This window comes from Musca autumnalis, unplaced genomic scaffold (genome assembly GCF_047663935.1).
Source record: "Musca autumnalis isolate F117 unplaced genomic scaffold, ASM4766393v1 scaffold_2, whole genome shotgun sequence".
NCBI lineage: Eukaryota > Metazoa > Arthropoda > Insecta > Diptera > Muscidae > Musca > Musca autumnalis.
The window spans coordinates 159,603,723-159,669,138 of NW_027411755.1; the positions used below are offsets into that span (position 1 = coordinate 159,603,723).

The 65,416-nt window shown below is 37.9% G+C and overlaps 1 protein-coding gene and 1 pseudogene across 2 annotated transcripts; both read right to left on the bottom strand.

Moving 5' to 3' along the window:
* Window positions 1-13,052: 13,052 nt before the first annotated feature.
* LOC141392440 (pancreatic lipase-related protein 2-like) lies at window positions 13,053-31,024 on the bottom strand (annotated as a pseudogene).
* Window positions 31,025-38,900: 7,876 nt separating this feature from the next.
* On the bottom strand, window positions 38,901-60,514 carry LOC141394792 (pancreatic lipase-related protein 2-like). 2 transcript variants are annotated; one of them, XM_073969683.1, is made up of 6 exons: window positions 60,359-60,514; window positions 48,281-48,373; window positions 41,944-42,297; window positions 39,848-40,090; window positions 39,600-39,791; window positions 38,901-39,533 (listed from the first exon to the last, which is right to left on the bottom strand). In XM_073969683.1, exons 2-6 carry the CDS (start codon window positions 48,324-48,326, stop codon window positions 38,968-38,970), a joined length of 1,401 nt encoding a protein of 466 aa, XP_073825784.1. In that variant the 5' UTR covers window positions 48,327-48,373; window positions 60,359-60,514; the 3' UTR covers window positions 38,901-38,967. The 2 variants fall into 2 exon arrangements, with proteins under 2 accessions (XP_073825784.1, XP_073825783.1); XM_073969682.1 differs by lacking the exon at window positions 60,359-60,514 and adding an exon at window positions 49,059-49,250.
* Between the last annotated feature and the right edge of the window lie 4,902 nt (window positions 60,515-65,416).

Sequence of the window (65,416 nt, forward strand, 5' to 3'; positions counted from 1 at the left end):
TTAGCAACCGCCGAAAATGTTGATGTTCTGGTAAAAGATTAATCATCAGACATTAAGAGTGCGAGGCTGCACCATGGTTGCTCCCAAGAGTCTTTGTTACGGCGATAACAAAGAAATCGGCATGTACAATTCACCTTTGCTGGCATTTTTGCCTGGCTTCAGTAGCGGGACTTCTCTGCCCATTTTTCCAGACATCGACCACGATGTTGGTCGCTAGCGGCAGTTTGAGAACATTCGTAAGATACTACCGTCTTATTCATGTCTACTATGGCCTAACCCTAAGGATGATTTAGCGTTCATGATGACATTTGTATCATCCATTGTAAATTGTGGTGTTTCCACAGTACTCTTCTCTTTGCTCTTTTAATCCAAGGGTGCTCGATAAATTGTCGATTAAAATAACTTGCGCACCTCTACGGATCCATCAGTGTAACGTGGGGATCAGTTGTTGTTGTAGCAACGCAAATATGTTCGTTCGGATATCTTTTCAGTTATCTGGATCTGGCCCAGATTAAAAAATTTCTGCAACCTAGGCTGGCCGCATCCATAAAGAATCAAGAGACTGGTGAGTAGGGTTAGCTGGGCAGCTAAACAAATACAGCGTGTCGTGTGGTCCCAATCAACGTGCCGGGCATGTGTTGGGTATCGTGGCATCAATTCGGTTCCAATACGAATTGGCAGCTAGAGTACTTCTGTTGCGTTGGATGAGGGTGGTCCCCAAGTATGGCATTTACACTGTATTGCTGTACTGGCTGTGCAACTGCCTCAGTGTGAGTGCTATCCATGAGGGTGTGGAATTTCAGAAAAGTAGAGGTTAAGCAGTTCCGGATATATCAAATCACTATGGAACTCTCTGTTTTACTCTAGGAGTCTTGTGGTAGGTCTTCTCTATGTCCCTGAACAGTTTGATAGTTCAAGACCCACCATGTCAGATCAGTCGCAGGACTTGTTTTTGTTCAGTCCTCGACTGATATGTGTGGATATAGCCTGTAATACCACACCAAGTATTCTGCATTTTTCGGAATACATAGTGTTGTTGAGCAACTGGGAAACAGCTCTTCATCATGAGGAGGAGTAGTGCTTCTAGAATCATCGCTATTGACAGAAGGGAAATCGGTCTGTGCGATTCTCCCCTTCATTAGCTTCAATAGCCGAATGTCGAGACTTCTGGTACAATATGGCTGCATAATGATAAATTGAAAGCTGTGGATTCATCTAGTTGCTCCGGCATTACCGTTGAGATTCCGTGGAGTATCAATGCTTTGAATGATTTCGTTTTCGAATGACATCTGCAACATCGCTTATCGTAATTGTGTGTGGTCTCGAATGGGAGGCTCTGCCGGATTCAAAAGTGATTTAAAAGAAGCGCACAATTTATTCAATCCTTTACCAATATTGGTTCGGGTGATCTATCCACTTGTTCCGCTTATGCGCACCTACCAACCTGTTAACTTCAAGATTGAGTTTCCTACCCAGGAGTCTTTAGGGTTCGTGCGAAGAAGCTCATCATGCTAAACCCGTCACCTTCGTTGGGAAATTTGGTCCAATTTCGGGTGTTCGACCACCAGATATGTAGCGAGCGGCTGCTGATGTGATGATATCCCCAAAAAGTCTTTCAGCTACGTGATGATCTGAGGGACTCCGAAGCAGTGACTGGTCTGAATTCTTGCCAATAAGCTTTTCTATGTTTCAGAAAAGTAACGCGGCCAGGCGTTGTGAAGGCGGATGGTCTGTTAATGGAGACGAGCATGGGAATGTGTTTGGTGCCATGTGAAATGACAGGTTACCAGGACACGTCATTGGCTAACTATGGCAATCTCTTCCTATTGTCGTTCGAGCGTCTTCCTTTACCGTGCAAAATGTGGAATAATCAATTTGCTCGGTCAACAATGCACCCATCTAGTTAGTGCATAGGAGGGGATGCCAAAACTCATGGTGAACATTGAAGTTCCCCTAACACCATCGGTTATTGTCCTCCAAACTAATATCAGGCATATAACACAGGGCGCAACTATTCATCGGAGGTATGCACATAATGTGAAGGCCCGAAGGGCAAATAAGGTCACTCAACATTACACATTATTCGACCTATTAAATTTGTTTACAGGAAATCCCCTTCAAATCTGTGAATTATCATAAGTACATACTTAAATAACTTCGATATTCGCACAGTATGGGAGATCAGGAATTATCGTACAAATGAGCATGATGATCTGTGCAACATTAAAAAATCTCCAAGGTTTATGAAATCAAGCGCAGCTGGATTTTACAACCTATTTATTATTTTGCAAAATTTTCATTCTATTTTCTTTTCATTCAAACTCAATAAACATTTGCAAAATAGTTTTCCTCCGCACAATCATTTGAGAAATAGAAAATATCCCGCCGAGTAAGTAGCGGTAGTTTGCCGCCGTAAATAAACAAAAATATTTTTTGAAGACCTATTTTCTTTTCACTTTATTTTTAAATAACACACTTAAAATGCCTATCGTGTTGAACACAATAATGATGATGATGATGACGATGGCGAGAATGATATTTTGATACTCTTTTTGCAAATACATACATTTCAAATTATTTTGTTGTTGCTGTTATTTTTGCTACAAATATTTCGGAAGTAAAATGCCAATGTAAACAAACTTTCAAAATACTTGCGAATATACATACGAATATGTTGGTCTGTCGATCTCCTCTTTGTCCCCACCATCACCCCAAAACTTTTCACGAAAATAGAAAATTATTTTATGTGGGCAATGGCTCTTTTGTAATTTTTTTGTCTCTTTGCCATCACCAGTAGAATCATCATCTTAGTCGTCTTCATCAGATACAACGATGTCTGATTTGTTGTCGTTCTGTGATCTCTATGGAATGCTCAGGTAAATACCAACCCATAATAGTGTCGAACAAATTAGATAAGTTTTTGCTAAATGCGATGATCTATTTAAAAAATTTTCAAGTATGCCAACAAACTATGTAGAAGAATTTTCCAAGGGGAAGCGAGGGAGGCAATGCTATATGTCAATGAGTAAAAAAATCATATTTAACGCTTGGCGAAATGCTAATTGAATTTTAGAAATAATATCTAAAATATATAAATAAATAAAATGTACTTAACATCTGTTAATGTGATTTGTTAAAATAATTTCGATTCAAAGTTTGTAAATAATTAATCATTTTACCTATCCATAGGTATTCCTGCAGAAGACTCTAAATCTGTAAATCTCGAAACTCTAAATTTATTTTAGAACAGCAGTGTGTTCTAGCTCACAAACAGATTGATGAAAGTTCGATAAACCTACTAGGGTCGTCCAATTTATAGAAGCCTCCTATGGATGTCTTATATACTATAGAAGCCTCCCACGGTGGTCTTCTATTCTATAGAAGCCTCCTACGGAGGTCTTCTATTCTATAGAAGCCTCCTACGGAGGTATTCTCTTCTATAGGAGCCTCCTACGGAGGTCTTCTATTCTATAGAAACCTCCTGGGGAGGTCTTCTATTCTATGGAAGCCTCCTACGGAGGTCTTCTATTCTAAAGAAGCCTCCTACGGAGGTATTCTCTTCTATAGGAACCTCCTACGGAGGTATTCTCTTCTATAGGAACCTCCTACGGAGGTCTTCAATTCTATAGAAACCTCCTGGGGAGGTCTTCTATTAAATAGAAGCCTCCTACGGAGGTCCTCTATTCTATAGAAGCCTCCTACGGAGGTCTTCTATTCTATAGAAGCCTCCTACGGAGGTCTTCTATTCTATAGAAGCCTCCTACGGAGGTCTTCTATTCTATAGAAGCCTCCTACGGAGGTCTTCTATTCTATAGAAGCCTCATACGGAGGTCTTCTATTCTATAGAAGCCTCATACGGAGGTCTTCTATTCTATAGAAGCCTCATACGGAGGTCTTCTATTCTGTAGAAGCCTCCTACGGAGGTCTTCTATTCTATAGAAGCCTCCTACGGAGGTATTCTCTTCTATAGGAACCTTCTACGGAGGTATTCTCTTCTATAGGAACCTCCTACGGAGGTCTTCTATTCTATAGAAGCCTCCTACGGAGGTCTTCTATTCTATAGAAGCCTCCTACAAAGGTCTTCTATTCTATAGAAGCCTTCTACGGAGGTCTTTTATTCCATAGAAGCTTCCTACGGAGGTTTTCTAATCTATAGAAGCCTCCTACAGAGGTCTCCTACGGAGGTCTTCTATTCTATGTAAGCCTCCTACAGAGGTCTTCTATTCTATTGAAGCCTCCTACAGAGGAGGTCTTCTATTCTATAGAAGCCTCATACGGAGGTCTTCTATTCTGTAGAAGCCTCCTACGGAGGTCTTCTATTCTATAGAAGCCTCCTACGGAGGTATTCTCTTCTATAGGAACCTTCTACGGAGGTATTCTCTTCTATAGGAACCTCCTACGGAGGTCTTCTATTCTATAGAAGCCTCCTACGGAGGTCTTCTATTCTATAGAAGCCTCCTACGGAGGTCTTCTATTCTATAGAAGCCTCCTACGGAGGTCTTCTATTCTATAGAAGCCTCCTACGGAGGTCTTCTATTCTATAGAAGCCTCCTACGGAGGTCTTCTATTCTATAGAAGCCTTCTACGGAGGTCTTCTATAATATAGAAGCCTCCTACGGAGGTCTTATGTTATAGAGGAGGAGGATTTCTAATTCGATTATAAGAGTGGGTATCTAAGCGAAGCAACTCAGCATTATCTGCCGATATTTTTCATGTTGGCTTATCGAATTCCATAGCGCCATTTCAATATCCGCCATCACTTATGCTGCTAAATCTTGCCAATTTTGTGATAATAAACAGAAAATTTGACAACTTTCGAAAATTAATGCCTTCTAATCAAATTGAACTTCAAGTGGTTGTTGGTTGGTGCTGGTGGTCGTAGTGGTGTTTGTGGTCAGCAGTGGCATATCTTAAAACAAATTCCTTTCATTTTTCAACAAAACCAAAATAATAAAAAATTAGTCCAATCTCTAAAAATAAGAAGAAAAAAGACGAAAATTTCAAAATAAAAGGTGATGGTGGTGTGTGGGAGGTGGTGGAGCCGAACACGGCGGGGAAAACTCACATGAGTATGATTAGCACAAAATTCTATTGTGAAAATAATAAAAAAATAAAAACAAAAACAGCGGAAAATAAAAACACGACACGTTGTTGTCGATGATGAGTGGAACCGACACAAACACACAGCAACAGCAGCGGAGTGTAGCTGCAACATTAAAGAAGATGTTAATGAGATTTGATGATGAGGATGCTGCTGGTTTGTTTGTTGCTTGATGATATATACATATAAATAAATGATTGACTGATACACTTTTTGTTGTCTTCGTCGTCTCGGTGAATATAAATTTGTAGAGATATAAAATATTCATAACATTTTTCTTGTGGATGGATGTGTAGATGGAGAAATGAATTTATTTTGATTACGAAAAGAAAGAATGTGATGCCGCCGCCGCCACCGCATATGTTACCAATGGCAAATAATTCTTTGTATATTATATGATTATGTTATGTTTTTTTCCATAGTATGCAGCAGAGGGAAAACACAAAAAAAAAAAACAAACAAATTATAAAAAGTGAATCATTCAGTAGGGGAGGCTCTTTGAACAGAACAGTGTTTTTTTTATTATTTTGTTTTATATTTTTGTATAAAAAAGTTCTTGAATTGTTGTTTGTTGCCGCTGATCCACTTTTCTTTAACGAATTCAAGGGTAAGTTTTTTTTGAGAGACATTAAAATGTTTATCAACAGTTTGTATAGTGGAAATGTTCTCGGCTTATTTAAAATATGTTAAGATGAGTGAAAGATTTATTATTGCAAGTATCAGCAAAAAGACAGGTACTGATTACACTTGTTCTGCTGAATGGATCCAAAGCATGGATGGTTACTTACGCAAGCAGATGGAGTTACGTTCCACGGTAATTCCAAATACATTTTTCCTTGCCAAAACTATTATAGCGTTCTCTAAATCCTCAGCCCTTTGGCTAATGATGGTATATGGACTTTGATACGATCAAAAATTTGCCTCACAGGCACTTACCACACACAATCAGCCCAATCATGAACATCAACTCCCCGTGAGTTTTCTCACTTTCTCCCTTAAGTTAAGCTGGCAGATAGACAAAACTTACGAGGAATTTACATTCATGATCACCCTGAATATTACATTTTTTCGCAAATTTTTCGCTGAAAACACCTCTCTGGATTTTATGTTAGACTAGCAGACCCGGTCCGCGTTGCTGGCCCGTCGTAGTGAGTTTTAATGCCAACTTTTTATGGACTTTATGCTTGACAATTCAAAACTAGGTATTTTCTGCCTAACTTCTTCGACGGACTTTGTCAGATTTTTTGCCCATTGATGCAGTTTAGGATTTATTATCTTCCCCTGTCGTTTTCCTAAACCGATCTAATCATTAAAGTTAAAAATGGTTAAGTCGAATTCTCCCGCTTATTGAGACTTATATGTTTTAGTTTTTCATGGCTGCTGGACCTCCGAACCTCACCATTTAAGGAAATGTGTAAATATATCAGTTTTCTCGATCGGGGGCTCAACCACAGTTGTCTCGAAAATTAATTTGCAAGTCGATGCACTGTTAAGTTTAGGAAATATAGCGATTATAAAACAATAGGCTACCGAAATTCGTCTACAAATATATAGCATTTTGGACCACGGGACATTCCTGAAAATGTTCTAAAAATTGCATGAAATTAGGTACCGTAGGTCTGGAAAAATAATGTATTGAAAAGAGTGGCCGCCGTCATCAGTTCTCAAGATGTAACATATTTAAAAAGTGGGTGTGGTCCGGTATTTTTTCTCCAAATATGTACCTAGGGTAAACACAACCTCATTGCCTCCCAAAATGTATGCTGAAAACGATATAATCATAAGTTTGGCTTATACATATAGCGTTTTAAAAAAGTGTGGGGAAGGTACCCCATCTCCTCCGAAATTCATAAAATATGTATACATAACAACGGCAAACCTTGAGATTTTGCTGCAAATTTCATGGAAATCGGTTCAGTAGTATTAAAGATATAAGATATTTAAAAAAAATCATGCGTGGTCGGGTCTTTAGGTCCCAAAGTAGTACCTAGATTGTAGATTTATTCGTAAATTTTTAAAGCGATACATTGGTAATTTTTGCAAATATAAAATTTTTTAAAATTTGGAAAAAATTTGGAATTCAATAAAACATGTAGTCTGTTCTCGGGGGTCATCCCTGTACATTCCCTGACAATTTCAGGAAAATCGGTTCAGTAGTTTTTGTAGAAAAAATTTAAATTGAAAAAGTGGGCGTGGTAAAATGTTCTTTCATAAACCCCTAAGTTGGGTTATGATGGCATTTAATTTTTATTCATAAAGATATGGTGTTTTTTAAATATGACAAAGGGAAGTACTCCACCTCCTTCGGGGGCCATCCCTGTACATTCCCTGAAAATCTTAGAAAAATCGGTTCAGTAGTTTTGTAGATGTAACATATTTCAAAAAGTGGGCGTGGTCAAGCCTATGGATCCCAAATAAGTAGGTAAGGTCTGAGGCACAACCACAATTGTCTCGCAAATTAATTTCCAAACCGATACATTCGTAATTATTGTAAATATAGCATTTTTAAAGAATTAGGGTATAGAGGAAGTACCCCGCCTTTCCAAAATTCAACAAAATATGTAGCCTATTTTCACCGGGGGGCCATCCCTGTACATTCCATGACAATTTCAGGAAAATCACTTCAGTAGTTTTTATAGAAAAGATTAAAATATAAAATTTAAAAAAGTGGGCGTGGTCAAATTGTCTTTGCATAAAAACCTAAGTTGGGTTATGCCGAACATTTCGAAAAAAGAATTATCCAAATCGGTCCAGCCGTTCTCAACTGATGTCATTACCAACGATCGATATTTGATTTTTATTTATATATATGTGAAGACTGCAGGGAGATTATCACCCCTTCCCAAATTTCTCCAAGTCCCTTAACTGCCTCAGCAAGAAAATGTCGAGATTTCTTGTTATGGCACTTAATGACCGTGAAGTCTTATTAAAGGTAGGCGCTGCAAAACTGACGGTCGCCCAGATTTATCATCATTTAAAAAAAATTATTATCCAAAGACCGGGTTCGACTAGTAACCAGCGGATTTGACCGATTCTCCCATAGAAGTCAGTTCGGTCGATGATTGCCACTCGACGATTGGGGCCGCTCTGGTGTAGGGTTTGTTGTGCCCTTGCCATGTGCCTTGAAGGTCGCTTTTCCCTAGCAGGTGGTTGCCTTCTCGGTACTGGGTCTATTCTCCTCGGCCTTGTGGGCATTGGCAGCTGCAGAGGAGGTCGCTGGGTTGACCACCTGAGAAGTCATCGTCTTTTTGGGCGAAGGCTGTGGGTCATCTGAAGATCGGACCCGTTTCACAGTTTTAATACGAGGGGCACTAAAAAACCTTTTGGACTAGGCAACACGCAGTGTCGCCAGGCGTCATTTGACATTTTTTTTGGAAAGTTTGACAGTTTTTAGCTTAAGCTTACTCAGGACAGATTGACATACGACCATGTCTTGGGTTGTTTACCGTGACTTGAAAAAATCACTTTGCGAAAAAAATGGAATTTACTTCTGAACATTTTCGTCCGATAATTATTCACAACTTTCGACGTGGATAATCACGTCAAGAGCGCATCGATCGAATTAAATCTTTGTATGCCGATAAAGGACCATCCTATAGGACTACGAAAAACTGGTTCAATGAATTCAATCGTGGCCGAAGCTCGCCAAAAAACGAAGGTGGTGAAGGTCGGCCGTTGTGACAGAAAATTGGTCAATCGCTCAAAAAAACGCCCTTAAGGATTTGTGCAAAGAAATTGTGAACAAAAACAATCGCGATGCTTCAAACGACATTTATAAGATTGTCACAGACGACGAATCTTGTGTATATGCTTAGGAGCCCGAAACAAAGCAGGAATCGGCCGTTTGGGTCTTCAAAAGAGAGCCAAATTTAGCGAAAGTTGTTCATGTAAGAAGCACTTCGAAGCAAATGATCGCCTGTTTCTTCGGCAAAACTCACCATGTGGCGACTAATACGGCTTGAGAAATGTAGGGTGGTTAATTCTGATGGTCAATTTGTTTACCTGAAGTCTTCTGAGGAAAAACGAAAAACGAACAAGAGAAGACGAATTGTTCTGCATCATGACAATGCGAGCTCTCACACAGCGATTCGAACCAGCGCCTGTTTGACGGGACAAAACGTGGAATTGATGGGTCATCCGCCGTATAGCGCTGACTGGGGATCGAATGTCTTCATTTGATTCCAGCACATCAAGAAACAAGTGGGAAAAGCGTTAAGTTCGGTCGGGCCGAACTTCTTATACCCTCCATCACAAATTTCAGCCATTTCGGTGACTTAATGTGGCCACAACCTTCAAAATACCGAACATCGGAAGTACCGTTCTATGGGGGCTATATGATGGCGTGGACCTATACCTAAAAATTTCTGGGGGAAAGCTTTATACCCCCAACGAAGACTAAATACCAAATTTCAGCCATCTCGGTGTGATAATGAGGCCAAAACCTTCAAAATACCGAAAATCGGGAGATATCGTCCTATGGGGGCTATATCAAAACGTGGACCTATACAAGCACTTTACGGTGGAAATGTTTCTTAGCCTTTGGAAACACAAAATACAAAGTTACAACCGATTCTGTTGTCAAATGGGACTAATACATTCAAAATATATTAAAATGACCCGTACTTTATATGGGGCGTTATATGGGGGCTATACCAAAACGTGGACCTATATAAACCAATTTTGGTAGGAATGTTTTTTGGCCTCTGGAGACACAAAATACCAATTTACAACCAAATCGGTGGTAAAATGGGACAAATATCTTAAAAATTCCTTAAAACGACGACGCGTCACGCGTCATTTTGTATGGGGGCTACACGAAAGCGCGGACCTACATATTGATTGTTTCGAGTAGTTACAAACGTAGTGACAAAGTTAATATACCCCCATCCTATGGTGGAGGGTATAAAAAGGCTTGGTCAACTTTTTGGTCGCCAGAAGTTGCTATAAAAGCGGTTAAAAACCATGTTTTGGAGGAGTCTTAATCAAGCCACTGAAGACCCCCCAACACATGGTCGCATGTCAAACTGTCCTGAGTACGCTTGGGCTGAAAACTGTCAAACTTTCCTAAAAAATGTCAAATGACGCCTGGCGACACAGCGTGTTGCCTAGGCCAGAAGGTTTTTAGTGCCCCTCTTACTATGAAACTTTGTCATCTTCTCAAAAGGATGGTGGTTTCTCTGTTGGTCCAGCCACTTTGACTTCCTTGCACCCTGTGCAGGTTCCTGGGCCCGTTTTTCCTCCGTTTTCCTTTGCCTTTCGGGTTTGAGTCAGTCTTAGAGGCAAACCCCTCCGTCAAATGTTCTCCGTTGCGGAAGTCATTTTGCAGTAGGTTTCGTCACTTCTACTTTTTTGCTTTGAGCAATTGCAGAGGCTAGAAGGAATATCTTGTCCACCTGATGTTCAAGTTGCTTCTGATGAAGAGGACCTCAATCTTAGTATGAATATTTGGGTCTCGAATCTGTCTGGGCAGTTGAACAGGAACATCTTATCATGCGTCCCGGTATTGCATGATGGGCAGATTTTCTGAGTTACGTCATGAATCCGCGTTGCCTTATGTATATTCGCGGACCATACTAGCGCCGCATAGCACACCATAGACCAGAGACGCAGTTCTTTGCAAAGACAGTATAGTGAGGGCGCCCACTGAGTTGTTTTTCCATTTGCTTCTCTCTCTCACTTACAGTGTAAGTGAATGAAAGCAAACAATAAACATCATGTGGTTGTTGTTTTCTTCACTCATACATACACACATACTAAAACATTGATGAAAATTCTTGGGCGACGTATTGCGTTATATGCGGTCAACAAGACTTCCTTATCTGCACCTCAAGTGCTAACCGCTAGGGATTTGAAGACCTTGTTCCTACATCTCAGCTTGTCGCAAATAGCTGGGGTAGTTGCTGGTCGGAATTCTGCTGCCAATCATCTGCATACGTTACTCGGAACTTGGATGTTCCTGAATTCCACGTACGACTGGTGTCCACTCATAAAATTGATAATCCTACGTTTCAAACTTGGCCAGAGGGAGTCTATTCGATGTCCTTAAACATCGAAGGCTTTTGATACGTCAACCGCCACCATCACTGTTCTATCACACCGATTTCTCTGGTTGAGTCTTCGACTAATATGTGTGATGATGTCTTGCAGCGCTGTTGTCGTGCTGTGCTGCTTACGGAACCCATGCGACACAAGCCAAATCGGTCTGTATGGTTCACCTTTGGTGGATCCAGTAGCGGGACCACCCTGTAAATTTTCCACACTTCGGGAACGATGTGGCTGTCTGGCGACAGGTTAAGATAGTGAGATACTCGACTCCCAGCACATCCAGCTGTTTCAGCATTACCATGGAGATTCCATCAGGGCCAAACGCTTTGGATGATTTATGGCTCCTGATGACATTCGTAACATCATCCATTGTAAATTGTGGTGGTTCATCCTCTGCAGTAAGGGATCTAATGCGAGGTAGTACTCTTATCTTCGCCATGTCACACACCTCTTCAGAGCAGTCAACGTAACGTCGCCAAACATGACTGAGGTTCTATCTTCCTTCTTTCCAGGGTTCGAGAGTGACTTAACCATTGCCTACAATTCATTTATTCCGGCTGTAATGGTGCAACTCTTCAGATGATTTAACCCCTAGTTCCGCTTATAGTCACCGACCCACCTGTTAACTTCCAATGTCAGCTCGCTAGTTCCGTCGCTTCTGGTGGGAAGTGTGGTCTCACGTCGGGTATTCGAGCAGCAGGGTATGCGAGCGACTGCAGCAGTGATGATGTCTCGGAACGTCCTTTCTGGTACCCGAACATCAGAAGGGTTGGGTATATCTCTGAAGCGGTGATTAGTGAACTCTCTGAAACTAATCCAATTGGGATTCCCATGATTGATGAAAGTGCGACTTCAGAGGTGAAAAATTGGGCAGACCTCTGAAGCGGTGATCTGTGAACTCTCTGAAAGCTTTCCCATGATTGACGAAAGTGCGGCGTTCAGAGGTGATGCAATCGGGTGGGTTGTTGATGGTGATAATTATGGGGGATTGTCTGATCCAAGAGAAATGACGAGACAATTATGGAGAGATTGTCTGATCCAAGAGAAATGACGGGTTGTCAGGAGACGACATTTGTCAGACCAGGTGACTCGATTGTTATGTGTGCGAATTGTGACACTTTCCGCTAATTCTGGTAGGGGCGTCCTCATTGACCATGCAAAACGTAGAGCTTTCTTAGAGCGGTTTCCAGGATCGAATTCCATCAATTATGGTGAGCATTAAAGTCTTGCAAGACCAGACGGTTATGACCTTCCAAAACGTGCTGATGTTGGGCGTATAGCCTGGAGTACAGCTATTTATCGGTGGGAGTACAGCTATTTATACGTTAAGCAACTCTACCTGGGCAGTTTCACACATGACTTCTAACCCCATATATTCCAAAACACAGCTATACTCAACATGGGTAAGAAAAATTGAGAAAAAGCCGTGGCAACCGAAAATAAACTGCGACCTCTCTACAGTCTACAGATTTGTCTTGAAGTCAAGTAATAAACCTGCCTTTGAATAAAGCATCCTAAAATTATGCAATGCACCTTTTATCAAACCAAATACTTTTCTGTAGTTCGCAAATCATCCTTGTTGATTTTTTCAATAATTTATTTAAATAATTTTAATCATTTTAAGTCAATTTCCCAATATGGGACAACCAAAAATGCTGCCATCAATAAATCCCCTCCTGGCATTCTTTTTATATTCCTCCTATGCTATGTTTTCGTCTTCGTCACAGCCATGGACATCCGCTGCGACCTCTATAGTAATTTTAAACTTAGTCTAGTGTTAAACCCTCCTTTTTATGAATCATCCTAAAAGTAGGCAATGAAATCATCATTCCCCATAGTTATCAATACTATTTGAACAGTTTTGATTTTTTCAATAATTTATTTTAAATTTATTTAGAGATTTAAATTAATTTCCCAATATGGGAACACCAAATATGCTGCTATCAATAAATCCCCTCGTTGCATTCTTTTTATATTCCTCCCATGCACTGTCTTCTTCTTCGCCATCAGTAGTTAATAATTCATTCTTAAAATTCCCCTGAAATGTATAATCTCCTAAATCTTGTTCTTCCACCGAATTTGCATTGACATCATTGGCAATTTCCACTGGATCATCACTAAAATATGTCCAATTTTCATCATATGGATCGTGGACATTACCGGCAGCATCATATTGATTGAAATTATTGAAATTATAATCCAATTTTTCCCCATTGATCGATGTGACGCATTAGAGGATCTCCTCTCTGTTGGGGTTGCATAATTGTTATGGATGGTACTGAGGGTTGCATTGGCATCATCATCGTTGTCATTGTTTTATTGGGGTTCTTATAACCCAATGTTGGTAGATCTGTCCATTTTCCTTGGGCAAATGGTGATTTCTCATTGGTTACTACGAAAAACATGCCCTTTGTAGTTTTCTTAGCATTTTCCCCGGCTTCCAGTAGGTAGTTGGTTTGTGGACACATACCCAACATGTAAGCCAAGTAGGAGCTACATGACCAACCCCAAAATCCTTTGGTTGTACGTATTGATTCGAGGTAATAATCAATGGCTCGATGGTGACTGCAGGAAAAGGGATCTGCGATAGGAAAGAAGAAAAAATAGTCATGAATCCAGGCACAGTAAAAAACGCATTACAAATGTCCTGACTAAGTCATTATTTTAACAAGGCCGTGTCGAGTAATTGTAATTAGCTCTTAAAAGATCATTAAAATTCCACACAATTTGTCCTTATTAGGTCCTCGTAAAAATCTTCAAAAAAAAGCTAATTATCCTCTTTAGGTCCTCCCAAAAATCTGTAAAAAAACCATGCTATTGTCATTTTAGGTCCTCCTAAAAATCTTAAAAAATCCGCGATTATTGTCCTTTTTGGAATCAACCTAAAATATTTAAAAAAATCAACTCTTATAGTCCTTTTTAGGTCCTCCTAAAAATTTTTAAAAGATCCACGATAATCGTCATGTTTAGGTCCTTTTAAAAATCTTAAAAAGATCCACGCTTATTGTCCTTTTTAGGTCCTCCTAAAAATCTTTAAAAATCCAAGTTTATAGTCCTTTTAGGTCCTCTTAAAAAACTTTTAAAAAATCCACGTTTATTGTCGTTTTTAGGTCCTCCTAAAAAATCTGTAAAAATCCAGACTTATAGTCCTTTTTAGGACCTCCTAAAAATCTTTAAAAGAAATCCACGCTTCTAGTCCCTTTTTCGGTCCTCCTAAAAATCTTTAAAAAAAATTGTCCTTTAGCCCTCCTAAAAAAAATCTTTAAAAATTACAAGCCTTCAGTCATTTTTAGTCCTCCTAAAAATCTTTAAAAATTCCACGCCTTTAGTCCTTTTTAGGTCCTCCTAAAAATCTTTAAAAAATCCACGATCATTGTCCTTTTTAGGTCCTCCAAAAAATTTAAAAAATACACGCTTATAGTCCTTTTTATGTCCTCCTAAAAATCTTTATAAAATAGACACTAATAGTCCTTTTTATGTTCCTCCTTCTAAAAATCTTTAAAAGATCTACAATTATTGTCCTTTTTAGGTCCTCCTAAAAATCTTAAAAAAATCCATGCTTATAGTCCTTTTTAGGTCCTCCTAAAAATCTTTAAAACATCCATGCTCATTGTCCTTTATAGATCCTCCAAAAAATTTAAAAATTCACGCTTATAGTCCTTTTTAGGTCCTCCTAAAATCATTAAAAAAATCCACACTTATAGTCCTTTTTAGGTCCTCCTAAAAATCTTTAAAAAATCCAAGCTTTAAAAAATCTTAAAAAATCCAAGCTTGTATTCCTTTTTAGGTCCTTCTTAAAATCTTTAAAAATTCCACGCTTATAGTCCTTTTTAGGTCCTTCTAAAAATCTTCAAAAAATCCACGCTTATAGTCCTTTTAGGTCCTTCTAAAAATCTTCAAAAAATCGAAGCTCATAGTCCTTTTTACTGCCTTCTAAAAATCTTTGAAAAATCCACGCTTATAGACCTTTCTAGGTCCTCCTAAAAATCTTTAAAAAATCCACGCTTATAGTCCTTTTTAGGTCCTCCTAAAAATCTTTAAAAAAATCCAAGCTTATAGTCCGTTAAGGTCCTTCAAAAAATCTTAAAAAAATCCATGCTTATAGTCCTTTTTAGGTCCTTCTAAAAATCTTTAAAAATTCCACGCTTATAGACCTTTTTGAGGTCCTTCTAAAAATCTTTGAAAAATCCACGCTTATAGACCTTTCTAGGTCCTCCTAAAAATCTTTAAAAAATCCACGCTTATAGTCCTTTTTAGGTCCTCCTAAAAATCTTTAAAAAAATCCACGCTTATAGTCCGTTTAGGTCCTTCAAAAAATCTTAAAAAAATCCAAGCTTATAGTCCTTTTTAGGTCCTCCTAAAAATCTTTAAAAAAAATTGTCCTTTAGGCCCTCCTAAAAAAAATCTTTAAAAATTACAAGCCTTCAGTCATTTTTAGGTCCTCCTAAAAATCTTTAAAAATTCCACGCCTTTAGTCCTTTTTAGGTCCTCCTAAAAATCTTTAAAAAATCCACGATCATTGTCCTTTTTAGGTCCTCCAAAAAATTTAAAAAAATACACGCTTATAGTCCTTTTTATGTCCTCCTAAAAATCTTTATAAAATAGACACTAATAGTCCTTTTTATGTCCTCCTTCTAAAAATCTTTAAAAGATCTACAATTATTGTCCTTTTTAGGTCCTCCTAAAAATCTTAAAAAAATCCATGCTTATAGTCCTTTTTAGGTCCTCCTAAAAATCTTTAAAACATCCATGCTCATTGTCCTTTATAGATCCTCCAAAAAATTTAAAAAATTCACGCTTATAGTCCTTTTTAGGTCCTCCTAAAATCATTAAAAAAATCCACACTTATAGTCCTTTTTAGGTCCTCCTAAAAATCTTTAAAAAATCCAAGCTTTAAAAAATCTTAAAAAATCCAAGCTTGTATTCCTTTTTAGGTCCTTCTTAAAATCTTTAAAAATTCCACGCTTATAGTCCTTTTTAGGTCCTTCTAAAAATCTTCAAAAAATCCACGCTTATAGTCCTTTTAGGTCCTTCTAAAAATCTTCAAAAAATCGAAGCTCATAGTCCTTTTTACTGCCTTCTAAAAATCTTTGAAAAATCCACGCTTATAGACCTTTCTAGGTCCTCCTAAAAATCTTTAAAAAATCCACGCTTATAGTCCTTTTTAGGTCCTCCTAAAAATCTTTAAAAAAATCCAAGCTTATAGTCCGTTAAGGTCCTTCAAAAAATCTTAAAAAAATCCATGCTTATAGTCCTTTTTAGGTCCTTCTAAAAATCTTTAAAAATTCCACGCTTATAGACCTTTTTGAGGTCCTTCTAAAAATCTTTGAAAAATCCACGCTTATAGACCTTTCTAGGTCCTCCTAAAAATCTTTAAAAAATCCACGCTTATAGTCCTTTTTAGGTCCTCCTAAAAATCTTTAAAAAAATCCACGCTTATAGTCCGTTTAGGTCCTTCAAAAAATCTTAAAAAAATCCAAGCTTATAGTCCTTTTTAGGTCCTTCTAAAAATCTTTAAAAATTCCACGCTTATAGACCTTTTTGAGGTCCTCCTAAAAATCTTAAAAAAATCCACGCTTATAGTCCTTTTTAGGTCCTCCTAAAAATCTTAAAAAATCCACGCTTATAGACCTTTTTGAGGTCCTCCTAAAAATCTTAAAAAAATCCACGCTTATAGTCCTTTTTAGGTCCTCCTAAAAATCTTAAAAAATCCACGCTTATAGTCCTTTTTAGGTCTTTCTAAAAATCTTTAAAAAATCCACGCTTAAAGCCCTTTTTAGGTCCCCCTAAAAATCTTTAAAAATCCACGCTGATTGATTGTCCACTTTGTAATGAGTTATTTTTTTGCTGGGAAGAGTCTCATTTCCGACATTAGCCTCAGACTGCATTGAGGTCCAATGTTTTCCTTAAAATCTCTTAAAAAGAATACCTACTCAATGGGTTATCTACGGCACAACCAGGCTGAACTATGCCTCCATTAATGTAAAAGTCGGCATGGCCGCAACGCTCCAATTTCCCCTGGACCATGGCATTTGTGTGTATCACATCCACATATTCAGCATCAGAGGGATCTAATTTACTATCTTTAGATGAACTTACAAACAAAGGCATTGCAGGATCCAAAGCTTAAAGAAAAAATCAATTTTAAACTGCCTTTTTCAATTATCTTTTATACTGACTCACCTGTTATCCTTGGCAACAGGAACGAATCCAAATTATTGGCAATATAATTTGTCAAATGACCACCTAAAGAAAATCCAATTACATGAATATCTTTGCTACCCATATCCATAATACGTTTAACCAACTGGGCCACACATGTTCCGGAATGGCGTATATTATGTACGGCACTAACATAACAGGGTCCTATCGCCAATTTACTCCAATCCACAAAGAAAATGTTATATTCTCCCTTGGCAAGATATTCTGAAATTTTTCATTTCAAATTATAATGCAGTGAAAGATAATTTTTTATTTGGACCTACCATTCTTCATCATATACAGTGGATGCAGAAACATATCGGCATTATAGCCATGTATTAGTATCTTACTTGGATAACGGCTATCATAAAAGGATTGTGAAATATTCGAACTTTCCAAAGTCGCATCAACGTGTATATATTGACGATCGGCCGGATTACGTCTTGTATACAAATAAAATGTTATATCCTTATCGGGACATGTACGATCTATGGCCCAGACGCATGGTCCTACTTTTATATCACGATTTTTCGGCATCATTGGTGCCACAGGTGGCTCTGTGGTGCTGGGAACCTCGGTGGCCTGTTGTAGGGCTGCATTTGGCATTGGTTTGATGGTAGTTGTTGGTTTTGAAGAGGAACTAAAAATTGATTTGACACGGGCTGCGTGGATGAGTGATGGCGTGGCTGTAAGACAATTTAAAGAAATTAGTTCAATGGCTTTAAGGAACAAAAGGTATTATGACACTTAGATTTTCTTATGTTTGTTTCTTCCGATTCTTCCTTTCTTCCTTTTCCTTAAAAAAATCCTCAGTCACAGAAAACATAGAGAAACGTTTTCTCCTGCTCGCAGACAAAGAAAGATAAACTTTCCTGTAGGAAAGTTGGCCCAACTACCAGGTAAACCCTGGTTCAACATTATAAAAAAATCCACGCCTAAGGACCTATAGGTGGACGACCAAAAATATAAAAAATCCACGCCTAAAAATATAAAAATTCTACGCCCGAGGACCTATAGACAGACAGACGACCAAATATATGAAAAATCCATTCCTAAGGGCCTATAGATGGTCGACCAAAAATATAAAAAAAAATCCACGTCAAAGATGGATGACCAAAGATTTACAAAAATTATATCTAAGGGCTTTGGGATGGACGACCAAAAATATCAAAAAAGTTTACGCCTAAGGGCCTATAGATGGACTACCAAAAATATAAAAAATCCACGCCTACGGGCCTATAGATGGACTACCAAAAATATGACAAAAATCCACGCCTAAGGGCCTACAGATGGACTACCAAAAATATGACAAAAATCCACGCCTAAGGGCATACAGATGGACTACCAAAAATATGACAAAAATCCACGCCTAAGGGCCTACAGATAGACTACCAAAAATATGACAAAAATCCACGCCTAAGGGCCTACAGATGGACTACCAAAAATATGACAAAAATCCACGCCTAAGGGCTTATAGATGTACTACCAAAAATATAAAAAATCCACGCCTAGGACTTATAGACAGTCGACCAAAAATATGAAAAAATCGACGGCGATGGGCCTATAGATGGACGGCTAAAAATATAAAAAAATCCACGCCTAAGGGCCTATGTACGACCAAAAATATAAAAAATCCACGCCGAAGGGCCGGTAGATGGACGACCAAAAACATACAAAATCCACGCCTAAGGGCCTATAGATGGACTACAAAAATATAAAAAATCCATGCCTAATGGCCTATAGATGGACCACCAAAAATATAACAAAATCCACGCCTAAGGACCTATAGATGGACTACCAAAAATAGAAAAAATCCACGCCTAAGGGCCTATAGTTGGACGACCAAAAATATAAAAAAATCCACGCCTAACGGCCTATAGATGGACGACCAAAAATATAAAAAATCCATGCCTAATGGCCTATAGGTAGACGACCAAAAATATATTAAAAATCCACGCCTAACGGCCTATAGATGGACGACCAAAAATATAAAAAATCCATGCCTAATGGCCTATAGATGGAGCACCAAAAGTATAACAAAATCCACGCCTAAGGACCTATAGATGGACGACCAAAAATAGAAAACAATCCACGCCTAAGGGCCTATAGTTGGACGACCAAAAATATAAAAAATCCATGCCTAATGGCCTATAGGTAGACGACCAAAAATATATTAAAAATCCACGCCTAACGGCCTATAGATGGACGACCAAAAATATAAAAAAATCCATGCCTAAGGGCATATGGACGACCAAGAGTATAAAAAAATCCACGCCTAAGGGCCTATAATTGGACGACCAAAAATATAAAAAAAAATCCACGCATAAGGGCCTATGGACGACCAAGAGTATAAAAAAAATCCACGCCTAAGGGCCTATGGACGACCAAGAGTATAAAAAATCCACGCCTAACGGCCTATATATGGACGACCAAAAATATAAAAAATCCATGCCTAAGGGCCTATGGACGACCAAGAGTATAAAAAATCCACGCCTAACGGCCTATAGATAGACGACCAAAAATATAAAAAATCCACGCCTAATGGCCTATAGATAGACGACCAAAAATATATTAAAAATCCACGACTAACGGCCTATAGATGGACGACCAAAAATATAAAAAAATCTATGCCTAATGGCCTATAGTTAGACCACCAAAAATATAAAAAATCCACGCCTAAGGGCTTATAGATGGACGACCAAAAATATAAAAAAAATCCATGCCTAAGGGCCTATAGACGGACGACCATAAATATAAAAAAAATCCACGCCGAAGGGCCTATAGATGGACAACCAAAAATATAAAAAATCCATGCCTAAGGGCCTTTAGATGGACGACAAAAAATATAAAAAAACCACGCCTAAGGGCCTATATATGGATGGCTACAGTGGACCCCGCAAACCGTTTTTTGCTGACAGAAATATACCCTCAGCCTGTGTATATTGAAAAACAAATTTTTCCCAAAAAAACGTTTGTATTTAGGGGGTTTCAAAAATTTTGGATGTATGAACCGACAAAAATATTGATTAGGATTAAAGATTAACAGTTTTACGGAGGATATACTTAAAGGAATGGATCGACATTGACCATTATGGAAGTGGATGTCCAGGCACTACATATGGTGCCATAGGAGGTTTCTACGCCCTTTGGGCTGTTTATTCAAGAAGTACGGACTTGCCCCTGAAAAAAATGTTACCATCGTAATTGAGGCAGCGAATGCAAGTTGCTTCAACAAAAATCAAAGTGATTCGATTGCAGGTCTTAAAGTGAACTTTTTCGAAATTTTGTGTGGGAGGTACCGGATAGAGTGGACAAATATAGTCCATATTTGAACCTGATCTATATCTGGTAGATATATTAAGATGTGTAAAGTATGGACCAATTCGGCTACTCCCTTCAAGAGTTACCGTACGAACAATTTTTCCGAACATTTTTGAACTTTTGTGTGGGAGGTACCTGAAGGAGTGGACCGATATAGCTTATCTTCGAACTTAAACTATGTTTGGACAAAATATTACGAAGGTCAAATTTTGGATCAGCAGATCCATTCGAGAGTTATCTTGCGCTCCAACCACCTCACACGGTGTCATAGGGTTTGTTTTTGCAACTTTGGGGCTATTTTCTCAGGAAGTCTGGACTTGCCCCTGATGAAACTTGTACCGTCGTATAGGGGACAGTAAATACAAGTTGCTAAAACAAAAACCAAAGCGATTCGAGAGCAGGTCCTAAACTGAACTTATCCCAAACTTTGTGTGGGAGGTACCCGAAGGAGTGGACCGATTGAGTCCATATTGGAAACTCATCTAAGTCTGGTAGACATTTCACATTTCATTTGCAAAGTATGGACCAAATCGGTTACTCCCTTCAAGAGTTATCGTACGTACAAATTTTCCGAACATTTTCGAACTTTTATGGGCGAGGTACCGGAAGGAGTGGACCGATATAACCCATCTTCGAACTTAAACTAAGTTTGGACAAAATATTACGAAAGTAAAATTTTGGAACGAATCGATTGATCCGTTCGAGAGTTATCGTGCGCTCCAGCCAGCCAGACAGACAGACGGACGGACATTGCTCAATCGACTCCAAATTGTCTGAAACACATTTCGTCCAAACATACTTGGGGTCTGAAACCATTATTTCGATGAGGCACATTTTGCCCGTATGAAAGTGTATATACCCTCGTTAGCTGAGGGTATAAAAAGGTTTTTTCGCGCTCAATCGATGGTCATAACCCATTACACGACTTTTTCTTAAGTGGTCACAACCCCTTAACCCACCATATACTATAGGATTGTGCTTCGCCGCGTTACAAAGATTTAAATGCATCGATGCACTCTTGCAGTGATAATCCACGTCGAAAGTTGTGTAAAATTATCGCACGAAAGTAAATGCTCATGAGTTAATTCCATTTTTTTGAAAATTGATTTTTTTCAAATCACTGTAAACAACTCAACACGTGGTCGTACGTCAAAAGGTACTGAGAACGTTTATGCTAAAAAATGTCAAACTTTAAAAAAATGGTTTGGTCCGACAAAATTTTTTTAGCTACTTTAACAAATTATTACGATTTTTCTCTAAAATAATTTTTGTTTTTGAAATTTCAAATGAAAACTGATATTGTTCTGAAGGTTCTGTACTGAAAATGTACTTTTCAACAAGTTGTCTAAGAAATATTTAATTATTTTGTGTGAATACTCTTTTTAGAGAAACTTCCAGTAAAACTGAATTCCTTCTTTATGTCATGCCAGTGTTCTGAAATTCTGTAATGAATATAAAGGTCTTGAGGCTTTAAACTCATTTTGTATTGAAAACGATTACAAATTCAGTATTGTGCGGATTAGAAGTACATAGAATGAAATGTCTATTGGACAATATGTACGACATACCAAGGGTTTTTCGTGGAGTATATCTCGAAAACCATTTAGAAAATTGTTTTACTGCCTTAATCAAAATGTTGTATTCCTAGTTTATATCAATTTGTTGCTAAACAGTGGAATAAAATAATGGAGAAAAATGTATTGTTGTGCATTATAAAGTGATAATATCTGCTATAAATAGCATGCCAATCTGAATTTTTTCCTATCAGTAACAAATTTGTAGCTGAAAACAACCGTAAACGAAATTAATGCTTAAACTTTGGTTATATGGTTTTGTATTAAAATATGATGTTATTTGTATTGTATATCACGGTGCTCTTGAACCAACTTTAAATGAAAGAAGCTTAGATTAGAAAATAAAAAAATCGAAATTTTAGCGTTTTTTAGGTTTGGACGGTTTTGCTGGGAAACCAAAAGCCATATCAAAATGTAACTAAAGAAAATGTTATAGCAGTGAAAATTCTCTACAATATTGTTTTTATATGATATTTTCGTGGTTTTTACCATTTTTGAAATATAGAAGTTCAAATTGGGACAATTCTCTGAGTGTATCTTCTCCTTATAAAACAATGTCATGACTACAATTTTCTAACTTAAACTTATATATCTCAAAAATGGTACAACCGAGTAAAAAAATACGAATCCCAATTTTGTAGAGAATTTTCACAGCTATACGACTTTCTGTAGTCCCATTTCGAAAAGACTTACTGTTTTGAAGCAAATCGTGAAAACCTAACAAAAAAACCAAAAATGTGACCTGAACTTCTTTATCTCAAAAATGGTAAAACTTAGGAAAAAATCAAACAAATTTTCAAAGTTACAACATTTTTTTAGCCCCATTTCGATAGGACTAGCGGTTTCCAAGCAAAATCGCGAAAACCTAAAATATACCTAAAAGTGTGAACTTATTTAAAATTCCCTCCAGCGATTTTTTCTTGTTTTTGGATTTTTCTCATCTATGAACATTGCTGTTTCAGAATTCTCAAAAACTTCCCAGTTGTAAACTCCTTTCAAGAGCACCGTGATATTGAACCATCACGATAAAAATTTACCTAATCGAAATAATGTTCTTAGAATAATCATATGTTTTGACGAAACCCGCGTCATACAATTTGGAGTCGATTTATTCCAGTTCCAGACTCGTGCTCATTATAACTCTCGAACAGATCAGCAGATTTGGTCCAAATGTTGGATCGCGCAATATTTTGTCCAAACTTCCTTAGGGCACCAGACTTCAAAATGTTTCTCTAAAATATTAAGCAAAGTCCAATTCGATTTTTGCGAGACCTATAGTAGGTTCGAATATGGATTATATCGATTCACTCCTTCAGATACCTCCAACACAAAATTTCAATTATCCGATTTGACCGAATTACGTACATATATCAAGTACCAAGAGGGTCTATTTGGGACAACATCTTCGGATACATCCCTCACAAAGGATCAACATTAGTGTAGTTTAAGGGCTGTTCGATGAGCCATTGCACTTTTTGACCAATGGTACTTCTTGTGGTCTTGTTTACAGCGATATTGTATTTTTGTGCGTAAGTCTATGGTATGTCAGGATTGGCCAAAAAGCTCTAAATCTTACGTCGACCAACTAAATTGAATTCCAAAATTAGGTCCACTTCCAAAATGGACTATACCAGTCGATACTTTCAGGTATCGGTTGTACAAAACTTTTGCGCTTTCATAGAAGTCACATTTTTGAGCACAACATAAGCAGTGATTGGTAGCGCTAACAATCGTGAAGTTATACACCCCAAATGTTTCGAAATTATTGTTGGAAAGTTTATACGTCCAAAACAGGAGACGAAATTCTGAAACTTCTTGGTACACAATTTATAGAAAAAAATGGCTATGAAGCCCGTATTCGCTCTGTCTATATAAAAGTCACAACCCATACAGGCTGAGGGTATACCTCTGTAGGCAAACCCGACTGTTACTTTTTGCTTGTTTTACAGAAAACAAAAGTTATGAATTTTTATCAGTTTAACTCCGCTGTGCCGACAGAAGTGATTGGTCGTTAGAAAGTTTTAAAGGTCATCGAGTCCATAAACATCTAGTCGTACAATTAAGATAGAAATAAGCGGGAACAACAACAATTGATGTATCAGATGCAGTTTTTCGACTTAACTTATTTCTTCAGAATTTAGCTAAAATGTTGCCGAGCTATTTTTAGATATATTTCTTCGACCATGTTTTTGCGTAGTCTCAAACAATACTGCGAGTTGGATTCGGAGTTGGATTCAACGCCCGGCTCCTTTCACGGACTCTATCACTTCTGATAAAATAGTAAAGTTTTGGTGTTTTTATGACATTAAAGAATATTATTTTCTTACAATAATACAAGACTTTTTTAATGGCACTGAAGTTAGTGTGTGATATATGTACTTTAAAGAAGAAACGGCGTCGGATCGAACTGTTTATATCCTCCAAACACTGTATATATCTATTTGACATATTCGCGAATGCAATCTCTGTGTTCGAACGTGGATCTATTTTCACCACTCTTTTCATGGAAGTTCTCCCACCAAAAGGATTTCCAAAATCCATATTACTGACGATATTTTTAAATACTATGCTAATAGCCTCGAATTACAGAAAATCTTTCGAAAGCTATTCGCTTCGGGATTTAGAACCCAAAATGCCAAATAAGAGCTAATGTGGTTAAAAAATCTGGGATACACCAAAACGTACATCTATATGGGTAATATTCATTTGAAAGATTTTTTTGTTATTGCTTCAACTCTATTGGATAATTTGGTTAAAAACTTTTGTATGGAAACTATACCGAACGTGGTCTGATATGGTTCATTTTCAATTCTAAACATCCAATGACTAGTATATTATAATCAGTTCCAAATTTCAATCTTGTATCTAAAATATTGTCATCTCTCTCTGTTGAATGTATATACTTTGTGGCAATACTGAATATACATAAAATCAACTAAAAGCCCTTTAAAATAGCTTTACGATACACAACATTTTTAATTTTCATGATTTTTGGTCAAGTTGGGCCCCCCCGAAATGAAATCCTGCGTACGTCCCTGGAAAGAACTATATAATTTGCTACAGAAGTTTATATTACTCCTACGATGTTTGGTATTGAAAATGGGCTATATAGGTTCACGTTTAGATATAGGCCGCATAGAGCTGTAACCCCCGATTTTCGGTATTTTAAAGGCTTTAGTCTCATTATCACATCGAAATAGGTGAAATTTTGAATTTTATCTTCGTAGGGAACAGAAAACTCCCCCCTCCCCAGAAGATTGTTGCTATAGGTCCAAGTTTTGATATAGCCCCCATAGAACGACGGTACCCTCCCGATTTTGGGAAATGGTGGAAATTTTGTATTTAGCTTTTTGGTGGGTTCTTTGTTACATTTCGGAACGAGATTTGGATACAAACGTTTTATTCAGAACACCGTGGTGGAGGATCTCAGTATGTACATTTATAAACTAAAGTAAACTAATTATTCCATTAAAACTCGTGGTGAGGATATAAAAAGTTCGGCCCCGCCGATCTTAACGCATTTTTAATTTGTTGAAAATTAATTTGACCGGATTGGAAACCTCCAACAACTAACCTCTAATAATGTTGTGTTATCCTATGAAAGAAAGTTAAATGTTATTGATAGAACAATAGTTTCAATAAAATGTCTTCTATGATCAAAATTCCATAAAATATACATAAAACAATTTGTTGTAAACATGTATATATAATTAGTGTCACATAAACCTGTGGCTATCTTTCTTAAAAATCAATCAATGCATTAAAATATTCAATTTTATATCTAAATATGCCTACCAACATACGCTGCTCATTTCCTTATGAATTTAAATAAAATTATTACGAACACGTTTGTAACAAACAAAGTGTGTGTACTTGTGTGTTTTTTGTTGTTGTTGAGTAAGGTGTTGTTGGTGCTGCATTCGTCGTACATGACCTACGACGACAATAAGTTTTGAGCAAAATAATAAAAAAAACGAAAAAGAGAAAACTTTCTATTTCTAAATATTGTTGCGGGGGAGACAAACACAAAATTTACGATATTAAATATTTTGATTTTTTTTTTTTTTTGGTTATTTACAGTGTTTACCGCTTCATGTGGAGAGATGCATACATACATACGTATGTTTATTTTTATCAAATAAATTGTAATGATTTCTATGTTACGATAAATGGGTAAATCTGAAGAATGATAGATCAAAAACCTCGACCCCATTGCCCCCAAAGGTCAAATTAGGAGCGATGGTGGCTTGACTCAGCGTCCCGCGAGCTGTTCACCTCTCTTGACTTCAAAATCATCTACAAAGGGACATACGCAATACCCCTCAAAGTCAAAAGAGTTGAAGGAAAAGAAATGAATAAACCCCACATAAAATAAGGGAGAAATTCTGAAATTAATAAACTTTCAACTCATCTCAATGTCAACATCGACCCCAAAGGCCAAATTAGTAACTTAGCGCCCGGCGAACGATTCATCTTTCTTGACTTCAACATCCTCTTCAAAAGGAGGTTCTGCCACTACACAGACGCAACACCCCTCAACGTCAATGAAGTTGAAAACAAAAGTAATGAATTAACCCCAGATAAAATTAAGGATAAATCCGAAATTTAATAAGCTTTCACGCATCCCGATGACCTAAAAGGCCAAGCTGAGCTCAAAGCCCCAACAGCCAAATTGAACGATTCATCTTTCTTGACTTCAACATCCTCTTCAAAAGGAGGTTCTGCCACTGCACAGACACAACACCCCTCAATGTCGAGGGAGTTGAATGCAAAAGAGATGAATGAAACCCAGATAAAGTCAAGCAGAAATCCTGAAATTAATATGCGTTCATTCATCTCGATGGCCGAACAGACCAAATTGAGCCCAATGCCAACATCGGTCCCTATTGTCCCTCAATGACCAAATTAGGCGTGGTGGTAGCTTGCCTCAGCGCACCTCGAACGACTAACCTTTCCTGACTTCAACACCCTCTTCAAAGGGAGATTCTGCCACTGAACACACAGAACATCTCTCGAAGTCGAAGGCAGAGCTGTGCAGTCGAGATAAAAATGGCTCGACTCCGACTTCAGGTATGTTTTTTGCACGACTCCCACTCCGGATTGAACTCCGGCTCCAGCAAAATTTGCTAGTATCCGACCCCACAGGCCTGGTTGAAAGAGTTAAAGGCAGATGAGATAAATACACCCTAGGTAAACTTAAGGAGTAATCCTCAAATTAAAAAAGCTTTCTCCCATTTCGATGACAAAGAGAGGCCAAGCTGAGCTCAATGCCAACATCGACCCTATAACCTCCAAAGGCCAATTTAGAAGCTACGGTGGCTTGACGTTTCACTTCTTTTGACTTCAACACCCTCTTCAGAGGGATGTTTTGCCACTGCACAGACAAAACACCCCCACAAAAGAGTTGAATCAACCTCAGATAAAATCAAGGATACAGAAAGTGGGGAGGTCTGACACAGCACATGTCTCTGTACATGGACGTGTGGCTCCCTATAAAAACCAACCTTTCTTCCGCGAAGAACACGGTGAAGAGAGTTAGGCCAATGGAGGAACCACGTCCCAAGAAAAAGAGATCCAACCTGAGCCAGGAATTCAAACCTTCTGCCTCTTTTGCCGACTACCAAATGAATGAGGCAGTATCTAACTTCTGTACATGGACGTGTGGCTCCCTATAAAAACCAACCTTTCTTCCGCGAAGAACACGGTGAAGAGAGTTAGGGCAATGGAGAAACCACGTCCCAAGAAAAAGAGATCCAACCCGAGCCAGGAATTCAAACCTTCTGCCTCCTTTGCCGACTACCAAATGAATGAGGCAGTATCTAACATGAGTAACAATGTGTCTTCCGGATCTCCTGTTACAAGTAGTGGCGCTGGAAAGATAACAAGTAGACCAAAGCAAAGATGCTAAAGGCACAACTCCTCCGCACGATGAGAAGCTGTTTTCCAGTTGCCCAACATCAACATGAAAATTAACAGTACTACAACAGCATTACACGCCATATCCAAACTGATCAGTAGTGGACTGTATTAGAACAGGCCGTGCAACCGAACAGTCATGCTGGCTCTTGACCTATCGAAGGCTTTCGATACATCAACCATGCCAATCTGTTTGGGGATATAGAGAAGACTACACTCCAGCCGTGTTTGAAACATTGGATAATCAAAGTCGTTTGTGGAATTCAGAAACAAGTAGTCCAAAACCCGTAGAATGAAACAGGGAGTTCGCGAAGGTGGGGTGATATCCCCGCAACTGTTTAACCTGTACCTTTCTGAAATTCCACACCCTCCAGACGGCATAGAGATCGCAATGTATGCGGACGATTGTACGGTTTTGGCGTCTAGTCCTATCGTCGATTGCATATGTGATAAGTTAAATGTCCACATAGTTGTTTTTTTAAAGTTCTTCCATCTGAGGAAAATGAAAATATTCGTCGCTAAATTCACTGCTACACTGTTCACCACTTGGATGGCGGAAATGAGTCTCTCACTGAACATATTGGTCGATGGTGCCCTGATTCCGACCACTAACTACCCTAAAATATTGGGGGTAACGTTCGATAGCATGTTGGTGTTGTCCGCGCAAGCCACAGCTATTCGTGATAAGATAAGAAGTAGGAACTGCACTTGACTTGGGGTGCTGACAAAGAAACCTTGTTGACTTCTTACAAAGCAATAGGCCGGTCAGTGGTAAGCTATGCAGTGCCAGTGTAGTATGCGAATATTTGCGCTACACAGCGGAAGAATATTCAAACCTGCCAGAATGCCGCCCTGAGGACTGCAGCAGGGTGCCAGTAGACCCCCTTCATGGTTAGACGAAGATTTTACCGGTATTGTCGATGAGGTATTGCATAGGTGTTATCGCAATGAGCATCCCTGCCACGATTTAGTGAACAGACTTTGTCCACACAGGAACGTCAGGAGAGACCTTCATGGTCTAGAGCACAGCCGACCAAGAAGAGGGCACACAAAATTCTCAATATTTGCAACTTTTGACAGTGTGTTAGTAACGTTATATGCACGCATGCCGAAAAACTTCGTAACTTTAACAATATCAAAGCACGAAATTGGTCTAGAGAGAGAGGTCCAAAGGTACAGATAAGAACCTCTAGACTAACAAACCTATCAGGCAGGCTTGGATAGCATTCACACTGATACAGTCGCAGCAGAAGAACGCCAGCTGCCAAGGCAAATACAAGTGGTTTTAGCACAGTTAAGATCCGAACGATGCATCCGCCTCATTCTGTATTTGCCCAGAATTTATGTCTGGACACAGAAAAACTAGGAGCAGTCATCGATAGATCCAATCTTGGCGGCAAGATCAGCGACAATCGATGACTGATGATGGGGATCCTCCCAAGCATATGCAGTTCGGTAGTGCTGCCCCCTACAGAGCCATCTGATACGAAAACAAGGAATTTCAAGATTTCCTTGTTGTTATCAGAACCACATGGATTACATCTCAAAACAACCTCTAAACAGCCCTTGCGGGGAGTTACCTGAAGGTGTTTTCCCATATAGACGTTCTTGGAACTTGATGTACGTTTGCAAGAAATTTTACGACGTGCAAAGTTTCAGCCAAATGGGATAAATGTTTTGTAAGATTAGTTGGTGTCTATAGGGGTTTAGAGCTTTTGGGTATTTATCTTAGAAGGAATAGACTTATGCCCGAAAATAAATTGTACCGTCATAGTAGGGACAGTGATGCCAAATTTAAAACGACCCGAGACATGTCTATTACCTGAACTCCAAAGGAATAGACCGATGTAGTGTAAATTCGAACCTTATCTATGTATTCTGGAAATATTGCGATGTGCAAAGTTTAAACCACATTCGTTACTCCCTCCCAGAGGTATTTTTGGGAAAATTTTTAAGCTTTTGTGGGCGAGTTAGCCATTTCAGATTGAAATTTAGACAAACTATTTCAAGGAGCAAATTTTGGGTCAAATCGTTTGATCCATTCGAGACAGGCAGACGGACGGATAGTGCTAAATCGTCTCCAAATTGTCTGAAATCTTTCAGTATGTATTGCCAGAATTAATGCCTTTTTTGAACACTTATAGATGATCATAGTGCTACACAAGCAGAACTATACGTGTATTAGGGATACTTACCTAAAAGTAATGTTAATAATATCCAATGGTAGTTGTATTTATTCTCTACTACTTTTATTTTCAACATTGTTGTGGTTGTTTATGGTAACATTTAATAATGCAGGAAAAGAACTTAACACATAGAACACTTAAATGAATAGTATTTAACTTATAGTAGAACACTTTATCACATAATTTATTCCTTTAGCATATCTTTAGTTTCCTTTTTAAGTATTTATTTTTAAGTTTATCAGTATTTCCACATTTCTTTCCCAAAAATTACAATACAAATTTCAAAATATTTTCTTTTGCGCCGTTTTTCGAAGAAATGTTTTAAAATGTTAAGCTTCCGTTTCGTACCGCACGCACGCGTACAATTATTGTCAACACTTGACGGTCAACTGAATTAAGCGAATTGTTAGTTTTGACCATTTGACGGTTTGGTTTGACGACGGCAAAGAGCCTCCACACATCCGATAGCTTTTGTTTTTGGTCGTTGTTGTCGGTAGTGGCAACAAAAATTAATATGGGTAATGTTATGATTGTCATTTTCGTCACTTCTCCTATGGAATTATAAGAAGTGAGAGTTTCAACCGACCAACAATCCGTAAAGTAATTTGTCGTCAGCTTTTTTACATACGCGTGTATATAAAAAGCACTTAGAAGTTATGTTGTATATGACGGACGACAATATGTATGTGGGTTTTGTGTTGAAAATATTAAAATTTTTAGCACTGAACAGATAAGTGAATAATTGAATGAATATTCCCTAAAATCTTGTTTCATTAACGATCAGTATTCACTTTAGTTTTTTTTATTATGGAAAGTGTAAGTAATGATGAATTTGCAAAACATAACATACAATTTACAGTTTAAATACCATGTTTATGGCCTTAATTTTGCAACATATTTTAGAATTAAATTAAATGTTAAATTTAAAAAAAATTCAATTGTGTTAATAATTATTATGGAATTTGGATCGTATAGCAAAGACTTTCTTAGATGTTTCTCTCTGTGAAGGTTTTTAATAAAAATAATAGTAAACAAGTATACATAAAAGAGTTAGGAAGATTGGCAACCAGGGGCTTAATTCTGTTTCTATGAAAATGTGAAATGAAAACTTATAAAGGAAAAATATATCAAATGAAAAAAAATGTAAAGAAAATATTTTTCATTTGAAATTTTCGTAGAACAAGAATCCAACCCCAGGACGAATATTTCGCGGTGTTGTTACACACATTTTTTGCAAAACACACACACATTGTGGAATAATACGAGTATACGGACCTGTTCTGACATTCACCTCACCCGTCCAAGTGAAATGTACACACGCAAAGCGTTTCTGCAACACACATTACACCCAATTTTGGTGAGTTCGACACACTGTAATTTTGATGGCGAGAGCTGAGTGAATACTTATGCTGTCGATATGTCGGAAACAAATTTCCCTCCGCACAAACTATTTTTGTAGGAGGTGGTGCTATTATTATTTTCGCAGCTGTATATTCTTGGTTAGGGTAAAATTCTAAGTGGTTATATCGCCCGTCCGTCTGTTGAAATCAAGATACAGCTCGCAATTTTTAAAATAGAGCTTTGTGATTTGGTATAGAAGTTTCTATTACACCTAGGATGTTTGGTATTGCAAATGGACTATATCGGTCCACGTTTTGATCGAACGGTACAACCCGATTTTCGGTATTTGAAGGTTTTAGCTTCATTATCTCACCGAAATGGCTAAAATTTGATTCTTAGTCTTCGTTGGGGGTATACAACTTTCCCCCAGAATTTTGTCTGTATAGGTCTACGCCTTCATATAGCCGCCATAGAACGGTACCTCCCGAATTTTGGTATTTTGAAGGTTAGCCACATTGTTTTACCGAAATTGCTGAAATTTGTTATTTAGTCTTCTTTTACTTCAACTCAACTTGAACTCGTGGTGGAGGGTATATCAAGTTTGACCCGAACTTAACGACGTTCTTACTTGTTTTATTTCCGAAAGATATCTCCTGTAGATATAATAATTTCGATAACTGTATCCTCAAGTCTTACCACTCCAATTTAAGCATAACTAATTTATTTTCTTTTTCCCTCTTTTCAGGTATGTTAATATGAAAAGATTCTAAACGTAATATTATTTTAGAGAAGTAAGTAGAAATACATATAAATTTATTTATTTTTATTCTTATATAAGGCGTCGTTATGCAGATTGATCTTCTGCAGACTTGTTGATTCAGAATGGACTAGCTTCAACGTTTCACGTCTTATTATGACAAAACTTCGTTTAAATTCTCATTTGCTGCAGAAGCTATCAAGCGAATCAATTCTGACAGTCCCTGCTTTCCAAAAATGCATAGCACTAAGCATTTCATTGTAAAAAAATTTGAGAAAAACTGAAATTTTTGAAAAAAAAACATATATTCCAGGATGTTTTGACCTATTTCTCAGGATCACGAATGCTGGCAATCTCTCCTTCCCAAAAACGACACACAGCACAAAACATTTTATTGTAAAAAATTTAAGAAAAACAGAAATTATTGATTTTGTTTCAAGGATGTTCTCAGGATCTAGAAATGGTACGCGTTTGCAGAAGGTATCGTTGAATGCTGACAGCCCCTGCTTTCCTTCTAACGGTACCGTTCCGGAGAGGCGCTTCATTCTTACTTCCTGAGTAGGGAGTCCAAAAAACCGGTTTTTCCAAACAAAACGGTTTTCGGTTAACCGAAATTTTCAGTTTTTTTCAAAAACCGGTTTTCGGTTTTCAAAAATTTTCAAAACCGGTTAACCGGTTTAAACCGGTTTTGTAAAATAGGTACAAAATTGCCCATAATTGATAAATATTTGATTAAAAATGTGCGGCAAGGGGTAAATTAAGTATAACTAATTCGTTATTATGTAATTATCTGATAATATCCTTGTTATTTAACATTCAACCTTAAAGTGGAGACAGGAAACATAAGTCAGAAATAGTGCTCTAAGAATAGTAAAAGCCCTTACAAATATACGATTGTGTACCAAAGGAATTAAATTTACATTTTATTAAGTCTGGGTTCTCCTTCTTGCGTTGAGAACCTCAAATTATCGTGCCGGAATCAAAATGTACTTTGTTATCGCTAGCCTTTAAGCTGGGTACACATTGTCAGTTTTGAATGACAGCTTTGTTGTTGCTTGCTAGTGTGGCCGTTCATTTTTGTCATTCATCATGCAACCACAAAATATTTTGTGGTTGCTGGACGGTTGGACAGTTATCGATAATTGCAAAAAATCGTCATTCAAAAGTGTCAATGTGTACTGTACTTTACAACCTTAAATTCGACAAGTTCTTAGTTTACTGTAATAATTCATAAACGTATGAATAACGTCATTCAAGCAACCGTGTGATATTATGTATACGCAGTTTTTTCATAGATCGTTCAATTGAACTATATTGGAATTGTGCCATTTTACACAAAATATTTTCAAGTTTAAAGGTATCTGACATTTATAATTTAGCCGTACCTTTTGTTAGTTAAGTTTAGTTTACTTTCAAGAATTCAATTGTAATGAAATTTTAAAAATATTACTACTTTTTTAAAACCGGTTAACCGACACAAATAACCGGTTTTTTCGGTTAACCGAAAATTACGTTTTTGGTGAAAACCGGTTTCGGTTTTGTAACTCAAAACCGGTTAACCGGTTTCGGTTTTGGACACCCTATTCCTGAGCAACCGCTACTTTAAATCGTTTTTATCTTCACGCACATGGTATTTGGGGTATTGAAATAAAGTAAAAAATAATCAGTCAGCTTGTCGACAGCAAAATAACCTTAGCCTATGACTGTTAAAAAATGAATAAATGGCCCATGAACAGATCCCTTATTATAAATTAAAGTACAATATGATTTCATAGGTGAGAAAACTTTAAACTCCAAATTTTAGGCGTTAGTGGGTAGGACCACCCACGTACATAACTCCCAAAATGATTTTGGGCGTTATGTCCGCTGCGCTTTGCGGACATAACTCCCAAAATTCGTTGGGAGTTATGTCCGTGATGCAAAGCGGACATAAAACCCCAACAAATCGCGGACATAACTCCTACCGTTTTTTTTTAATTTCAAAATTATTTTTTTCTTAATTTTGAAATTTATAGTTATACAATTTTTTATAAATTTCAGAGTAGAAGTTAGAATTTAAGAGGAGTTCTACATTTGAGAAGGCCTAAGTGCCAACCAATGCCGAAGTATCCCCAAATCCTCCTGATTTCATAAAATTATTTAAAAGCGAAATTATGCTCGAAATTACGAAGTAGCTGTGCGGAGAAGTTTTACCATATTACGTCATTTCTTAAATTGTAAAAATATTTGTTAAGAAAATCGGACGAATTTTTTCAAAAATACTTAAGCCAGCGGCGCATTTCGATTTTCAGAAAGTATTTGTATATTTTTAGAAAAGCATTTTATCTTCTTATATTGTGAAAATTTTTTGTAAAAAATTGCGCGATTTTTTCAAATATATTTTCGCCCGCGGCGCTTTTCCTTTTTCAGAAAGTATTTGAATATCTTTACAGAAAATTTTTATCTTGTTAAATTGTGAAAATATTTTTGTAAAAAATCGCGCGATTTTTTACAAATGTTTTCGACTGCGGCTCATTCTGTTTTTCAGAAAGTGTTTGGAAATTTTAACGAAAACTTTTTAATTTCTCAAATAGTGAAAATATTTTGATAAAAAATATCGCGTTTTTTAAATATTTTCGCCTACGGCGCTTTTTGCTTTGACAGCTGCCGTTCTTCTGCTGCGATGGATGGGGGTGGCCCCAAAGTACGGCATTCACGCTGTATATCCGTACTGCCTCATCCGTCTCAGTGTGAATGCTATCCAAGCCTGCATGATAGGCTCGTTGATCTATAGGTTCTCTTGTATACCTTTGGATCTCTCTCTCTCTCTCTAGATCATGAAGATCTCAACTGACGTGTCTGGGTGGGGAAGACTGTCCATTAAATCGTGACAGGGATGCTCACGGCGATAACACCCTAGCAGGTACTGCATCGACAACATCCTATTGTACTGATGCACCGGTAAAACCGTCGTCTCCTGTTACAGGCCGGCATTCGGACAAGTTTGAATAATCTTCCACTGCGTAGCGCTAACATTTGCATTCCACGCTAGCGCCGCATAGTTACCACATACCGGTCTATTGCTTTCTAAGGGGTTGACAAGGTTTATTTGTCAGCATCATAAGTGCTTCCGGCCAGTTACTTGAGGACCTTGTTCCTATTTCTGATCTTATCGCAAATAGCTTTGGCTTGCGCGGACGACTGAAACATGCTATCGAATGTTACACCCAATTTTTTGGGTCGGAATCAGTACACCATCGATCACTATGTTCAGTGGGAGCCTCATTTCAGCCGTCCAAGTGGTGAACCAGTTTGGCAGTGGATTTAGCGCGGATATTTTCATACTCCTCAGACGGAAGCACTGCAGTAGGTCAGCTATGTAGACATTTAACCTATCACATAGTGTCATCGACGATCTCTATGGCGCCTGGAAGGTGTGGAATTTCAGAGAGGTTCCGGAGATATCACCCCTCCCTGTTTCACTCTACTGGGTTTGGACTTCGATAGGTCAAGAGCCACCATGACTGTTCGGTCGCACGGCCTGCTCTGATTAAGTCCTCTACTGATATGTGTAGACATGGCGTCTAATGCTGTTGTAGTACTATACAATTTCCGAAATCCAGGTTAATGTTGGGCAACTGGAAAACTGCTTCTCATCGTTGGAAGGAGTAGTGCCTCTAGAATTTTTGCTACTGGCGACAGGAATGAAATCGGCATGTACGATTCACATCTGCAGGCATCATAGCCAGGCTTCAGTAGCGGTACCACTCTACCAACGTTCCAGGCTTCTGGTACAATATGGGTGACTAATGATAGGTTGGGGATACTTGTTAAATACTCAACTCTGGGTTCAACCAGTCGGATCGGATCACGTCTCCAATTGTGGTCGTACATCCTCGGCTGGGAGGGCTCTTCTTATACTCCTCTTCGCCCTATCACTCTCGGGTGCTCTATAAAGTGATGGTTAAAATAACAAGCGCACCTCTTTGGTCAATTACTGTCAAGCCGTTGAAAGTAACAGCCGTTTTATTATCCTTCTTTTCCGGATTCAAGAGTAATTTAACCGTTGCCCACAACATTGGTACAGGATTTAGTACTAGCCTGTTGATCTCAAGAGTAAGTTCTCCAACCCTTGGGTGTACATGGTTCTTACGAGTTGACTCGGCCAGCGTTGTACCCCTCTGTTCATTACCTCCTCCTTCTCCATTTCTTATGCAATCCTTCCGCAAAACGTTGTAACCATCGGAATGTTGTCAGCTACAGTTGCCGGTGAGCATTGATTCCAGGATTCCGGCAACCATGATATTTTTGCTATTTATATAGTCAACAATTTCGTTGACTTTATTGTGGCGACCGTTGCAATTGATTTGTAGGAGTGATGGATTTCCGGGCCGCTGAACAACAACTTGTGGTGCAACCATTCCCTACATCCATTACATCTCACCATTGTTGACATGTGGTGGATGCGGATCTGACAAACGGAACAGATCCATACTGGCCCGGGTTCATCCATATCCCAGCACGTATCAAAGGAGCTCGGAGCTGGCATTCCGGGATAAATTGCCGCTCCCATGGTGAAAAGAATCCACGGACACAAACACATAATTGTTGAAGTGGCGGCACCTTGTCGATGATTCCTCCTATTCAATCCGGTGTATAGTACCGGCCGCCTTGAGATTGTGCTGGCTACGTGGGTGAGTGTGTCGCTATAATAGCAGTTGTTGTTACGCCATTACCTTCCATTGAACTCCCTACAAGGCGGTAATGTTGGCGTTGCTCTTCCGCCACGACTAAAGCTGTGTCTGACTTGTAGAGTCTGCAGATTTATGGATCATATTCCTGAGAGGACTAGAGCGATTTATACGCATCATTCTTAGTTTTGCTTTGTAAGCGTGGTTACCAACCTGTCGTTCGCTGGGGCATATATTCCGAGATTGCAACATATCCACTGTACTGTCCTCAGACCTCTCTGATTTACAGCCACTCAATATATCTACTGGACCTTGCATTATGATTCCAAATGTAGTAGGGTCAATACCCTACTACTTGGTATAAGTTCCAAGATTGGTTATATCGGTCCATTCCACAAAAGTTCGAAAATGTTCGGAAAATTTGTGCGCACTATAACTCGTAAAGGGAGTAACCGATTTCGTCCATACTTTGCACATCGTGAAATTTCTACAAAACTTAGATAAGGTTCCAATATGGATTCAATCGGTCCACACCTTCGACTACCTCCCATACTAAAAAGTACAGTTCAGGACCTGTCTCGAATCGCTTTAATTTTTGTTGTAAAAACTTGTATTAACTGCCCCCCCATACTACAGTACAGGTTACATCAGGGGCAAGTACATACTTCCTGAGAAAATAGTCTGAAAGGTGCAAACAGCCCCTATAACACCGTGTGAACGGATCTGCCGATTCGGCCCAAAACTTGGCCTTCGTAATATTTTGTCCAAACTTAGTTTAAGTTCGAAAATAAGCCATAACGGTCCACTCCATAAGGCACAAAATTTCCCACAAAATTTCAAAAATCTTCGAAAAAATTGTGCGCAAGATAATTCTTGAAGGCAGTGCCCGATTTGGTCCACACTTTACACATCCTAATATATCTGCCATATATAGATTAGGTTTGAATATGGAGTCCACTCCTTCGGGTACCTCTCACACAATATTTAGGATATGTTTACTTTAAGACCATCTTGCGAATCACTTTGATTTTTGTTGAAGCATCTTTCTTTCGCTTCCTCCATTACTACGGGAAAAAGTTTTTCAGGGTAAGTCCATACTTCTTGAGAAAACAGCCAGAAAGGTGTAAAACTCCCCTATGGCACTATGAGTAGTAGCACGATAAATCTCAAACTGACCAATCGATTTGATCCAAAATTTGACCTTCGTCATATTTTGTCCAAACTTAGTTTCAATTCAAAGATGTGCAATACCGGTCCACAACTTCCGATAATTCCCCCAATATTTAAAAAAATGTAACCAAAATGGTATGCACGATATGCCTTGAACAGGGCAAACAATTTGCTCCAAACCTTGGGTCTCCTAATATTTTGTCCAAATTTAGTTTAACTTCTACAATGGCCCATATCGGTTCTCCCCTTAGGGTACCTCCCCCACAAAAGTTCAACATTTGTGTCTAAGTGCAGTTTAGGGTCAGTACGAAGATCCTTTGGAAATGTATACCGATGTTGATCGTTTAAAGTGATATTATGTTTTCCTTGGACAAGTCCATGCTCCTGGTAAAATAAGATCCACTTCCATAATGGACTATGTCGGTCCATTCCTTCAAGTATCTCCTCCACAACACTTTTGAACTTTAATCCTAATACACATTTTTGTCGGCAAGTTCAAATGTCCAAAAAGGTCCATAAAATTCTGAAGGACCCTAAATGCAGTCGATCTGACCGTAGATGAAAGTTTCAATTCACATAGGCTGAGGGTATATCTCTGTTGGCAAAGCTGACTGATACTTTTTTACTTGTTATTATAGATTTTACTTTTATTCTTAAAAATAGGCATATTGTTTTAACTTATTTCTTATTGAACACTTTTGCTGATTTCATTCCAAAGTGTTTTTGCAAAAGGATTTTCAGTTGTAGTTAACAATTGATCATCATCACCAGCTGTCGTTGTAACATCTTGTTGATTCCACACAATTCCATGTGGATCTGAGGTGAACATTTGTTTTTCCCCAACTTTAATATGTGGATTATTAAAATGATAATTTAATTTCTGCCATTGATTTGTTGAACTTAATAAACGTTCAATTCTACTGCTTGAAGTTTCCGATTCATCGATGGGCTGTAGAATTGATTCATCTTTTATATTTGAATCTACGGTATTATTATTACTTGGCGGTGGCGTAATTGATTCAGTCCATTTGCCCATGGCATATGGTGATTCACCATTAGTCTCGACGAAAAACATGCCCTTCGTGGAGGTAGACATATTTTCACCTAATTCTACTAGGTAATTTGTGCGTGGACATTCTCCCAAAACATAAGCCAAATAGGAACTGCAAGGCCATCCCCAAAATCCTTTGTCACTGCGTATAGATTCCAAATAATAATCCAAGGCACGATGATGAAAACAGGGAAAAGGATCTGTAAACAAGGTTTAGAAGTATTTTTGTTATAAAAGTGTGTGGCTTTTGTTACATTTTGACATACTTAGTGGATTATCTCTGAAACAATTTGGTTGAAATATTCCACCATTCATGTAGAAATCTGCATGGCCACATCTTTCAAATTTACCCTGAACCAAGGCGTTTGTGTGAATAACATCGACAAAGGCAGCATCGGATTTGTCAAGTTTCTCATCATTTGGTGAGGTAACAAACAAGGGTAAGGCAGGATCAAGACCTATGTGGAATGTTTTATTATAAACAATATTTTTTCAAAATCATATGTTAATATACCTGTTATCCTCGGTAATGTGTAGTTCTGAACATTTTTGGCTATATAATTAGCAATGTGAGCCCCTAACGAAAATCCAATAACATGAATGTCGTTACTTTTCGCATCTCGTATACGTTCCACCAATTGCGCCACACAGGTTCCAATATGTTGTATATTATAAACAGCATTTATATAGCAGGGTCCCCTCGCCAAGGTACTCCAATCTACATAGAAGATGTTGTAATCTCCCTTAGCAAGATATTCTATAAAGAGAAAGGGGAAAACAACAATGAAATAATTAGGTGAGCCCAGAGCAAATAAAAGTGAAATTATTGGTTAAAATTCCCGAAGCCACAAGAACTTCCTTTCGCTTTTCCAAACATAATCTATATAAAAGTCACGTAGCCGCTGGATTTGAAAATATTCTATCATTTTATACCCTGCATTTATGCTAACTTTCATACGGGCAAAATGTGTCTCATCGAATTATTGGTTTCATCCAAACATACTTGGGGTCTAAGTATGTTTGGATGAAATCCGTTTCAGACAATTTGGAGTTGATTTAGCCAAGTCCGTCTGTCTGTCTGTCTGTCTGGCTGGAGTGCACGATAACTCTCGAACGGATCAACCGATTCGGTCCAAAAATTGGCTTTCATAATATTTTGTTTAAACTTAGTTTAAGTTCGAAGATGGGTTATATCGGTCCACTCCTTCCGGAACCTCCCCCACAAAAGTTCGGAAAATTTGTGCGCACGATAACTCTTGAAGGGTGTAACCGATTTCGTCCATACTTTGCACATCGTGATACTTCTACTAGGCTTAGATGAGGTTCCAATATGAACTCAATCGGTCCACCCCTTCGGATACCTTCCACACAAAATTTCGGATAAGTTCAGTTTAGGAGTTGCTATCGAATCGCTTTGAGTTTTGTTGTAAAAACTTGTATTCACTGTAACCATACTTCCTGAGAAAATAGCCTGAAAGTTGCAAAAAAACCCCTTTGACACCGTGTGTAGTGGTTGGAGCGTAAGATAACTCTCGAATGGATCTGCCGATTTGGTCCAAAGTGTGGCCTTCGTAATATTTTGTCAAAACTAAGTTTGAGTTCGAAGATAAGCCATATCGGTCCACTCCTTTAAGTACCTCCCCCACAAAAGCTCAAAATGTTCGGAAAATTGTGCGCACGATAACTCTTAATTGGGAGTGGCCCATTGGGTTCATACTTTACCCATCCTAATATATCTACCAGATATACATAGAATTCGAATATGGACTATATTTGTCCACTCCTTCGGGTACCTACAACACAACTTTTCGGATAAGTTCACTTTAAGACCTGCTCTCGAATCACTTTGATTTTTGTTGAAGCAACTTGCATTCGCGGCTTTAATTACGACGGTAAAAAAGCCCCTATGGCACCATATGTAGGGCTGGAGAGCACGATAACTCGCGAACTGATCAACCGATTTTATCAAAATTCGGCTTTCGTCATATTTTATCCAAACTTAGTTTCAGTTCGAAAATGGGCAATACCTGTCCACAACTTCCGGCACTTCCCCCTATATTTAAAAAGATATCTCTAAAATGGTATATCTTGAAGGGGTTAACCAATTTGGTCCTAACTGTGTATATCCTATTAGTTTGTCCAACTTTAATTTAACTTCTAAAATGGCCCATATCGGTCCTGACATATGGTACCTCCCCCATAAAAGCTTGGAAATGTATACCGATGCTTTTCGTTGTGGATATTATGTTTTTCGTGGAAAATCCATGCTTCCTGGCATACTGGTCCAAACATTATACAACGACCCACTGAAATGACTAGTGGGCGCGTTATCTATCGAAAAGATATAACTCCCAATATAAGATCCACTTCCATAATGAACCAAGTCGGTCCATTCCTTTAAGTACCTCCTCCGCAACACTTCTGAACTAATCCACATCTTTTTCGGCAAGTTTAATTATCCAAAAAGGGCCACCAAATTATGAAAAGACACTAATTACATTCGATCTGTCCGTAGATGAAAGTTTAAATTCACATAGGCTGAGGGTATATCTCTGTCGGCTGATAGTTTTACATGTTAATTAAAAAAAAAAACAAAAATCAAAATCTTACCATTTTTCATCTTGGCCAATGCGTGTAAATTCATATTGGCATTATAGCCATGTATTATGATTTTACTTTGAAATCTGGGATCATAATGTGATTGTGATAGATTTGATCTTTCCAAACTGCTGTCAATAGAAATAAGTTGAGATTCCTCGGGATTTTGACGGGTATACAAATGAAATGCCACATCTTTGTCTGGACATTTACGACCAATGGCCCATATACAGGAACCCAGAATTATATCTTTACTTGGTTGTTGTGTTGGTGTATTAGGTGTTACATCCGTTTCTGCTGTAGCAATTCCTTCGGTTGTGACATTCAAAATTGCTATGGCTTCGGTGTGATTTGCTAGGAATGTTACTGAAATGATAAATCGCTTTTTAAATAAAGATTTTATAGATCGGCTTGCAAAAATCTTGGATCATTTAGCTCAACTCCAACGAGAAAATTACAAATTAATATTAAAATAAATGATCTTGGCCCTAACAGGCAAAATTTAAAAAAAAAACATGCTGTGATTTGAATCGACGTCCTCGAAAAACATGTTATCGTCACGACGTCTTAGCGTTCAAAACCATACTCATAACTTCCAAAGGCTGTGCTAAAAAGCGTGGAAGCCATGTAAGTTGAATGGGAAAAAGCTCATCACTGCAGAAAGCACATTGCATTTGAAAAATCAAAGTTCGATGGCAAGCTTAGTCTCTTAATTACAATAACTTCGGTATGTTTCGAAGCATTGCCAGAGAAGCCACTCCCACATGCGACATGTCTGATGAGCTGGTCACATAATTTGGTGGTTTTGTGGGTTCGAATCAGCTTTCCTTTTTCACTTGCAAAACAAATCTTCGATCATTCAGCTCAACTCCAATGAGAAAATTAATAAAGCCAATTTTAGGTCCAAATAAAAATATTTGTAAGTTACTCTAAATTTTTATCAATTACTCTAAAGTTTTATCCACCATATGGTGATTAGGATGCCTACCACCGGAGCTGTACTGGAAGAATTGTTGTCTGCTCATGTAGATGGTTCATTGAAGACATGAGAAGGCATCCTGTTGCAGTTCTCAGGATGGAATTCAGACAGGTTTGAATATTTTTCCATCAGGTGAAATTTGTTCCTCAATATCATACCACAAACCTTGTCTGCAACCCAAGTGCTGCCGGCTAGGGACTTGTGGACCTTGTTCCATTTCAACTTGTCGCATATAGCTGTGCCATGCGCGGACGCCGAGAACATGCTGTTGGATATGACCCCAAGAATCTAAAGGTAGATGGTGGTCGGAATTCTGCTATCATCGGTCATGACATTCAACTCAGGGCTCACCTCTGCCCACCATGTGGTGAATAGAGTGGCCGTGGATTTAGTATTATATTTGGATATTTGTCACGTAGAAAAGGTGATCTTACCACCAGTCAAATATGTGTTCCGCCTTTTACAACATACATCTGAGAAGGTAACTCACACCAAGATCTTACAATCATCCGCATACTTTACGATCTCAGTTCCATCTGGAGGGTGTGGAATATATGAGAGGTAGAGTTTAAAAGTTCCGGAAATATCACCAAACCTTAGGGAACTTCCTTGTTTCATTCTACGGGGCTTGGACTTCTTGTTTCTGAATTCCAAGTACAACTGGCGCCCACACACGTAATTGATTATCCAACGTTTCAATATTGATCGGATGGTAGTCTGCGTAATGTCCACAGAGTGGAGTGCTTGATGAAAGTATCAAAGGCTTTTGATAGGTCGAACGCCACAATCACTGTTCTATCGCACGGCATGCTCTGTTTGAATCCTCGACTAATATTTGTTTAGATGGCGCGCAGCGCTGTTGTTATGTGCTGCTTTCGGAACCCATTTTGATGATCGACAAATGGATTGCTATTGCTGACACTGGGGAGCACTGAGGCCTCAAGAGTCTTTGCTGGCACCCTTTCCAGGATTCAGTAGCGGGACCACCCTGCTTATTTTCCAGACTTCGATAACAATGTGGGAGCTAGTATGGTTTTTCTTTTCCCGGGAATTTCTTCTCTTCTGTACTACATACTCATATATCACTGTGCCACAAATTGGAACTCAAGGTCTGTGCGGTAGAAAATTCCTTTTGGAGATGAAAGCCCTTAGTGAGTATATTAAGAACCCAAAAGGAAATTTTCCCCATAGGTCAAGTTTCTGAGATATCGCGCGATGAATTTTGTGAATTTTCGCCTATGATGCTTGAGAAAATAGCTTTATATCTCTGTTTGCCGTTGTTGTAGCTTCGTTTTAAGATTACATGGCTTCAGTCAAATCGAATGGCGAATCTTTTTGTAGAGCATTTCATTCTTCTAACTCAATTCCTTTCATGTCCTTTTCGTCCTTTCTTTCTTGAACCGTAGTAAAAGTACCACAAAATGAGATTTTACAGCATCCAAATATTCCACAAAAATATTGCTCAGAGAATTTTAGGTACGGTTCTCATTGACAACTAATCGATATTGTCACGTTTTCACTGTCCTTTTTGACATTTACCCGGTTTTTGTTCAGAAAAGAACCTATGATTTGTTTTTCTGTATATTCGTTATTTGTTATGTGTTGGTAGGTAGACATACCCATTGGTTATCGCTTATATTGACATCTGGGATGTATCTGAAATATTTGCCATATATAGCTCCCGATATGCAGAACACGTTAATGACAAATTTTCTTGGAGAATAGATCCGGTTATCTAATATTTTGAACCGTATATAGCGATATAAAACCCGGATTTTGTACCGATTTTAAGTAACCGATTAAGGTTATATGTATACCATTAGAAAGCTAATAAAATTGCCAATCAGGGAAAATAAATATCACTGCGCGTAAATGTGAAGATCAAAGCTTGGTGGGTGAAATATTCTTTTTGCCGATGAAAGTGGGTGAAGTTAATATTATGAACCCGGAAGGACAGTTATGCCGTAGGTCAAACTTCTGAGTTATAGCAAAATTGAATTTATGTTACGGGTTTATTGTCGTGCTCCTAAAGTTAATCAAGAATGTATGCATCACGCCATAACCCAGAAGTTTGACCAATGACAGAACCGTCCTTCCGGGTTCATAATATTAACTTCATCCACGTTCATCGGCAAAAAGAATATTTCACCCACCAAGCTTTGATCTTCACATTTACGCGCAGTGATATTTTTCCTTAAAAACGGTTCAAGAATACGGGTTTTTTGTTTTAGCACCGAACTCAGGTAAGATGCTGTTAAAAATTTTATTTTCTCTGATTGGCAATTTTATTAGCTTTCTAATGGTATACATATTACCTTAATCGGTTCCTTAAAATCGGTATAAAATCCGGGTTTTATATCGCTATATCCGGTTCAAAATATTAGATAACCGGATCTATTCTCCAAGAAAATTTGTCATTAACGTGTTCAGGATATCGGGAGCTATATATGGTAAATATTTCAGATACTTCCCAGATGTCAATATAAGCGATAACCCATGTCTACCTAACAATACATAACAAATAACGAATATACAGAGAAACAAAACATAGGTTTTTCTGAACAAAAACCAGGTAAATGTCAAAAAGGACAATGAAAACGTGGCAATATCGATTAGTTGTCAATGAGAACCGTACCTAAAGTTCTCTGAGCAATATTTTTGTGGAATATTTGGATGCTGTAAAATCTCATTTTGTGGTACTTTTACTACGGTTCAAGAAAGAAAGGACGAAAAGGACATGAAAGGAATTGAGTTAGAAGAATGAAATGCTCTACAAAAAGATTGGCCATTCGATTTGACTGAAGCCATGTAATCTTAAAACGAAGCTACAACAACGGCAAACAGAGATATAAAGCTATTTTCTCAAGCATCATAGGCGAAAATTCACAAAATTCATCGCGCGATATCTCAGAAACTTGACCTATGGGGAAAATTTCCTTTTGGGTTCTTAATATACTCACTAAGGGCTTTCATCTCCAAAAGGAATTTTCCACCGCACAGAAACCTTGTTGCACAGTGTATACAGACCATTTTTAGTATATAACATTTTCCGGAAAATCTGAGATAGACAGGGGTATTTCGGAAATGAATAATTAATAGGAAATGCAAAAATTAACCGCATGAGAATTCCAGAGGAAATACTCAAGTGGCTAGCGACAGCTTGAGAACTTTGGTGAGATACTCGACGCATCGTGCTGTTTCGGCATTACCATGTAGATTCTATCAGGGCCCAAAGCTTTGGATGATTTAGCATTTCTGATGCCATTCGCAACATCATCCATTGTGAAGTGTGGTTATTTCTCCTGGGCAGGAAGAGATCTAGTACTCTTCTCATCGAGAAGAAACTATTGTCCGGTGTAGCTGTTTTGCCAGATCTTCTAGTTGTTGTTGTTCAACTGCAGGTTTTTATGGTTCCCTATATTTGCGTCACCCATGACAATTCGTAAAGAAATTCTGTTATTTCGGAAGCATAATTGCAATCGAAGGCGAATGCCGGCATCGCAAATAGAGTTGGAAAAGCTAACGGGGCTTTCAATCAGCTACGCGTCATCGGGAACTCTTTAATTATATCGACGAATATAAATATAAATCGAACGTTTTATCCCTACTACTTTACGGGTGTGAAACTTGGTTGCTAACTGCAGCCTTAAACTCAAAGCTAAAGTCATTTACAAATCGATGTCTTCGCAGTCCCGATCTCTACCAAAGGTACAGTACCGGCCCACAATAATTATTATAAAAAGGAGAAAATGAAAGTGGATAAAGAAAGTGAGGAAGAATAATGATAAATAAATAGATTGGAATCCTCAAGGCAGCAGAGAAAATGGAAGAGATAAAAACCGCTTGAAAAGAAGGAGTTAGAATCCACCGAAAAATCATGGAGCGAAATTAAAGCAATAGAAAATGACAGATTAACCTAGAGGACAGATTAACCTAGAGGAGTTATGATGTCATTTGTCCTTCGAGTTGTGAAAGCCTTGATACTTCACGAAGAGTTCGTAGATCCTATTGCGCAATGCATGTCATATTTCGTTGTCAAATGTAGTTGCCATAAGATCCTGTGGCTATTCATTTTGTTATGCCTTTCGTTTCGTAAGTTGTTGTTTTTTTTCTAAGTAATTAATTGGACTTCTGTAGCCTGTCCTAGGTGCTGGGACTGCCATCTATCGTGACCTAGAAACAACGCCTCCTTGAATTTGCAGTGGTTAGAGTCTTCGCTAATTTAGTGTTGCCATTAACCTCTGAGTGACGCTATTACCTGGCATTCATATTTGGGTTTTCCTCTTGTGTTGATATTGATACCGATGTCGTTTTAGAAACTCAGGGGCATCAGATGAATTTGCAGATGCCCTTTGCTGTTCGAGTTGTGAAAGCCTTGATGCTTCACTAGGAGTTCGTGCATCCCATTGCGTAGTGCGTGTCCTATTTTGTGTGCCAAATGTCGTTGCCATAAGATCCTGTTGATATTCATATTGTTTTGCCTTTAGTCTCGTAATTCTTTGTTTTATTCTAAGTGAGTCCCGGTCCACACTAGGGTGATTTAAATTACAACAAATTACTTCAGTATGGAACTCGTTCTAAGAACACATAATTTCATGAAATTGAAATTGTTTCCATGAAGTCGCTCTAGCCTAGCGTGGACCGGGCCTAATTGATTGGGCTTCTGTAGCTTGTCCTTTGATAATTTAGTGTTGCCATTCACATCTGAGTGATCTGGCATTTACAAACGACAGTTTTTTGACAGACAATGACAAAATACAAACGTTTTTGCCAATACATTTATACATTTTTGAGCTTTAGATGAATACACCACAACAGTCTTTGGGATAAACTAAACAAAATTTTCTGGTACATAGTCTCACTATCCTAGGGGATGGGGAAGCCTCTACCGTTACCTACAAACATTGTCGACTTGAATTTAGTGTTGCCATTTACTTCTGGGCGGCGCTGTTACCTGCAATTCATATTTGGGTTATCCTCTAGTGTTGATGTTAATGTCGAGGTGGCATTAATGTTTATGCCGATAGGTTTCATCTGGAAGGAGATGTAAGCCTCGTTTTATTAATATTTGAAAACCATTTAGAAACATATTTTTCTCTTCCGCCGGGATTAAAACCTGTGGCCGATACAAACCGATGTAATCTGATACACCAGGAATATATAAGCTAAATTTCTTGGTAGCCTAACTGGCTACAATATGAGGAAAATAAGTTCTACAAATTTAAGTAATTCTGAGGCATCCGTGGTTAAAAAATATAATTTGTTTTGATGTAATGGTGCCGTGGCCCTTCCTCACATTTCGCATTGGGCTCTTTATAGTTATTTTAAGCACAATTTAAATTTTAAAATACAATTTCATTCCATACTTACCCAAAATAGAAATAAATAAAAACGAAAAGATCTCGAATGAAGCCATTGTAACGAACGATATTGTTCCAATAATTGAAGTATCACATTTCCGAGCTATAGAAAAAAATAGAAATAACATTTTTAAAATCGTTATGTATGGATGTAAATATACAATATTGAACATTCCCACCATACCATTGCTATCGAAAACGATATCGTTTTCGAAGGTTTCTCGATAGTTTTGCGGATATTTTGTTTGAGAACGACACACGAGAATAAATTGAAATCGATTCATTCGTCGCTAAGTTTGTGGCAAGAAAAAAATCTATTTCTATGTAATGTTAATAATATTATTACCGAATGAATTGACGATAGTTTTTACGATAATGGCGAAAAACATTTTTGGCGGAGTTCTGTTTTTTGATGTAGTTTTCGAACTTTTAGCGAGCAAAAGAAAAACATTTGCCAAACCTTCGACGGTTTTAGTAATTTTCTAAGTTTCAGACGAACATTCGAATAATATCAGCAACTGGTATGGTGGGATTATTATAACAAAGTATGGATTATATATAATATTTTTTTATACTGTTATTAAATTAAGAATATTTACTAAACAATTTTAATAATGCATTTTCGTTTTAATCATTCTACTTTATAACCATATTTAATCGTTATTATTATGTACATTAATAGTTATTATAAACATATTTTCAAATAAGTTTTGTAATGTTTATTTGTTTTTGTTTGTTTTTTTTACTTATAGAACTTATGGAAATACTATAATCACTTCTCACTTAACTTTTTTTATTCCTTCATTGGCTGTCAACAAGTTACGTGACAAGAATTGTCAAAACTTTCTGTTGTTATTTTTGTGTGGACTAAGTTTAAAACCGTTAATTGTTTAGCGTGTTGCTGCAACGGTTGAAAACCGCAAATGACATTTTTATTGCAAGTGGATTGATTTTATAAGAAATGTTCAAGTGATAGTTGACAGAGGTGTACTACCTTAGGTACGTAAATACGAACAAAAGTGGTATTCAAGAGAAAATGAAGATTGTATGGTTGAGACATTTTGTGATAGGTCTATATTAGGGTGATGACTTTTTTACTACCTCATATCCCTGTATCATATTTTGATGAGTTTTTATTAAAGAATAGATAAAATTTTACTTATAAGGTGATTCGATCTCACGCACAAAGTGCTATTATTTATAATTTGGGCATGTTTTTGAAGTATCTGTCAAGCAAAAATTTGGGAGACACATGCCCCGAATAACACTGTACAGTTTTGTATGTAAACTATTTTATACAAATGAAGACATATACATTTGTAGTCAGCCATGAAAGTGATCTATAACTGACTTGCCCTTAATGTTAGGATCTTTTAAGGTCGGGAGTATGTACAGTTTTGTGGGACAAACTATGAGCTTTATTATTAGATGAAGAAGTACGAAGTATGTCATTTGTAAAGTAGAATATAGAAATTGAATTTCCAGTGAAAGTTGTGTTACTTTTTGGTGCGTCTACACGGCGTCTTGATCTTAACTTCGCCCTCACGCATTCGTGTGTATGTACAGTGAGGATATTGATCAATGAACATCTATTTATGTTTATGTTAGATTATATCGCTCATTTACTCAAAGAGTGGCATAATTTAAAAAAATGCGTTTTCTCAGTTAGCAATTTCTATTTCTTCTACGACTTCTATTTTATCTTGTGTCAAATGTTCATGTTGATATCTCTAAAACTTAATGAGTTGCAGCTCATTTACTAAGAGTTTGGCATAATTCAACAAAAATGTTTTTTGAGTTTATGAAGCACTAAAACACTTCAAATCATGCATGATCTTGCACAGAAATTTAGCAGTGATATCTGGCTAGCAGTTTGCAAAATCTGGTCCAAGTACTTCTTTTAGTTTTTGTGTAATAATCTTTTTAAGTTGGAAAGTCAAATTTCAATTGCCGACTTAAAACGCGTTTTTCTCGAAACTGGATTTTTCGAAATGTGTCACTTACTTACTTAGCTGGCCCATTACAGAACATTTGTTCCATATACCGAACTAAGAAAAGATCTCCAATTCTCTCTATTTGTTGCTTCGCACTCTGGAATACCGCGCCTTGTCATCTCATCATCCACTAGTTTGCGCCATCTATTCTTTGGCCTGCCAATTCTGCGTGCACCGCCATGTGGCTCGAATTTATACGCCTTTTTAGCGGGTTCATCATCGCTGATTCTTATTATATTGCCTAGCCAACGCAATCGCTGCATCTCGATACGTTTAACTATATTGATGTCCTTGTATAGCAGATACAGCTCGTGGTTCATACGACGTCGATATTCACCGTCAAGGCAGATTGGTCCGTAGATCTTTCTCTCAAACACGCCAAGCACTGCCTTATCTGCTTGCGCAAGTACCCAGGCTTCGGAACTATACATTAGCACGGGTAGTATCAGTGTTTTGTAAAGCGTTATTTTTGTTTGACGAGTTGTGGCTTTGTTTTTAAAGTGCTTACTTAAGCCATAGTAGCATCTGTTGGCCAATACAATTCTTCTTTTTATTTCACAACTGATGTCGTTTGTTGTGTTTACGGCGGTGCCGAGGTATACAAAGTCTTTTACTACCTCAAAATTATAGGAACCAACTTCAACAGTTGGTCCGATCTCAACGGACGCATTGCCCGTCGACACCAACAGCTTGGTCTTCTCGCCGTTTACCGCCAGACCCACTTTAGCAGATTCTTCTTCGACCTTAATAAAGGTATCTTCCTGCCAGATGGAGCTAACTAGCTGATCCATACACCAGGGACGTACGCAGGATTTCATTTCGGGGGGGGCCCAACTTGACCAAAAATCATGAAAATTAAAAATGTTGTGTATCGTTACGTAAAGCTATTTTAAAGGGGTTTTAATTGATTTTATGTATATTCAATATTGCAACAAAGTATATACATTCAAAGGAGAGAGATCACAATATTTAGAGAGATCACAATATTTGAAATTTGAAACTGATTATAATATATTAGTCCTTGGATGTTTAGAATTGAAAATGAACCATATCAAACCACGTTCGGCATAGTCTCCTTACAAAAGTTTTTAACCAAATTCTCTAACAGAACTGAAGCAAAAACTAAAAAATTTTTCAGGTTAATATTACCCATGTAGATATATAGATGTATGTTTTGGTGTATCCCAGAATTTTCAACCACATTAGCTCTTATTTGGCATTTTGGGTTCTAAATCCCGCAGCAAATAGCTTTCGAAACAATTTCTATATTCGAGGCTATTAGCATAGTTTTTAAAAATATCGTCAGTAATATGCATTTTGGAAATCATTTTGGTGCGAGAACTTCCATGCAAAAAGTGGTGAAAATAGATCCACTCGAATAGATCGAATAGATATATACAGTGTTTGGAGGATATAAACAGTTCGATCCGAACATAACGCCGCTTCTTCTTTATCACACACTAAATTCAGTGCCATTAAAAAAGTTTTGTATTATTGTAAGAAAATAATATTCTTTAAGTGCATAAAAACACCAATACTTTACTATTTTACCAGAAGTGATAGAGTCCGTGAAAGCCAACTAAAAATTCAGAAAATTACATTAAAAAAAGAAAAAAATATATCAGGAGCCGGGCGATGCAATCTACGACTCATAGACTCCGAATCCAACTCGCAGTACTGTTTGAGACTACGCTAACACATGGTCGAAAAAATATCTCTAAAAAAAAGCTCGGCAACATTTTAGCTAAATCCTGAAAAAATAGTTTAAGACGAAAAACTCCATCTGATACATCAATGGTTGTTGTTGTCGCTTATTTCTATCTTAATTGTACGACTATATGTTTATGGACTCGATGACCTTAAAAACTTTCCAACGACCAAACACTTCTGTCGGCACAGCGGAGACAAACTTATGAAAATTCATAACTTTTGTTTTCTGGAAAACAAGTAAAAAGTAACAGTCGGGTTTGCCCTCAGGCTATATATAGACAGATGGAATAAGGGCTACATAGCCAATTTTTTCTATAAATTGTATAGCCAAGAAGTTTCAGAATTTCGTCTAATTTTTTGGACAATAATTTCGAAACATTTGGGGTGTGCATGATTGTTGTCGTTACGAATATATGCTTATGATGTGCTCAAAAATGTGTCTTCGATGACAGCGCAAAAGTTTTACACTTTTGTACCGACGATACCTGAAAGAATCGACTGATATAGTCCATTTTGGAAGTTGACCGAATTTTGGAATTCAATTTAGTTGGTCTGCGTAAGATTTAGAGCTTTTGGACCAATCCTGACATAACCACTAAAAATACAATATCGCTGTAAACGATGAACCAAAGTTAAATGAAAGGTGCTTACAACTGGGAAATTTTTGTGGATTCTGAAACAGCAATGTTCATAGATGAGAAAAATCCAAAAACAAGAAAATATCGCTGGAGGGAATTTTAAATAAGTTCACATTTTTAGGTTTATTTTAGGTTTTAGCGATTTTGCTTAGAAACCGCAAGTCTTATCGAAATGGGGCTAAAGAAAATTTTGTAACTTTGAAAATTTGTTTTATGTGTTCCTAGGTTTTACCATTTTTGAGATATAGAAGTTCGGGTCACATTTTTAGGTTTTTTGTTAGGTTTTCACGATTTGCTTCAAAACAGTAAGTCTTATCGAAATGGGACTACAGAAAATCGTATAGCTGTGAAAATTCTTTACAAGATTGGGATTCGTATTTTTTTTACTCGGTTGTACCATTCTTGAGATATAAAAGTTTAAGTTGGGAAATTGTAGACTTGACATTGTTTTATAAGTAGACGATACAGTCAGTGAGTTGTCCAAATTTGAACTTCTATATCTCAAAAATGGTAAAACCTACGAAAATATATAAGAGCAATATTGTAGAGAATTTTCACTGCTACAACATTTTCTTTAGTTCCATTTTGATAGGGCTTGTGGTTTCCCAGCAAAACCGTCAAAACCTAAAAAACCCTAAAAATGCGATTTTTTGTTTTTTGATTTTCTCATCTAAGCTTCTTTTATTTAAAGTTGGTTCAAGAGCAGATTTTAATACAATACCATATAACGAAAGTTTGAGCATTAATTTCGTTTACGGTTGTTTTCAGCTACAAATTTGTTACTGATAGGAAAAAAATTCAGATGGACATGCTATTTATAACAGATATTATCACTTTATAATGCACAACAATACATTTTTCTCCATTATTTTATCCCACTGTTTAGCAACAAGTTGATATAAAATAGGAATACAACATTTTGATTAAGGCAGTAAAACAATTTTCTAACTGGTTTTCGAGATATACTCCACGGAAAACCCTTGATATGTCGTACATATTGCCCAATAGATATTTCATTTTATGTACTTCTAATCCGCGCAATACTGAATTTGTAATCGTTTTGAATACAAAATGAGTTTAAAGCCTCAAGACCTTTATATTCATTACAGAATTCCAAAGCACTGGCATGGCATAAAGAAGGAATTCAGTTTTACTGGAAGTTTCTCTAAAAAGAGTATTCAAACAAAAAAATTTTAAATATTTCTTAGACAACTTGATGACAAAGTACATTTTTAGTCCAGAACCTTCAGAACAATATCAGTTTTCATTTGAAATTTTAAAAACAAAAATTATTTTAGAGAAAAAATCGTAATAATTTGTTAAAGTAGCTCAAAAAATTTTAGTCGACCAAACCATTTCGGGGGGGGCCCGGGCCCCCAGTGCCCCCCCCCCTGCGTACGTCCCTGCCATACACCTTATCAGCGTGTTGCCTCCGGTTTTAAACAGCTCGGCTGGTATGCCATCAGCTCCTGCTGCCTTGTTATTCTTCAGCCGGTTTATTGCTGTCTTTACCTCATCTTGGCCGGGTGGTATACATTCAATACCGTCTTCTTGGATTGGATCTGTGGTATCTTCGTCGACTCCGCTACTATTGGATACCAACAGTTTGGAAAAATGCTCTTTCCATATCCTTAGCACACTATATGTATCAGTTACCAGATTACCTTGCTGGTCTCTACAGGTGGATGTGCCAGTTCCAAAGCCATCAGTTTGATGTTTCACTCTTTGGTAGAATTTTCGGACTTCATTCTGTCTCCTGTACATCTCGATTTGTTCACACTCCCGCTTTTCCATCTCTCTCCTTTTCCTGCGGAAAAGACGTTTCTCCTCTCTCCTTTTCTCCCGATACCTCTCTCGTGCGCTACGCGTTGCTACTGATTGTAAAGTAGCCCTATATGCCGCATTTTTCTCTTCGGTAGCAGCACGACACTCCTGGTCATACCATGGATTCCTTGGTGAAGGTCTCTGGTATCCAAGTACTGATTTTGCGGCTGTTTGCATGGAGTGGGCAATGTTTTGCCATTGTCCTGATATGTTATCGGGACGAGAAGTGCTTTGATTAAGCAGTTGGGCCAGTTGAGTGGAATATGCTGTGGCTATCTGTTGTGATTGCAGCTTACCGATGTCAAACTTGCCTTTAATCGAATTGCAGCGAGTCTTTCATTCACTGGGGTGAAGCTGGAGACCAGATGTTTTAACCTCCGATCAACTACAAATCCGCAACCAAACTCATGCTTTGTATCATGGCAGCTATAATACAGTGCGTCACCTTTAGGTGTTGTTGTGACGCCTTTCCCATTCCATCGTATTTCCTATATGGCAGTAATGTCGGCCTTGTACTTTTCAAGTACATCTGCCAATGCGTAAACTGCACCTTCTCTATAAAGAGTGCGAACATTCCAGGTGCAGATTCGCAGATCATGGTCCTTAAAACGTTTGCGGGGGTCGTCAACTTTTGAGGGATTTGTTTTTCTTTTCTTTCGTTTTTTCATAGTATGCTGTTTTTCTAGGGGAGGGTTACTAACCCGACGCCCAAACCCAAGTTTTTAACGTTCTCATGGGTGAACGCGCGGCACATGTTAGCTCACTACCTTTAACGGGTGTTAAAGGCAGTTCCCCAGGTGACACCATGGGGAGGTCAGTGTCCACTTAAGATGAAAGAGGGACCAAGATAAATCCTGGGCTTTGCCATGTTAAAGCCGGTCAGGACCGTTGCTTGGTATCTTCCATCCCCTGTGTCACTCTTTGAGTAAATGAGCGATATGTTTTCGTTGTAAGAAAGTGATTATAAATAAAATGAGTTCACTTGCAGCTGTGCAAGAATAAACAGCTCACTCGGTGTTTCACTACCTTCTGCATTACCAGTAAGATGATAAAAAATGTTTTTAATTGTACAAGGCAACACTACTTTCTTCACTCCTTACTGTGTAATAGGTACCGTGGCACAGAGCGTTTGTGGCAAACAATTGTTTTGCTAGCAAAATTACGAAGAGTTGGTAAGCGTACGTAAGCGTTTAACAACCCTTAATGTACGTACGAGTGGCACAGTGGGTAGTGCTTTTAGCTACAAATCAGAAGTTCGCATGTTCAAATCCAGCAGAGAGCAAAATAAAAATGTGGAATGTGTTGAAATTGAAAATAAGTTCTCATGTGCTCATTTTCGACTTCTAGTGGCCGTAACATAACAAGTCATTCAGTGAGACATGCCCTTGTCAAAATAATCGGTTAGTAAGTTGATTTGTAAGTAGTTACGACTACCAAAAATTACTTAAAACCCGTTATTTGGTAAAGGTCTACGGTCAATTTCCGTTCAGAACATCAACATTTTCGGCCGTGGCAAATTCCCTCAGTGTAATATGAGCTTGCGTTAGATGAGTATTTAAGTCATGAACAACTTCTCTACAGGTGGTGTCTTGAGACATGCCGTTCAAACTCGGCGATAAAAAGTAAGTCCCATATCATTAAGCCAGCATCCGGCAAAAAGGAGCACACGTGCCCTTGATGAGAATAACAACAGAACAACCACCACTCTGTCTTCGTTCAGAAGTCAATGAAGAAGGTTCTGCTGTCGCTTGTTTCAATGTTTTTTTAATTTTAGCAATGCATTAACGCACACGCTGTTTGTGGACAGAGCGAGAGAGAGAGAGTCGTATGCGTGAGACCGCAAACAATGCGTTTGTATTAGTGCCGATACCTGCATTAAGCCAATGTGAATCGACGGGGATGTTGTGGGAACATATGAATGAAGTCTTGCATAAATAATTGCTTATCAAATCCTACACATAGAATTATTCGATGTTTGGTGATTTAGTCGCGAAGAATATGATACTGAAATTGACAGTAGGGTGACCTTTATGTTCGAACATTTGCTTCAGTTGGACTACAATGTCTGCCGTTTAGCTGGATGTTATTGTTGTAACAGCATGTTGGTAATCTAGCTTTGGGTCTATCCTTAATCTGGCCCTGAGCCTATCCCTTTCCCTGGCCCTGAGCCTATCCCCTATCCCTAACCACAAAGTAGGTTTAACAGGGCAGTTGAAAAGGTGTCGTGTGGGCCTGTGCCACATGCTTGACAGATGTTTTGCATCGGTGTCGTCAATCCTTGCCGTATAGGAATTTAGACGGATGCACCATTTGAGTCGAAACTACTCTGGTTTGTCGTGACAGCTGGCGCTCCTTGGCTGCGATAGAAGGGGGTGTTTTCCGAAGACCGCATTCCCACGATAGTTTTTTATGGAATCTGCAACTGAATCTGTTTGAATGCTATTCAAACCTGATTTATAGGCTTGCTGATCTAGGGGGTTCTCTTTTGTAACGTTGGACCTCTTTTCTCTAGATCATGAAAATCCCTCCTGACATGCCTGGGTGTGGGCTAGCTATTGTATTGTAACGAGAGCATATCATTGTTTAGCTGTACCTGAAGATCTTTGTCTCCTCGTGTAGATAGTCCACTGAAGACATGAGGAGGCGCCCTGTTGCAGTACTCAGGGCCATATTTTGATAGATTTAAATATATTGCGCATATATTCGCGGATCATACTAGTGTCGCATAGCTTACTCCAGACCGACATATCGCGTTTTACGTGGTCAACAAGGTTTCTTTATTTGCAACCCAAGTGCTGCAGGCTAGGGATTTGAGGACTTTGTTCCAACATCTCAGCTCATCACAGATATCTGTAGCATGTGCTGATCGGAATTCTGCTACCATCGAATTGACTTTCAACTCAGGGAATTCCCTGTTTCACTCTACGGGGTTGGATTTATTGTTTCTCAGTTCCACGTACGACTGGTGTCAACACATATAATTGATTTCACTGTGTGTAATTTTTTGAGTCATGTTTTATTAAGCATATTCTGACTCCACAGTGTAATAGAAAACCAAAAACGAGAAGACACGTGTCTCGCCGTTTTTCCCTATCTCATCATCTTTCGCGGTTATAGTCCTCCACAGGTTTGAGGCTTTGATGTAAAAAGGGACATTTAGTCAGGACTATATCTTTCAAACCGTTAGGAAATTTGAACTTATTTCAGCGGCAAAATTTTAGCTCTTGTCTTAAAAAACAAAAATTGTGAACACATATAATCCATCAAACGTCATCTGCAAGGTCAAAATCGCCATGGTCAAATTACTTTTAAATTGTTTTCTCAAGTTTTGTTATACAACTATTGAACCGATCAAATTTGAAGCACACAACCAGAACCAGAGAAAACAGGATACAAATCACATTTCCTTTGCTATTTTGACCTTTAAGAACCGTCTATACAGAGTTCGTATATTCTAGAAAGATGTTTATTGAGATCTGATCGGTTTGAAAAGTGTATAACAAAACTTGAGAAAAAAATTAAAATACCTTGGACCTTGCAGATGAAGTTTGATGGATTGTATGTGTTCATAATTTTTGTTCTTTAAGACAAGAGCTACAACTTTGCCTCTGAGATAAATTCAAATTTCCTAACGGTTTGGAAGATATAGTCCTGACTAAATGACCCTTTTTACATCAAAGCCTCAAACTTTAGATGCCTATAACCGCAAAAGTTGATGAGATACGAAAAAACGGCGAGACGCTTATCCTCTGTTTTTTTGGTCTTCTATCACGCTGCGGTGTCAGAATATGGTTAATAATTTTCGTGTTGCACAGTGCTATCCAACGTTTCAAACATGGCCGGAGGGTTGTCTGCTCAATGTCCTCAAGCAGCGCAAAGTGCTTGACAGTATCGTGTACAATGTCGGTGGCTAGCAACATGTTGAGAACTAAAATGAGATACTCGACTCTCGGCCCATCCATCTGTTCCAGCATTACCATGATGATCCCATGAAAGTCCTTCGCTTTGCATGATTTAGCATCCCTGATGATGATGATCCGACAACTTCATTCATTGAGAGTTGTGGTGGTTCCTTCTCCGCAGGAATAAATCTAATGCGACGTAGTACTCTTCTCTTCGCCCAGTCACTCCCGGCGTGCTAGAAAACTCGATTAAAATAACTTGTACATTACTTCGGATCAGTCAGCGTAATGTCGCCAAACGGGACTGAGGTTCTATCTTCCTTCTTTCCAGGGTTCGAGAATGATTTAACAGTTACCCACAATACATTTATTTCGGCACCAATGTCGCAACTCTTCAGATGACCTAGCCACTTGTTCAGCTTATTTTTACCGGCCAACCTGTTAACTTCAAGTGTCAGCTCCCTGACTCTGGGTTCACTGGTGTTGGCACGACGAAGCTCATCACGCTCATTTGCTAATTCCGTCGACTCTGCTGGGAAATTTGGTCTCACATCGGATATTTGGCTAACAGCAGTTATGATGCCTCGGAAAGTCTTTCCTGCTAACCGAATATCAGAACGACTTTCCCATGATTGATGAAAGTGCAGCGTTCAATCATTGAGAGATGGTCTGACCCAAGAGGAACACGGTGGGTTGCCCGGTGACGTCGTTTGTCAGACCAGGTGACACGACAGTAGTATCTGACGAACTGTAATATTATCCGCTTATTCTAGTAGGGGTGTCCTGATTGACCATGCAAATCGTAAAGCTATAAATTGCTCAGCCAGAACTATACAACTTTGACCGTCCAAAAGCGGGCTGCATCGCCGAAACAATTATATTCTTTTGTGTTAAGTGTTGCGTGTGCACTGCGTATGCACGAATTTTGAGTGTGGCAGCTGCCATAAGAGAACGAAGAGCAATCTCAATCATAAAAATGGCATATCCGTTTGATTCTCACTAATTTCAAAAGGTCGTGGATTCGAATCTTCGGCCAAGTAACGTCAAACACACTGTTTGGACTGTAATTTTGTCCAGGCCGCCCAGGCTGCAATGTTTAATGACTTTATTTGAGATTTCAAGGTATATATCCGATTTTCGGCAATTCCATTGGAACAATAACTCGCGCAGCATTGAATATAAAAAATAAAAACATGTTTGCACCATATTATTTGTCTCTCTAAAACCCTTTCACCAAATCTTCACACTCCACCTAAAAATTCTTCCACTATTTTAAATAAAACTTCTTCCAAAGAAAAAACAATAGTCACAAAATTTGATTAACTGTGCCGGTGAAGTGGTTGAACGAAGTCACGTGAGAACATCTCAACTAACTTGTTGAATTTTTAGGCAAACACACCTAATTGTTAACACATAATATTACAAATTTATTTAACAATATCTACCTACCAGCCAGCACCCTTACCAAACTGCTACAAATATCTTACTGGCAAATAATGTTAAGTTGTTCTCTTGCCAACCCACCATTGGGGCTATGATGGTCAGCCAGCCCCTGGTGTAGTGTAGACAAACGCACTCATTGCTTCTTGTTCACATGCCAAATGAAAGAATCTAATTTTTCTGTGTGTGGTGTAGAAATAACCGGTCCTCAGTCAGTCCTTGCGCAATTAGTAGATGAATGTAGACTTTGGATTGCTTTTGCCCGTCAATACAGAATTGTATTGAAATGTAAGCTTTAAAGCTCCCCAACTAACAGACAGCAGCACACTTAACAATTTCATATAGCACATTTCTGACAGAAAACAGAAAGAAGACAAGCTGATGATTACTGACTGCACAGATGACAGATGAATACTTGGTGGTATTATATTTATTTGGGGTAGATTTAAATATTTCCATGTCATGTAAATATTTTTTAATTTGTTTTATCTTTAAGATATCCTCCGCCACCTTCAAGTCTTAATAAATATTTGTGTTTTATTTTTCACTCATAATTTGTCACAATAACCTTAAAACCAACCATAAATATTAAGACTGTTTTTTACGAATTAACATATGTATGCATTTATTATTTAATATTCTGTAATAATTAATGCTGTATAAAGTTTTATTAGTTCCGTTTTATTGTTGTTCCGTCGTTCGTTCGTTGTTCTCTTTTGATGGTTATCTAATTGACAATTGAAGTACATTTTGGTATTTCCTTTTGTGTTTGTTCCACACTGCTTCCTTGAAAAAAAAAAACGTTGTGAGAATGGGAATTGCAAGCTTTGCTCTATGTTTCTCTTATATTCTGCTCTTAGTTACAATGATGTACAAATAGCGTTTTTTGGGGTACATTTTTAGTGGGATATTTAAAAAAAGGGAATAGAAAGCTACTCCCAATGGCCAAGGTTTTAAATACGCTCAAGATAAGAAGTAGAAAGAGAAGAAACATAAAGGAAATATTACAGTAATTACCCTCATAGATATGACCAGCAGCTTCTCTAATAGGTTGATTTTCTTATTGAAGGTCAGTAGATCTTCTTATAGAAGTCCAGAAGAAGATCAAAAGTCTTTTCATAAAAGAACCTGGAAGCCAGCAGGGAAGGTTATTCATATAAGAAAACAAATCTTGGCATAGTAGACATGAAGTTTTCCTCATGGAAGACCAGAAATACTTCTCATAGAATACCATAAGTACATCTTTAGAATACCAGAATTCGATTTGTACCAAATAAAACAGAGTTCGGTTCTACAATGCTTTATTTACTTTATTACACTTATTCTCGACTGACTTTAATTACTAAGCACACAGCTTTGCTTCTCTATTAAGCACACAGCTTTTACTTTACTTCTCTAATTTCAATTTACGGTCTAATTTCCCGCTTGGGCGATGGGCTAGTTCGGCATCGGAAACTCGTCGATTCTCAGCGTTACAGTAACTAGTTCCACTTCTGACCCCTCACAGTACAATCAACTGTAAACTTTAACATGGGGATGTCATAGGAGGTAACCAATTGACACTCTATGCATTACCTGTAGGTGGTATTGTACTAGTTCCAGGTTTACAGTCATATACCAGTTTATTCATAAAAAAAAGTGGTGGGAAATAGTCACACAACTGACGCTTCGTCGTTTACTTGGGGATATATAGGAGTTAATTGGTTCCCTTCGCATTACTTATGGGTCACTTGTGAACTAGTACCACTTACCTCTAGTTTAGGACTATTTAAATTGCGACAATTGGAATTGCTAGCGGGTAGAGAGAAGAAGAGGGCGATTTGCATATTTCCGTCGTATTCCTTTTTTATACCAGAACAATATGAATAATATGAACGAAGATATTCATTCCATCAACACTAGCTTCTGTTATTGGATGCTTCATTTATATTAAAGTTATGAAGAAAATGTAAATGTGAATTATTTATACAACTCGTCGTTTAAGTTAAGTTAATTAAGTCGCAACTGACGCCTCCTCGTTTACTTGGGGATAAAAAGGTGACAATTGGTTCCCTTCGCATTACTTAGGGGCCAATATTTGTACTAGTACTGATTAGAACTAGTTCTGGACTACTTAAATTGCGACAATTGGAATTTTCGTCCCCACAGGGTTACGACTGACACCCGCTTGCGACGAAAATTCCAATTGTCGCAATTTAAGTAGTCCAGAACTAGCTCTAGTCAGTACTAGTACAAATATTGGCCCCTAAGTAATGCGAAGGGAACCAATTGTCACCTTTTTATCCCCAAGTAAACGAGGAGGCGTCAGTTGCGACTTAATTAACTTAACTTAAACGACGAGTTGTATAAATAATTCACATTTGCATTTTCTTCATAACTTTAATATAAATGAAGTATACAATAACAGAAGCTAATGTTGATGGACTGAATATCTTTGTACATATTATTCATATTGTTATGGTATAAAAAAGGAAGGAAATATGCAAATGGCCCTCTTCTTCTCTCTACCCGCTAGCAATTCTAAGTGTCGCAATTTAAATAGGCCTAAACTAGAGGTAAGTGGTACTAGTTCACAATTGACCCATAGGTAATGCGAAGGGAACCAATTGACACCTATATATCCCCAAGTAAACGACGAAGTGTTAGTTGTGACTATTTCCCACCACTTTTTTTATAAATAAACTGGTATATGAAACCTGGAACTAGTACAATACCACCAACAGGTAATGCATAGAGTATCAATTGGTTACCTCCTATGACATCTCCATGTTAAAGTTTACAGTTGATTGCACTGTGAGGGGTCAGAAGTGGAACTAGTTACTGTAACGCTGAGAATCGACGAGTTTCCGATTCCGAACTAGCCCATCGCGCAAGCGGGCACTGCCTCTCAATTCCCCAGTATTTATGCCCAATCGCTTCTCGCTGCCGATGTTTCTACATGATCTGGTAACATCTCTAATTGTGAACACTGTAACAAATACCTTTATTAAATGTACCGTTATTCCGTTCCAACTAATTGATTCTAGATATTGTGTATGCCGTTAAGTACAGTCAACCCTCTAGTTTAAGGGGTTATCTCTAGTTGTGCTGGCCAAAAAACTCAATTTTCATATTTTTCTGAGAAAACTACCAATATTTTTAGGTAAATCTTTTATTCCTATGAAAGAGCACATCTTAACCCAGATATGCCCAACGTCCTATATATAGGACACACAAAATTCTTGCTAATTTGATATGTTATGTTCATCAAAGTACCGTTTATTTTGGTGATATACTCAGTACACATCTGTAGCTCTTGGGATATTATGTGATTCCATTATTTTGAGCTACTATTTTTGAGTTTTGAGGTCTAGTTCGTCGAAGTTTCCACTAATCGCTTAGTTTTTACAATGATTTGCGTTATGACCGATTAATTATTGGGTAGTTTTATAACGAAAACATACACGATGTGGAGCCAACTACGAAAAAACGTTAACTAGATGCCGAAAAGGTGTCTTTGGACTATATGTCAAAGGTTTTGTGTCCCATAACTCCCAGTTATATGATAAAACCTTGTGTCCAAAAGTGGCCTCAAAAACCACTTTTTTCAAAAATTTTTTAAAAAACATATAAACATACTGTTATTATTTCACATTTGCTTCTAAAATAATATAAAAATAATTTAAAAATGATCACGATCAAGCAATGGGCATATCTGGGTTAAACTACCTTTGGAATTTTTTGTTGTTGAAAAATATTGCACAGTTTTGTGGTAAATGGCTACCTGTGAAACCCATTTTTATACCCTCTACCATAGGATGGGGGTATATTAAGTTTGTCACTACGTTTGTAACTACACAAAATAATCATTGTAGACCCCACAAACTATATATATTCTTGATCAGCGTGCAATTCTACATCGATATAGCCCTGTCCAGAGGCCAAAAAACATTCCTACCAAAATTGGTTTATATAGGTCCACGTTTTGATATTACCCCCATATAACTCCCCATATAAAGTACGCGTCATTTTAATATATTTTGAACGTATTAGTCCCATTTGACAACAAAATCGGTTGTAACTTTGTATTTTGCATTTCCAGAGGCTAAGAAACATTTCTACCATAAAATGTTTATAAAGGTCCACGTTTTGATATAGCCCCCATAGGACGATATCTGCCGATTTTCGGTATTTTGAAGGTTTTGGCCTCATTATCACACCGAGATTTCTGAAATTTGGTATTTAGTCTTCGTTTCGGGTATAAAACTTTCCCCCAGAAATTCGTAGGCATAGGTCGACGCCATCATATAGGCCCCATAGAACAGCACCTTCCGATTTTCGTATTTTGAAGGTTGTGGCCACATTAATCCACCGAAATGACTGAAATTTGTGGTGGAGGGTACAAAAAGTTCGGCCCGACCGAACTTAACGCTTTTCCTACTTGTTGTAAAAGCGTTTTGCAGTGCCAACGCTTGCTCGAAAACGAATGGGCCGATCTTCATATATTTTGGTAAAAGGCTTACCAAAATATATGAAGATCGGCCCAAAAATAATAAACAAAATGATCTTGTCTTTAAGCGAGACAGAATTTTCAAAAATCTATTTTAACAAAAATAGTGACCTGTAAAATTCAAAATTTCGATTTTAACGAAAAAATGGACTGATTTTTGCCCAAAAATCGGCAAAAAAATTTAAAAAAAACTGTCTCGCTTAAAGACAAGGTTTTTATGTATTTAATAAGCTCACCAAAATATACGAAGATCGGTCTATCCGTTTTCGAGAATGGCATTTCGGGAAAAACGCGTTTTAAGTTTTTATTTCGGTTTACATGAATAAAAAATGTATTTTTGGTAAAATTACAAGGAGTCATCTATTCCTTGTCCATACAGGTGCTCACCGATGATGCAGCTTGTAAAATTGAAATTTGGTGTTGCCTTCACAACATTCTTGCTTCACGAGTGCACTCGGCCGCAAGTCTCTCTGCCAGTGCAATTTGTGCTTGGTCGATTTTTTTAGCATATTCGTCCACAGCTCACTCTGATCGTTTGTCCACAGCTCACTCCGATCGAGCTCAAATAAATAAACAATGATTTTGTATCTTCGTTAAAAAGACCAATCGCAATGTAAGCTGCTAAATTTACAAAGAGTGCTCCACTTGAAAGGATTTTGGGGCAAATTTTCCAAATAAGTTGATTGAAGCTTTCGTTGCTATTTTGATTGAAGCCGCCGACGCATCATTCGAGTAAAGACTCTTTAATTAGATCGTTGTATATAGGTCTAATAGCATCCAAAACATTTGATGGAAGTGGTCTGTAATCGTGTTTGAAAGCCTCTTTTCTTGCCCGAGCCCGTTGATATGAACACCATGAGTCTTTACCGGTTGGACATCTCGCGTGACGTGGATTTGTATCGCTTGAACTGTAATGATCAAATGTCGCCCATATTGCCTCATGCCTATCGTGAATTGAATTCGTATGGCGTCGAATTGTAAGTCCATAGTAGACAGTGAGCTTGTCAATCAATTTTCCTCTCAACATTCCTTTGCCTCCAAGGTTTTTGTTACTTTTTACTAAACTTCGAAGGCGGAACCCCATACGCTTTTGGACGTGTCCGATACATTCCTTCTTTATGACTTTTACCTCGCCATATGGATTAGAAT

Excerpts from the sequence above, each read along its gene's own strand:
- LOC141394792 (XM_073969683.1), bottom strand. The coding sequence starts at position 48,326 with ATGGCTTCATTCGAGATCTTTTCGTTTTTATTTATTTCTATTTTGG. Across the intron at positions 40,091-41,943 it reads ATTGGCCAAGATGAAAAATG|AATATCTTGCTAAGGGAGAT; the intron begins GTAAGATTTTGA and ends TTCTCTTTATAG. Across the intron at positions 39,534-39,599 it reads TTTCAGAGATAATCCACTAA|ATCCTTTTCCCTGTTTTCAT; the intron begins GTATGTCAAAAT and ends CCTTGTTTACAG.